The 64,160-nt window shown below is 36.9% G+C and overlaps 1 protein-coding gene across 2 annotated transcripts; it reads left to right on the top strand.

The window, feature by feature from the left end:
* The first annotated feature begins 5,616 nt into the window (after positions 1-5,616).
* LOC106087924 (dipeptidase 1) lies at positions 5,617-53,428 on the top strand. Of its 2 annotated transcripts, XM_013253146.2 has the most exons (12): positions 5,617-6,112; positions 20,651-20,853; positions 20,970-21,126; positions 21,200-21,332; positions 21,635-21,785; positions 27,875-27,944; positions 29,882-30,058; positions 30,176-30,260; positions 30,442-30,517; positions 30,614-30,752; positions 47,877-48,031; positions 52,422-53,428. In XM_013253146.2, the coding sequence occupies exons 2-11, from the start codon at positions 20,687-20,689 to the stop codon at positions 47,982-47,984; spliced, it is 1,263 nt and encodes a 420-aa protein (XP_013108600.1). In that variant the 5' UTR covers positions 5,617-6,112; positions 20,651-20,686; the 3' UTR covers positions 47,985-48,031; positions 52,422-53,428. The 2 variants fall into 2 exon arrangements, with proteins under 2 accessions (XP_013108600.1, XP_059219025.1); XM_059363042.1 differs by having other exon boundaries at positions 47,877-53,428.
* Positions 53,429-64,160: the final 10,732 nt, after the last annotated feature.

Raw genomic sequence — 64,160 nt, 5'->3', positions numbered from 1 at the left:
AAGATTTTGTTCAGACCTGTACAAAACTAAGCAAGAGGTGTTTTATTTGACGTTCTCATGTGTGCCATAATTCGTCAAAATCGCTTCAGATTTACATATATATCTTTCATCCGATAAAGCCTTTTAAACCTGTAGAAGCCACAGTTTATATCTTTCATCCGATATGGCCTTTCAAGGCTGTAGAAGCCACAATTTTGATGCGATCTCTACAAAATTTGGCAAGAGGTGTTTTATTAGACATCCTTGATGTGTGCAAAATTTCGTCAAAATCGGATCAGATTTAAATATAGCTCCCATATACACTTTCATCCGATATGGACTTTTAAGACTGTAGTAGCCACAGTTTTGGTCCGATCTTTACAAAATTTGGCATGAGGTGTTTTATATAACATCCTCATATATGTGCAAAATTTCGTCAAAATCGGATCAGATTAAAATATAGCTCCCATATATTTCTTTTATACGATATGGACTTTTAATGCTGCAGAAGCCACAATTTTGGTCCGATCATTACAAAATTTAGCAAGATGTGTTTTATTCGACGTCTTCAAGTGTGTATAAAATTTCGTCAAAATCGGACCAGGTTTAGATGTAGCTCCTGTATATATCTTTCATCCCAGTATGGCTCTTTAAGGCTGTAGAAGCCAAAATTTTGGTCCGACCTGTACAAAATTCAGCAAGAGGTGTTTTATTTGACGTTCTCATAAGTGTCCCATAATTCGTCAAAATCGCTTCAGATTTACATATATATCTTTCATCCGATAAAGGCTTTTAAGCCTTTAGAAGCCACAGTTTTGGGTCGATCTGTACAAAATTTAGGGTGAGGTGTTTTATTCGACGTCCGGATGTGTGTACAAATTGTTGTCAACATCGGGCCAGATTTATATATAGCTCCCACATATATCTTTCATACAATATAGCCATTTAAGGCAGTAGAAGCCACAGCTATTGTCCGATCTTTACAAAGTTTAGCGCGAGGCATTTTTTAACATCCCAGTACGTGTGCAAAACTTTGCAAAAGTCGGTCCAGATTTAGATATGATTCCGACATATATTTTTTATTCGATATGGCCCTTTAATGCTGTAGTAGCCACAATTTAAATCCTATCGTAAGAAAATCTTACAAAGTTTTATTTAATATTTCAATAGCTATGTAAAATTAAAGTCTGAATAGATTTCAACATAGGTTCCATGTATAGAAAGAAAATACGTAATCTCGGTGGTGTAGGGTATTATATAGTCGGCCCCGCCCGACTTTTGCCTTTACTTACTGGTTTCCAATCCCACTGTGCGTCACTTTTATTCGATATGACCCTCTTAAGGCAAGAAGAAAATCTTACAGTTTTATTTAATATTTCAATAGCTTTGCAAAATTAAAGTCTGAATAGATTTCAACATAGGTTCCATGTATTGAAAGAATACGTAATCTCGGTGGTGTAGGGTATTATATAGTCGGCCCCGCCCGACTTTTGCCTTTACTTACTGGTTTCCAATTCCACTGTGCGTTGTTGCTAGAATCATTAGACTGGCTATCCGTATTCCGATTTCATTTTCGACCAAGAAAAATCATCAGCGGGCGATGTCAAATGGATCACGGTGCTTTACATACATCCCAACAAGAGTAGGTTGTAAAGCACACATCTGAATTTGAAGAGGGCTCTTAAGGACGACTTGCTTCACAAGCGAACTAGAAAACAAATCAAATATTTCTTCCCTTATTCAAATCCAACTTATCCAACAATGCCAATAGTTGGATAAGTAGAGCAGTCCAACAATGCCAATAGTTGGATAAGTACTCAGAAAAAATAGGAAACTAGGTTCAAATAAGAAATTTTCGATAATATGCAATTTTTTGAAGGCAAAATTTCAATGAAAATTTTTCTGAAGACAACATTTTTAATGAAATTGTTTTCCGCAGCCAAAATTTCTGAATATTTTGAAGACAAAATGTCAATGAGTATTTTTTGTAAAGATTTCGTAAGGCCGAATTTCAGTGACTATTTCTGTTGACACAAAATTTGGCACAGGTGGGCCCCCGCTGAATTATTTTGTATATACAAAATTTCAATAAAATTATTTGTTCGGACAAAATTTTTATAGAATTTATTTTAGAGGCAAAATTTTAATGACATTTTTCAAACAACAAAATGTCATTGAATTTTTTTAAAGAAAAGTTTTCAATGAAACACAAATTTTAATGACATTTTTCGAAATAAAAAGACAATGAAAATGTTTCTAAAGAAAACATATCCGCGAAAAATTTTCTTTAGATAAAATTTGTGCCCACCTCGAAATCAACTAAAGAAAATTTTTCACGGATATGGGTCATCCGCTGCCGACCCGATTGCTCGGACCCATAGTGTTCATATTCGTGCAAGCGGGACAGCCCCTGCTTGTACGAACTTGTTGGTTCGCCGCGCATATTTGATTTCCGCGGTACCCGTCACATCTGATGCGCCAATCCACCACCTGGGAAGGCGTCCGATGGGAGAAGTTGCACGGAAACTCCCACGGGAATGTAATGTTTGAGAAACAAGATTCATATGGCTTGACACATTTCTTTGCAATATAAACGAGTTCTTAGATAAACCTGCAACTATTAACAATTTAAGTTCCGATCATCTATCACCTCACCCTCAATTCGTGGTATGACATTTCCCAACGAAATTATCTTAATTTTAAGAAAGCCTACTTATCGCAATTTTCTTCTTTTATAAATCGGAGTTTAATTATTCTCACTGTAGGCTTGTCCAAATCAGGGATGGTGGATTCTGCTCTGGTCCACTTTACTACGACTTTGAATATAGCTATTTCGCAAAATGTGCCATCAAAGTGGAAAAGAAATCCAAATAGGAAATTGCCACGGATATTAAGGTTCTGATTCAACGGCGAAATTATTTTCTTAGAAAATGGTTATGCTTACGTGAGACCAATAATTACTACGAGCCTAAAGCGCAGTATGCACCTCTGACAAATTTTCGTTACCATAAGAAATGCATTGACATATCTTAAACGAAATTTTTGTTAACGATAACGCTACCGCAATTTTCGCTTGCAGGTAGGCAGCTCAAATGAAATTTTCTTAGCGTAACAGGGTGACATAATAAGCATTGGAGAATTTTTTCTTGCAATTACGAATGAAAAAGTATGTTTTGGTAGGTCCATGCAACATGAAATTAAGTTATTTGCAAATAAAAACGATTAATTTTAGTACAAATGTGCTTTGTTAGCCAAAAATAATTAAAATTCGGCCAAAATTCTATAACGATGTTTGTCGAAATCATGTATTCTACACCCTATTTTTCAGTAACGACATAAATGTCTTGGTTGCAACCGAAAATTTCGCAAGAGGTGCATACCCAGCTTAAGGTATAAAGTTCGGTAATAAAAAATTCTATTGAGAGATTTAGAAAAACCTTGTGCAACAACTTGTTATGGAACTTTGAGAAGGGATCCCCCTTTTTGAGGAAGCTGATTAAGATCATACGTAAAAAGTCGAATGGTATTCCTACACTCCATTATGAAAACGAACGTTATTTTGAGGCAGCTGAGACATGCAAGATTTTGGGTGCACACTTTTATAGTAACCATTCATTTTCCTCAGATTTAAACAGCTCAGTTACCGAGAGTATGATAGATGAACATATACTCGCTTTCGATTGTAATTATGTTTTAACTGGCCATAAAATTATTCAATTTGGAAGGCTCCAGGAAATTTAAATAAGACTAGGAAGATACGGGGTGTAGATGATAAAATACATTTGAATATCCTTAATAGAACACTTTGCCCTTTTATACACAGAGCTTCGGCGTTGAATGTGGAGAACTATTTTTCAAGCCATTATATTTTTCGCATCGCCTGTCTGGGCCAACAGTGCAATCTGTCATTTAAAAAGGGTCCTAGTAATGTAAAACCAAATACTAAGATTGTTATATATAATCGTCGAAGATCGTTTTTCGACTTCAATACTCCACCAAGTTGCCAATGTCGACATTGTGGCTGCAAAAATTAAAAAAAAAATAACCTAAAATTTCAACGCCAAGTGTTGTTAGTCAGCATACAAACATATAGAGTTGGCGCCTCAATAATTAGCAATAAGTTTGGTTAAGTATCTTTTATAAATATAAAAAAAATTATATGGGTATTTGTAAATATTATTTATTATAATATTATTTGTGATATTTAAAAGAAACAAGGTTAAACTTTATCTCTTAGAATAGTATTTCCAAATTTGAAAAAATTGTCTTATAAATATTATCTAACTAATAAACTGAATTGAACTGAATCGACTTTTTGATATCGGCCCATAGCTGGATATAGCTCTAATATATGTGAAAAAATCCTTCAAAGAACTTGTCACATGCGGCTCATGGTGGAGGATATTTAAGATTCGGCCCGGCCGAACTTAACGCGCATTTAATTGTTTTCTAAACATTTTTTCTTACTTTGTCCGGAGTCTGAATCAAGGTAAATTTCTTTACTCCGGGAAAATTTTCTCCACATCGACTCCGCAGCCATGGTTTTGATTTATAAATATTATCTAACTAATAAACTGAATTGAACTGAATCGACTTTTTGATATCGGCCCATAACTGGATATAGCTCTAATATATGTGAAAAAATCCTTCAAAGAACTTGTCACATGCGGCTCATGGTGGAGGATATTTAAGATTCGGCCCGGCCGAACTTAACGCGCATTTAATTGTTTTCTAAACATTTTTTCTTACTTTGTCCGGAGTCTGAATCAAGGTAAATTTCTTTACTCCGGGAAAATTTTCTCCACATCGACTCCGCAGCCATGGTTTTGACAGTATGGTAATTAAGAAAATGCTATTCTTTACTTATATCCTAGCAGCAATTTTCAGTCATGATTATATGTTTTGTAAATATCAGCTATTCTATTCAACTAGTGAATGAAAACTAGGCGAAAACCAATAAAATTGGTCTTTTGTGGAGATATAACTGCTACTTTAATATCTCAAAGTGCAAGACCATTCATAGTTTCCCCTGGGAATTGCATCATATACGAGCATACACACATGCCAATACTTTACAATTCAGTCAAATATTGGTCAGTGGTATGGTACAAAACACAACGCAAGTTCATGTGTCAATTATTATTAAGGACTGTGAAGCTGCAAGGAATGCACTGCTATGAAGACGCAGGAAAAGCTCTGTCTGGTCTGCACAGTTAGAGCGCACAGCTGATGTGAGCAAAAGAGCTTTCGGAATATCCCCAATATTTTCACAGTAACAAAATGAAGAGAGATATCCCTTAAGGAAGAGAAAAAGCTTGTGCATGCGCACAATCCATTTCACGTAATATTAGGACATGAATTTAAGTTGAAACTGCACATTCAATTCGGAGATTCGCCAATGAAATGATTTATTTAAATTTAAATAGGATGCACATCTTACATTTGGCTTTGAAGTCATGTATGTTACTGTAATTATTTTGAATGGACCGATTTCATCAAAAGCTGCTATTACTCCCATCAGCAGGGGTATGGGAGAATAGTAAAAACATTGCCCCATATTCCAAAACAGGGCTCTCACAGGCATTTGTCGTGACAAGGAATTGAGTCCAGTAGAGGCATACTGTGACGACTCGAGTTAGTTACATTTCGAACACAGAACGGTGAAGTTGCGTATGATTAAAGAGGTCCGCCGCCGGGTTACTCTGGACGAAAATTTCACTCGTAAAACAAAAAAAAAAAAAAAAAAAAACAAAACAATACACACACATTAATTGGTATATTGTTAAACGAATGTAGTGTGTCTAAGCAAGTCTCTTTCGACAGTTTAATTGAAGTGCAAGCATTGTTTGGCGATGTGTTTTTTTTTTATAAAATGTTAATATTTCGGGAATATGCATAGCGTATTGAAGAAAATCACGTGTTGCTCTAGGTTATTACTGCCATGCCCATTTAATGTTAAAAAATATGGGAAGTGTTTCTAAAGAAAAGCAAAATACTAAATAAATAAAACGTCATCAGCAACACTGCAGTTTTACAAGAAATAATGCTCTGAGTGCCGGAGTACGCTGGAACACTCATTACAAGTAACTGCGTTACAAAACATCAAAAATGCTGGTTGCTCGTTATATCTATGGTGAGTGGAAGGAGGCTTTAAAGCAGGCCTAGCATGCTTTTTTTTTAACTGATTTACTGGTAAGACATTGTAAGAGGGCTTTGTATGTTGTTGCCTTTAAAACGGGATAATAATGACACATTTTCATTGGTTTGTATTCTCTGAGAAACAGGTTAGACAAATGTGACATAAACTTATGATCGCAGGCAAAACATATTTTGAATTGGTAGGACGTTAAACGTGATGTTTTGTAAACGGATGGGCTAAATGAATGGTGGTAGGTGGGAAAATTAAATAAACATGTGTGGTTAGTCTTCAGTAAGTTTCATTGCAAAATAAATAACTTCCCACACACACAACATTTTGAAGGGAAAGTGTTAAAAAAACACGATTACAGACACATCAACAAGAATTAATGGAACTAATACCCCCCCCCCCATTACGACATATGGATTCAAAACAAGGTTTCTGATTGGAATATGTGACGTCAGGCAACGTCTGTTCCCAGATTAGGGGCGGCTGGAGGCGAGCGTCGGAACTTGGAGCAAGCGGCTCGCCACAACGAGGGATACATGTGCAATTCCACAAAACCCATGCGGTTGGGGCGCTAGGCCAATAACCCGCACCGGAAAACTATGAGAACTACTATGAGAAATAAAGGAATAGTAAAAACGGACCCCCCCAACTTTGACGACCCACGCAAACGAAAAAAGGACCGTGATTTGCCGTTCTGCACCTGGAATGTCCACACTCTTTATAGAAAAGGTGCAGTATATGCGCTGACGGATGTTTTAGAGAAGTACAAGGCAGATATTATCGCCTTACAGAATGTGCGATGGACTGGGAATGGCGTCACTACAACACCAAACGGTGACGAACTGTACTATAGCGGCCATAACACGAGGCATGAATTTGAATGCGAAGATAGAAAGGAAAATTGTTTTGGTCCAACAGTCGGAAAGTTTAGCCTCCACGAGATAACGTCTAGTAATGGGTTGAGGCTGATAGATTGCGCCGCGGCAAAAAACATGGTAGTTACTAGCACCAGATTTCAACATAAAAATATTCACAAAGCCACATGGCTGTTACCCGATCCAAACACGATGAACCAAATTGATCACGATGTGATAGATGGAAGGTGTTAGATGTACGATCGATCCGTGGAGCGAATTTAGATTCGGATCATTACCTAGTTGCAGTAAAGGTTCGCACCCGTTTGAACATGGCGAGGAAAGTAAGATCTGACACTGCAGGGAAGCTGGACATTGAAAAGCTGCAAATATAACAGATGGCAGCGGTATACTTCACTCGACTGACCTAACTGCTTGATGAAAGCACTCCTTGTGATATTATGGCGCAGTGGCAAACTATAGCCCACTCTATGGAAAATGCCGCGAAATCCGTACTTGGTACGAAAGCATCCTCCAAGAAACCCATGGTACGACCAAGAGTGTCGAGATGCTACTGAAGCCAAGAATGCGGCATATAGAGCAACCCTGGAATCAGTAGCAACGAGCCAGATGAAGGAGAGGTATCGGGAGAAAAGGAGAGAGGAGAAACGTCTATTCCGCAGAAAGAAAAGGGAAATGGAAAGACGTGAGTATAAGCGAATTAAGATGAACAGGAGTCAGAATGAAGTCCGGAAATTCTACGAAAGAATTAAACATCAAACCGATGGCTTTGGTGCAGGCACAGAGACAAAGAAGGAAATCTGGTGACTGACATAGATAACATGCTGAGGATATGGAAAGAACATTTTACCCAACTGCTAGTGTCCGACGTTGGCGGCGAAGAGGATACCGCAGAACCAATCAATGATGATGGTATAGACTGTTTACCTCCTAGTCAGAATGAGGTCCAAGTAGCAGTGACCCGACTAAAGAACAACAAGGCAGCAGGAGCCGACGGGTTACCCGCTGAACTATTTAAGACCGGAAGCAACACGCCGATAAGGCGTATGCATCAGCTTATCTGCGCAATCTGGCTAAAAGAACGCATACCCGATGATTGGAACCTCAGCATACTATGTCCCGAACACGAGAAAGGAGGCAAGACGGAATGTGCCAACTACAGAGGAATAAGTCTCCCCCCATCGCATACAAGATACTCTCGAGCGTACTGTGTGAAAGATTAAAACCTAAAGTCAATGAGATAATTGGGCCCCATCAATGCGGCTTTAGACCTGGTAAATCCGCCAAATCCTGGAAAAGACGTATGATGACGACGATAGCATAGTTACACGCATCAAAATACAACGGCTGCGTTGGCTAGGGCATGTTGGCAGAATGGATGAAGAAGCTCCAGCAAAGAAGTCTTTTGAAGGCAAATACGGTGGTACACGCAAACCAGGAAAACCAAAAGCCCGATGAAAGATAAAGTGGTGGGAGACACCTCGAAACTTGGTGTCAGAGATTTTAGAATGAGCGCAGAAGATCGAGACGTTTAAAACGCTATTTCACGTTCGGCTAATGGAACAAATATTCTGTCATAGCCAATCAAAGTAAAGTAAGTAAAGTATATGCAACGTCAGAACTCTCTCAGAATCATAGAGACTCTACAAAGTCCAGAACGAGATGTCAAACTACAACCTATACATCCTCGGTTTAAGTGAACTACAATGGCCGAAATCCGGAACTATTGAACTTTAAGGTGGCTACCACTTCATTCAATCAATGAAATCCACCAAATAAATGGGGCTACCAGTACCAGTAATGACAATGGCGACCTAATGGTTGACTTTATCGCAATAAACCGGCTCTTTATTGGAGGTACAAATATATTTGAAAATCACCTCATGGAAACACCCGTAATCAAATCAATCACGTACTTATCAGCAAACTCTTTCTGGGTTCGTTGGTGGATGTGAAACTAGACGTGGAGCCGGCATCGATAGAGACCAAACAAAAAGTACAAAGTTCAACCTCTTTCATCAAAAAAAACCCCGAAATCTCGCTCTAATACAAGACAGCATTAACAAAGAATCTACAAAATCTAACACAGACATGAGCAGAATGTACCGAGACGGCCACCTCTATCATAGATAATGCTAGACGATCCCATAAACCATGGATAAACAACGAAATAATAGAGGAAATAAGACACTGGAAACGTACTCGCAGCGTTCTACTATGGGCAAAGTCAACTGTTACAATAACTGCAGCCAGAACTAAATATCGCGCCTTCGCCTTGGTCAAACGCCTAGCTCGCAAAGATAAGCGAATGTATTTTAATACGCTGGCATAGCAAGCCGAAAATGCAATTAATATTGGAAACATGCGTGGCGTTTACGGGCCAATAAAAGTAAAGGGCAGAAAAATATCAGGCCAATGGCTATAATAAAAGATGAGGACGGATCGGAATTATCAACGCCCGAACTTCAATTACAGGGATGGCGCGAGCACCCCCCAAAGCTCAATTAATCGCCCCAATCGTCAGAGAGGTATGGAATACAAATGTTTTTCCTTCAAAATGGAATCATGGTCACAATCCCAAAGAAGGGTGACCTCACCCAGTGTAAAATCTGGAGAGGGACTGCATTTTACTGAAGTGACAGACGGGTTTCCGGCCTGGTCGTTCTCGTGCCAACTACATCAACTCCTTGCGTATAATCATTGAACAGTCTGCAGAGCTTAAAACACACCCATACCATTTATCGATAAACTTCGAGAGTGCTTTTGACAAAGATTCGTGAGACTGTAGGTGGAGCACGCTGTTGAATAAGGGCATCTCAGAAAAGAGAGGGCTGTATAGGAATGCAGTAGTTTTAGTCCATTTCAATGGAAAAGAGAGCCGTCCTTTCGGGATCGATAAAGGAGTGAAGAAGGGGTGCATCCTATTGCCGACGCTCTTTTCAATTTTACTACATTCCGTCTGGAGGCGACAAATGCTGAGGCACCCTATGAAATTCGCTGGGGTATAAACGACTTTCATGGAGACATCGACTATGCGGATGATATATGCCTCTTTGCGCTGCCAAAGTGGGCCTGAAAATAAACATAAATATGACCAATTTGATGAGGAACAACAAATCTGATACCGCTCACTATAAATGGCCATGTCCTATCGTGGCAGCAAAATTACTAAAGGGAGAGGATCAGAAGCAGACATCCGCGAACGTATCAACAAGGCTAGAAGTGCTTTACTTTTTTTAATTGGCTATTACAGAACATTAGTCCCACTAGCCGAACTTAGAATAGCGTTCCAAGCGCCTCTATTTTCTGCGCTCCTTCTAAAATCTCTGACACAAAGTTTCGAGGTGTCTCTCACCACTTGATCTTTGGTCTTCCCGGTTTGCGTGTACCACCGTGATTGCCTTCAAAGGACTTCTTCGATTCTTCATTCATTGTGACAACATGATGTGGCCAACGTAACCGTTGTATTTTGATACGTTTAACTATGCTAACGTCGTCATTCTGACAACGTGACATGGCCAACACAACCGTTGTATTTTGATACGTTTAACTTGCTAACGTCGTCATACAGTTAATACGACGCCGATTATCTCCATCAATGCAAACTGGTCGAAAAATGTTACGAAGAATCTTACTCTAAAACACACAAGCGCTGCCTCGTCTACTTTCACATGTTACATGGAACCATGTATCAACACGGTTAGTATCAGTGCCTTGTATAGTGTAATCTTCGTTGGTCGAGAGGAGGCTTTGTTTTAAAATTGCTCGCTTAATCCAAAGTAGCAACTGTTTGCTTGTATTATTCTTCGCTTTATATTAAAACTGGTGCCATTCGTTTCGGTTACGGCGGTGCCGAGGTAGCTAATGTTGTTGAGTCTCTCAAAGTTGTGGTTACCAACTTTCACCCTTTTCTTTATCTGATCGGTGCACAGGTCGTTTAGGGAATGATACAATTCATTTCGTCTTAAGGGGAGGAGACTTATTCCTCTGTGGATGACACATTCCGTCTTGTCTCCTTTCTTGTGTACGGTATATAGAATGCTGCGGTTCCAATCATCGGGATTGGTTCTGCGGTAACCTCTTCGCCGCCATCGTATTTTTTTCGCCATACTCAAACGGGTGCGAACCTTTGCAGCAACAAGGTGATAATCCAAATCTATATTCGCTCCACGGATCGATCGTACCTTTAACACGCGATCAATTTGGCTTCTTTCTTCTTGATCCGGGGACACTATGTGAATTTTTTTTATGTTGAAATCTGGTGCTGCTACTACCATGTTTTTTGGCGCGTAGAAATCTAATAGCCTGAACCCATTATCGGACGTTATCTAATGGAGGCTAAATTTCCTACTGTTGGGCCAAAGGTGTTTCCCTTCCCTATCTTCGCATTAAAATATCCCAGAACAAGGCTAGAAGTAAATAGAGTTAGATGGAGATAGATTGTTGATGTCCTTCACACTGAACTTTTTACTTTTGGTCATATTTGTTGTAAAATATTTAACATATTTCAATTTTAAATAAATCTATTTTATAAAAATTAAAGTGTTGCGCTTTGTTTGTTGGTTTGTGTGTTACTTATAGAATCAAAAACGGCTGAACCGATTTTCATGAAATTTTCATAGGTGGTAGAATTTGACCCCCCGATGGATATAGAATACCCCATTTTTAATTCACCAAGGGGGAATTTTCGAAAAGGCCAGATCTCGGAGATGGGTGGACCGATTTAATTTGGTTTGTATGCTTACGGTAACCCAAAGACAAATTGGTATAAAACTTTGGGTAATCTGGGGGAACGCCGCACACCAAAACCCACCGGAAATGTTTACCGATTGGGATAATAAGGGTATGAAATGAAAAGTATTATAGATTAAAGAAGAAGAGCAGAAGATCGAGGGTCTTGGAACGCTATTCTAAGGGAAGGAATTTAAGAGTAGAGTACGAACGTGATATAAAAATGTAACCCCAAGTGTTGGGCGGCCCGTTCCCCCCCAAAAAAAACCGCCCAAATATGATATGTTTAGCGAGTGGCGCAATATGGGAATAAGAATACGAAACTTATACAAGGGATAAGGATCCGAACCAGCTATGCAAAAGGGCCGAAAGGATCTTGCATATGACTGGGCTAGACCTAGGGGTCTCAATGTTAACCCAGAGAAGACTGAAATATGCCTGTTCACGAGGTAGACGAAGGTGGGCCAATTAAACGCACCACGTTTCCTCAATAAGATGATTTCGATATCTGACAAGGTCAAACACTTAGGTGATCTTGGACAGGAAACTGAATCGGAAGTGTCACATTCAGAAGCGTACTGCGAAGGCTCACAAATGTTGGGCATTACGTAGACGGGCCGTAGGCTCGATATGGAGCCTGATAGGACTGTCATCGGATTCAGGCCCCATGGCTCTACAGGAACGTGATTAGACCAATACTTACTTGCGCCTCAGTAGTTTGGTGGACTGCTATGGAAAAAAAGTGCAACATAAGGACCGTACAACAGATTCAGAGAACATGTTGCCTTGGCATAGGCGGTGCGATGAGGACCACGCCCACTAGGGTACTGGAGACTATTCTAGACATCCGACCCACTAACATACAAATTAAGTGTGAGACAGCCACTGCGGCTATGAAACTTAAGGCGATGGGAGAATGGATTGAGGATGGGAGCAGCTCATACCATCGCGGATACTCGAGCCGACGATAGGAAACCTGGCAAGAAGGGAAGAGGTTTCTGATCGGATACCTGGGATGAACCTTGAGTTCGAGTGTGAGGCACTGCTGCCAGCGCTACAGTCTTCTATTGACGGAACCCTAGTATGGCCATCTGGAAGATCATGTTACATGGATGGATCAAAGCTAGAGGAAAGAGTAGGCCTGGGGTCTACATTAACAACCAGGACGGTAAGGTCACGAACAGTCTTGTAGTGTAAGAAGGAGATTAATGCTTTCTCTGAGGATGGCATGAGGATAGCGGTGAAGGCCAAGAGACTGCCGTCAATAAACATTGTTAACCCAAAGCCTTTTGGGTCGACGCAGTTCGAGTTAAGGGCGTGGGCGACGAATGCGCATGCAACACTGTGGAACAGCGAAACGGTCGGTAGGACTGACCCAGATCGTGAGAAGACGAGGCTATTACTGGAAGGAAGTAAGAACTATTGGTATCATAACGAGACACATAGGACTACGAGCACCGCTTCCACTCCTTCTTTTCGCTCCGCTTCCACTCCTTCTCATTTAAATTGACTGTTTATTTAAATTTTTTTTATACACACCTTGCTCTATGAAGTGATATGTTAATTTTGGCATTACGTTTACACATTATGCAATATTCAACTCCGATTATATGAATTGATCGTCGTCTATATCGGACTATTTCCCTTTAAAGCCCGCATCCAAACCGATCTCCTGAATTGATTTCATGAGCCTCTAGAGGGCGCAGTTCTAATTCGATTTGGCTAAAATTTTGAAACCCGATTTCTTTTAAGACCTCTAACATTTTTGTTTAGTATAGTCTCAATTGGTCCATAACCGTTTATAGCCCCCATATTGTACTTCTTGATCCCTAGAGAGCGCAATTCTTATCCGACTTGGATGAAATTTTGCATAATTTCTCTTACGAACTCCAACTCCAGCATAATCCGACCTCGCGATTTTACTTCCTAAGCGTCTAAAGGGTGCAATTACTATTTAATTTGACTGAAATTTTGCATAATGATTTCTCCTATAACCTCGAACATCCATGCCATGTATGGTCTGAATCCATGTCTACTGCTGCTATAAAAACAGATCATCCGAATTTACTTCTTAAGCATATACCGGCAGCAATTCTAACCAAATTTTGAAAAACAAATAAAAACGCATTACGTTTGGCCGTGCCGAACATTGGATACGCACTACCATGGAATAAATAATTATTCTATTTTATTATTAACCTACTATATCTATATTAATGCCCAAGTATGGGCCGATTTGGATCATATTCTGTTCAGGTACCGAGAAGATCATATAAGTCACAGTTAAAAACTACAAGGAAATCAGGTTATAAATGAGGATTTTATGGCTTAAGATCCTAGATCTGCAGATCAGTCCATATGGCAGCTATATCCAGATATGGTCTGATATGGACCATACGCGGTTCGGATATCGGGTGGCATAGTGCAACTCCATGTTTCAAATTTATATCAAAGTGGTCCTTTCCGGACAAAGGGAAATCTAGTCCGATTCATTGCTATAAATTTCAGCGAAATAAGAAAATATGCTTTTAATGGGCTTAAGACCCTTAATCAGTAGATCGGTCTATATGGCAGCTATATCCAAATTCGGTCCGATCTTGACTATGTTTAGTTTGGTCAATGAGATTTTATGGCTTAAGATCCTAGATCTGCAGATCGGTCCATATGGCAGCTATTAATATCCAAATGTGATCTGATATGGACCATACGCGGTTCGGATATCGGGTGGCATAGTGCAACTCCATGTTCCTAATTTATATCAAAGTGATCCTTTCTGGACCAAACTTTGGTTCGGACAATGGGAAATCTAGTCCAATTCATTGCACTAAATTTCAGCGAAATAAGAAAATACGGCTTTTAATGGGCTTAAGACCCTTAATCAGTAGATCGGTCTATATGGCAGCTATATCCAATTTGGTCCGATCATGACTATGTTTAGTTTGTTCAATGCGAGGCCTAGTGCAATTCACTGTTTCAAATTTCACCGAATTTGGGTAACAAGAGGGCTTATATGGGTTTAAGACCCTAAACCGGGAGATCGGTTTATATGGCAGATATATCTAAATATAGCCCGTATAGCTTATTCAAGAACTAAACCTGCTTATAAACAAAATACGATTTTGTGTCAAATTTTAGCTTAATATCAAGAAATCCCGCTCCAGACCCGCACTTAAGGGAGTAGCGAAGCACACGGGCTAGCTAGTATATGTATATATATGTTATATTTAGCAACTTGGTTATTTAAGTCCAATATGGTAAATTTTTGCAAACATTTCAAAAGTTTCATAATTAAGAATTAGGTGCATATTGATTTCTCCATTTTGGTCTTTTCCATTATAAAGCCCTTAATATACTCAATAATTTATGCTACACCTTACCCATAGTGGGTAAAAAAATATTAAGTTTGCTGCATTAGATATAAAATCTCTTCGTTGTTTCAGCTCAATGTGGTAAATTTTTGACAAAAATTCATATTTCATAATTACAAATAAGTCCACATTGATTTCTCCATTTGCACTTTTCCATTATAATATTTTATATTGTAACTAGCTGAACCGGGCCCGCTCCGCTGCGCCTTCTTTTGCTTTATATGGTACAAAATTGTCCTTTGAACATTTATGTTCGACAATTAAAGAGCTTTTAGTGAATGCCTGCTATGTAAATAGTGAATGTATATCGTTTGACTAACTGTATAAGAATATAAATGCCTTTATTTGAATTCCGTATGATCTTTATTATGAATTCGCTCGGAGAGTTTAGGGCCATTTAAGTTTGGATGTTAGATGTACTCCAAAAATTAGTTATCAAATTCGATTTCTAATCTCAATTACCTTTCATTTGAGCCACATATTGACATGGCCGGCTAATTTGTACACTTTAGGGGGAGTTTTGAGGGGAAGGGGCGGTGCCCCAAATACACGGTTCCACATTTGGATGCCAGATTCGTACTCTACTCCCATATTGCGATGGTCAGTAAATAATTGCGATTTGTGGGGTGTTTTGGGGAAGGAGTAGACACCCAGAAAATTGGTCCCGAAAGTGGGTATCAATTTCGTGCTCTACTCCCCAATACCTTTCATTTTAACCCCACATTGACATGGTCGGTAAATATATTTTCGATTTAGGGAGTGGGGTCGTCCTTCAAACACTTAGCCCTGAAAGTATATCAGCATCGTGCTCTGCTCTCATTGACCTCAAAATTGGATATCAAATTCGTTCCCCATTTGTCGTTATCCCATTTGTCTGAAATTGCGGACAATAGTTTCTACTGTGACCTGCAATATACGTGCCAAGTATGGTTTGAGTCGGTCCATAACCGTATATAGCTCCCATATAAACCGGTTTACCGATTATACTTCTTGATTTGTAGAGGGCGCTATTATTATCCGATTTGTGCACAAAGACTTTTTCTATGGTCTTTAAGTATGGCCCAAATCAGTATTATGACATAATATAGCTTCAATAGCATGCCAATTTTTATCTTTGCCGGCATTTCTTTATAGGTAAAGTAGGGCAAAGTACCTCACAGGATTCGGTTTGGCCGAACTTAGGATTCGGTTAGGTCGAACTTAGGATTCGGCTCGGCTGAAATTAAGATTCGTTTCGGCCGAACTTAAGATTCGATTCGGCCGAACTTAAGATTCGGTTCGGCCGAACTTAGGATTAGGTTCGGCCGAACTTAGCACGCTTCCGGTTGTTTCCATTAAAAAACACAATTTTTTCAAATATTTAAGAAAATAGTGTAATCACAAAATTTTCTATAGCGATACAATTTTTGAAATATATCCTTTACAAAAAATGTATAACAAAGTTTTAATAAAAATAAACAAATCAAAATATTTTTATAACGTGGCAAAATAACAACACTTTCATTAGAAATAAGATTTTGATTTTTATTAAAACAATTTCTGTGGAAATTAAATGTTATCATTTTTTAAACTCCTTATTTCAAAAGTCAGCAAATATGTCCGGTTTGGGGTATGGGCCCTAATAACTATCAATATCGAGTTCCACTCTCTTTAAAACCCAAATTGTCATGGCAAGCAAAATGTTATCATTTTTTAAACTCCTTATTTCAAAAGTCAGCAAATATGTCCGGTTTGGGGTATGGGCCCTAATAACTATCAATATCGAGTTCCACTCTCTTTAAAACCCAAATTGTCATGGCAAGCAAATACGTCCTATTTGGAGGTTATTACGGGGGTGGGACACCCCTAGATAGTTGGTCCCGAATGTTGATAACAGATACGTGGTCTACTGCCAAATACCTTTTATTTGAACCCTATATTCTTAAGTTGCCAAACATGACCGGTTTACTCCCAAAGACCTATCATTGCTATGGTCACAAATTTGTCCTCTTTGGGGGTGTTTTTGGGGAGGGGCGGCCCACCAAACACTTGGTATCACATTTGGATATCAGATTCGTATTCTACACTCAAATACCTACTGAGCCTCATGTTGCCATGGTCAGTAAATAAGTCCTGCTTTGGGGATCTGCGATTGCGATCTTTACATAAATTAACATGGACGTACAAACGATCCGTATAATTATCAATGGGTCATCTCTATTTTTTCTGGGTGATACCAACAAATACTCTAAGTCCGTGTAGGATATAATTGAAGTCATCTATTTTCGAACGAGTTTTATTATGTTCTGTTTTATTCTTTGTGCTATAAGCAAAACAAAAAAAATTGTGAAGACACACACACTCAATAGATAAATAAATCAAACGAATCGTCCTTTCGTATAACAAATGCACCTAAAAGGTGTTGTGCTACAAGCGAAACGCCGTAATATTATTTCGCCAAAACGACATATGTCATGTCGCCCAAACATATGTATCAATGAGTGCTGCCCGATTGATGCTTAAGCTCAATGATAAGGGGCCTCTTTTTACAGCCGAGTCCGAACAGCAGTCTGAAGCATCTTACAAATGTCGCCAGCATTAGAAGGGAATAATCCCTGCTGATGTTCTCGCAAGGATACGAGTTCAATCTTTCAGAGTCGGAGGCGGACATACTAACCGCTGCGCTACGATGGCAATTAATGTCACAAAACCTAAATTTTGGAATTGCATATTGTTATTTAACATTCCAAAATGCCTTAATAACCAAACTGTTGTTATGTCATAACACCATAACACCGAATTAAAATCGGTTGAAGTAAAAAATAATGATAAATGGAATACCTTGGAATACAATGGCAATACAAGTGTAATATTGGGATTTAAAAGATGCAATGCGTATCATTGCATCTAACGGAACAGGTTTCTTTTCCTTGCATTTAAAGGTTATATACAGCGGTCAAAAAAAGTATTCATCATTCAATGTTTTTTTTTTAATAAGTCTACAAAAGACAATAGGAATAAAAACATATTAAACTAATGATGCAGTAGTGCTTGTGTGATATATATGTACACAATTTCATTGTTTTTAAAGAAAAAAATAGTATTTATTGGAACAAAAAGGGCCATTTTACAGCTGAACACAAAAAATTAAACAAAAAAAGTATTCATCATTGCAAAAAAACAAAAAAATAAATAACATAATTTAAAAAAATTAATACTTTGTTATTCGAACACCGCGTCTTATAACTTCTTTTAAACGGTTTGACATCGATTGGACTAATTTAGCGGTTATATTTTGGTCTATATTAGTCCATTCCTCCATTATCACCTGTTGCATTTGACTCTTGCTCGAAAAATTGCGCGTTCTCAATTTGCGTTCGAGATGTTCAATTGGGTTCAAGTCGGGACTTTGAGGAGGAGTTTTAATGACTTTGGGGCAGTTATACAGCATCCACATCTTGGTATTTAAAGCAGAATGTTTGGGGTCATTATCTTGATAATATTGAAAGTTATTACCAAGCCCAAGTTTTACAGCACTATCTTTTAAATTCCTCTTTAAAATGTCAATGCACCCAAAAAGATTAAACTTGCTCTCGTCTGCAAAAATGACTGTTTTCCAAAATGATTCGGGCTGTTTTACATACATTTTTGCGAAGTTTAGCCTTTTCACTCGGTTTATTTTATTTATAAAGGGCTTCTTACGTGCAGTTCTTCCTCTGTAACTATGCCTTTTGAGTGTATTTCGAATTGTTTGTGTAGTAACTTCCTTCCCTAAATATTCCATAGTGTTTTTACGAAGAATGGTCGCATTTGTCTTCGGAGTTTTCTGAACTTGCCGCACTAGCCAACGCACATCTCCAACTGAAAGTGCTTTTGGTCGACCAGATCTTGGTTTATTGGCAACAGTTTTCGTTTCTGTCCACTTTCTGATGATGGATTGTATAGTAGATCGTGGTCTATTTAATATTTCACTGATAGTTTTTTGAGTTAAACCATTCCTGTGGTGTTTTATTATCAAAACTTTTACCTCATCAGAAACCTCGTTTTGCTTACGACCCATTTTGACAAAAACTATATTTTCAATGAAATTAAATATTTGCTGTCAAGGGCAAAGCCTCCTTTACTAAATAAAACAGAAAAGGGGGATTCCCAAATAATATCAATGATGAATACTTTTTTTGTTCTGTTTTTGGTGTTATTATATAAAATTGCATTTTTTGCGCTAATTAAATTTATTTTTTGAATTTATTTTAAAACATATTACCAAAAATAAACTATTGCATAAAACTGCATTATTTGTTTACTTTAAATTTTCTTCAATTACCCAAAATAAGTGAATTTATTATCAATTTTGCTAATGATGAATACTTTTTTTGACCGCTGTAATTTATGAACAATCACCGCTGGCGAACTTTTTTTCTGAAAAAATAAGGCAATGTTTATTGGAAAAAATTTTTGCGAACGGCGATTTTTCATTTTCCGCTCTCAAATGTAAATAACATTATGGAAAAAGGCTACAGACGAAAATTTATGCTTTTGGGGATGTCAAGAGCAACCATATATTTTTTTATGAAAAAGCGCAGCAGGCGATACATTTTCAAAAAAATTGCGAAATTTTTCTGTCGCAGTTTCTGTAATGAAAAAATATTTGTTTGCTTTTGAAGGTAACACATTATTCAAATCCTCGAGGATGTGAAAAAAAGAAAGCAGTGCTTCTTCTTATGCTATGCTCCAAATATTTTGGAGCTACTATGTCGATATCCATAGTTCTGCAATGTTTGGGTTTTGGAAATTTCAAGTAATCAAAATTGCAAAAAAAAAAACCAATTTAAAATGTCTTAAATGCGCTAAGTGGTATCTGAGAGTGTGCAAGTCTCCGCATATACTGAGATTTTATACAAAATGTCAAAGAATATTTTCATACGAATAAGTAAATAATTTTATTTTCTCCTTAATGTATTTGCAGTTTTGATAAGTAACTGTTTTTTGGGTTTAGAGTCATTTTAGGAGAAATGTCATATTGGTAACATTGTCCAAAAGTGTGCAAAAACAGCTAACATTGCAAGAAATTGGGAGATATGAGAAATGTTATTTTGGGCGAAATTACGCTACGCCAAACGAAGCAAACAAATTATGAAACGACATAAGAGATAAACAATTCATCTTTTGGTGCAACATGGCGACTTTTTGTATGTTCGGGTAATAGAGCCATCATTTATGACAGACGAAGTTCCTAAAAGTTTAACCATAAACGAAGTGCCTTTTACATCAACCACCAAAGTTTTATATTGTAACTGTAAAAAAGTAATTTCCGAACAAAACAGATTTTTTGTTGCAAAAATTGTCCAAACGTTTTAGTTTTTTGCTTATATGTACCGTTTAGATCGGTTTAGGGTCCATAAAAGGCGCATATACAAATCAGTAAATGCGCTCGGACCTATAAAAGGCTAATTTTTTACACATATATAATGTTAATATATATGTCCGAGATGGTGTTTATCCAAAGTTCAGTCCGACCTTCCCACTTGCTTAACCCCATATCACATTTTAAAATTTTTCTTTAATTGTAGGTCTCAATGGAGTAACGGCGCCACTTTAAAAGGGCAATGAAATCGCGGAAGCTACCCAAAGGCTTCGTGCTTTGCGGCTTGAACTGTTTAACTTTTGTTTACTTTCCATTGGTTCTACCCATAGTGGTATGCTCAGCTAACGATCTCGACTACCGTCTGCAGAGGGTAAAGAACGTTTTGAAGGAAGTGCCTTTAATTGATGGGTAAGTTTGTGGATCACCTAGGAGGGAGGGGTTAGGAGAAGCTTGTGGGGGCTCCTGTTCATATTTATGCAGCGTTATGTGTGCTTTCTTTCCTTCTTAAATTCCTTTCGAAATAGGCACAACGATCTGCCGTGGAACATAAGAAAATTTTTAAAGAATCAGTTAAAGGATTTTCACTTTGCCGGAGATTTGCGACAAGTGCAGCCGTGGTCAAACAGTGCTTGGAGCCACACCGACCTAAGACGACTGAAGGAGGGCATGGTGTCAGCTCAGGTGAATTTATGCATAGACTTCAGAAACAAAACATTCTCTAAACGTTTCTCTTTACTTTGACTACATACCGTAGTTTTGGTCAGCATACGCGCCATGTTCGTCCCAACATTTGGACGCAGTTCAACTGACTCTGGAACAAATAGATCTAATCAGACGTCTAGTAACCCTATATCCTCATCAAATGTCTCTTGTAACATCTGCCATTGGTAAGCAAACCTAAAGCATTTTCATTGCGTGGACTTCGACCTTTAACTTATTAAATCATTCATTCACGCTTGGCATGGTTTATGCAATTCATATCACGAAATATTGATATGGTGACATACCTAATTGTTCAAAAATCTTTTCCAGTGCCGTATAAGCAATAGAATATGGCAGATATTGAAAAGGCCTCTCACTTATGCACACTGTTATGGATTGGATAAGCTATCCTTAATGACACTTTGACTTAAATAATTTTATGTTCTCTTCCCATTTTTCTGCTCTTTATTTATTTGTACATTCAAAGGAATCGAGAAAACGCACAAAAGTGGAAAAATAGCCAGTCTTATCGGAGTGGAAGGAGGTCATGCAATTGGAACGAGTTTGAGTGTGCTTCGAATGTTTTATCAACTGGGAGCACGCTATTTGACTTTGACGCACACTTGCAACACACCGTGGTAAGTTTGCTGTCCTATCGCATCTGAATTCATTACTCACGCAATTATAATTTACGCGGAAAGATAACATACTGATGTTGTTTATAAATGGTTTAAAATTTCAGACATATAATTGCGCCCCCTTGAGGCTCAAGAAGTCAATATGGAGGATCGGTTTGTAATAGGAAGTATTTGTGCACAATTTCAAGCGGCATGGCTAAATCGACTTGAAATGTTAAGACTATCAGGAATATGTATAATGTTACAATTAGGGTCTATTAGTTTAAAGGTCCCTTTAGTTTAATTTCCGTTATTTTAAATTTCAAATTGTAACGTTTTTCTTATTATGTCATCATACATTGTTTCTAGTGTTCCTTAGAATTTCTTGCGTGGCTAAATCGATTGAAATGTTAAGACGATCAAGAATATGTATACTGTTGCATTTGGCGTTTATAAATTTAAAGGTCCCTTTTTTCGCGAAGAGCGATAAATGAGGTTTGTTGTCGAAAAGATACTCGATATCGAAGTTACTAGATTACCAGGCAGTACCGCAATGCAACCCGAGTCAGTCTCATTTGAGAACGCGTATTGTAAACGCATCAGCAAACAGCAGTAGGCGAGTTGTAAAGCAAATTAGTAGATCAAATGAAATGTCTTTCAATTGGAAGTAAAACGTCTATAGTAAAAACGTAACAATACTTTCTTCGGTCTGAGATCAATATTTCGATGTCAGACAAAAGGAATGACGAAGTTAGTATTCCACCATCTAATGGTGGAGGGTATACAAATATTTTTGTTCTCACTTAAAAAATTGTATCAAACGATGTGTATAACTTCTACAAGTACAACAAATTTGCCCATGAATATTTCATTAAAGAACTGCACTCACATATCTGTGAGTGCAGTCTGATTCAGATTTAAGCCTATTTATAAGAGACCTCCTTTTTATAGCTGAGTCCGAACGGCGCACTGTGGGGAATTCGAACTCAGTAGTGTCGTTTAATTAAAAATTGAAATTTCAAGCTATAATAAAATATTATGCACCATTCGAAAGTGTATAAAATTATCTTTCATATTCCGGAAAAAGATGGTCTTATTCTGGTTGCACCTGCACTTTTTTTGATTTTTCAATTTTACATGATTTCATAAATTTTTGTACGATTTTTTTCGGAAAAACTATTAGTCATATGAACTTAAAACTTTAAACCCATTTTAGGCATCGAACTGATTTGACAAATTTTATGAACTTAAAACTTTAAACCCATTTTAGGCGTTAAACTAATTTTACAAATTTTGCTACAGTAAAAATCAGGAATATTTATATCGTAAAATAATAAATTTTTGATGAATGGTAGATTTTTATATTTTTTTAGATAAACATGTAGATAAAGTTGACTATTCAAACGTATCAAGCTTCGAATCTTGGTTTTTCTAGTTCAAGGGATCCTCGACTATACATATGTTCAAAAAAGTTTTGCCGTTTAATTAAAAATGGGCATTTCAAGCTATAATAAAATATTATGCACCATTCGAAAGGGTATAAAATTCTTTTCATATTCTGGAAAAATATGGTCCTAGACCATCTATCCTGGTTGTAGTAGGTTCATGAACATGCACTTTTTTTGATTTTTCAATTTAACATTTAACTTAAAATTTTAAGCCCGTTTTAGGCGTTGAAATAATTTTACCAATTTTGCTACAGTAGACATCAGGAGTTTTCATATCATAAAATTATATTCTGACGACTTTAAAATGTTTATATTTTTTTTTATATAAACATGGAGATATAGTTGACTATACCTCCGAACGTATCAAGGGATCCTCGACTATACATATGTTTTTAAAAAAGTTTTGCCGTTTTTGTCCCATTTGGATCTGTGTTGTATTTCCGTCCAATCGCTTGTAAAATGTGGGATAACAGCATTTACAAGAAAAATCTCAAAAACTATATATATCTGAACCGATTTTAAAACTCCTCATAGATTTTCCCTTATGCGTCGACAACGTTTTCAGTAAATTTCGGCGCAATCGGTTGTTAAATATTAATGTTGTATTACTTTAAATGAATGTACCAAAAACTATATTTATCGGAACTATATGCAAATCTGAACCGATTTTCTTGTAATTCACCGCATATCTTCTTTCGGATATCGGCAACATCTAAGACAAATTTCATCCCAATCGTTTGTTGTTTGTAGGTGTTATAGCATCAAAAAGAAATATCTCAAAACATACATATATATCGGATATATCGTTCCCTTATCGCCAGAAAGTTGCCCAATTTTGGGATTTTCAGTAGAGTCTCAGTGAAGAGTCAGATGGCACTGGCTCTTAATTAAATACTGAGTGCCAATGATACTCGAGATGAGCACTCCTTGTTCCGATGATATAATGGCGCAGTGGCAAACCATTGCCTACTCCATGGAAAATGCTGCAAAATCCGTACTTGGGTATCGGAAGCCTCCCCCAAGAAACCCATGGTACGACCAAGAGTATCGAAATGCTACTGAAGCCAAGAATGCGGCATATAGAGCAACCCTGCAGTCAGTAGCAACGCGCCAGATGAAGGAGACGGATCGGGGAAAAAGTACAAAGAAGTTTTTTGAAGGCAAACACGGTGGTACGCGCAAACTGGTAAGACCAGAAGCCCGATGGAAATATCAAGTGGTGAGAGACACCTCGAACCTCGGTGTCAGAGATTTTAGAATGAGCGCAGAAGGTCGAGGAGCTTGGAACGCTATTCTACGTTCGGCTAGTCGAACAAATGTTCTGTAATAGTCAAATGAAGTAAAGTAAGCAATCCAAGCCGTTATGATTTTACAACAAAAACAATTTTAATGTAAATGCCATTTTAATTTTGGTAGATAAATTCTGTAACAGCGAAGGGCACTTACATTATTTTCGCCAGGTTCATGTACCAGATACAAGTACAAATTAAGCAATAATTGCAAAAAATATTAATGGAATTTTACTAGACGCTTCAGTTGAGAAAATGACGACAAAACCAAGATTTCTGACTAAATACTTGGACGATATATTTTGTGTTGGAAAAAACGGAAGTGGAAAGTACTCTACAAGTTCTTAATACCTCCCACCAACAAGTCCAGTTAACAATGGAATGAATGAATCAAACAACAAATTGTCATATCTTGACACCGTCGTCCACCGACATCAAAATAAGTTAAAATTAAATTGGTAGCAAAGAGATACAGCATCTGGAAGACTTATAAATTATTATTCAAATCATCATTGATACCGTCGTCCACCGACATCAAAATAAGTTAAAATTAAATTGGTAGCAAAAAGATACAGCATCTGGAAGACTTATGAATTATTATTCAAATCATCCGAGAAGAATAAAAACTAATACGGCTACTAATTTCATCGACAGAGTACTAAAAATCTGTGACAAAATATATCATCAAGAAAACGAAACGAAAATTCAACAAAAACTGTGGCTAAATGACTTCCCAAGCAAAGCTATTAGGACCTTAAAAAATTCGTCAAGAATAGAACAGCGAACAACGAAATTGAACCAACACAAAAAATCTTGAAGAAAATGACGTGTATTCCAGGGTTTTCGGAAAGACATACCAATTCCAATATATACAACAGAGAAAAATACCAAATTGCTTTAAAAAGCCACAACACACTAAACAGTATATTCAGCAGGACTAAATCAAGGATGAAAAAGGAGGACAAATCGAATGTAGTTTACAAGATTAAATGTAATGGGTATGAAATTAATTTATATCAATGACATATGTAGGAACAACCAAAACTAAAATAAAAACAAGATTATCATCTCACAAATCTGATCAGAAAATGAAAAACAAACCTTTAGAACAAAAAACTGCACTTGCAGCACATTGCACTTTAACAGGGCATACACCAAATTTTAAAGACTTAGACATAGTAGCACAAGAATCCAATCAGAAAAGCCGATGTACATTAGAAATGTAACATATTATTGACACACCTACAAACAAACGTATGAACTTCAAGAAAGACTCAGACAATTGTGCTCAAATTTAAAGGAATTTGGTACAAAAATACAGACGGCGAAAATGTTATTCAGGTCGTATTTGCTCAAAATTTGATCCGGATTGTTTAATATAATGTATTGCCAAAAGTTTGTACAACGCTTTCCTCCACGACAACAACAATATCTGATAAGAAATCGGTTCGGATTTAGATATACCTCCCATATATATGTTCGTCCGATTTTCAGGAATATTGCAATAAAGTGCTCATTTGTTAACCGATTCTCTGAATTTTGCATATATATATATATATATATATATATATATATATATATATATATATATATATATATATATATATATATATATATATATATATATATATATATATAGCAATATTGCAATAAAGTGCTCATTTGTTAACCGATTCTCTGAATTTTGCATATATATATATATATATATATATATATATATATATATATATATATATATATATATATATATATATATATATATATATATATATATATATATATATATATATATATATATATATACCAAAAGTTTGTATATATATATATAAATATATATATATATATATATATATATCTACATATATATATATATATATATATATATATATATACGACAACAACAATCTAAATCTAAAATGAGTTGTACTACGCTCCTCGATTCCAACAAAGTATGGTCCATATCGGATCATATTATGATAGAAGTGACTGTCATATGAAACGATCTATATATTCAGGAGTTTAAACCCATAACAGACGCAATTATTTCCCGATTTACCCTAAATTTGGAACAGTGTGTTGCATTAGATTCTTTACCTTCCCTGCCAACCACTGCTGGATGGCGTAGTTGTAGCTGTATAGACTGATCTTCGATTAAGGGTGTTAATCGCATATAAAGCAGATTTATTGCGATTTCGCTGAAATTTGAAAATTTTGCTTGTATGAACTTGTCGGTAGCTGATTCAAAAAATGTTATTCAGGTCGTATTTGCTCAAAATTTGATCCGGATTGTTTAATAACGCATCTGAAAACATCCTCCGAGGTCCATCAAAATTGGTTCAGAATTAGATATAGCTCCCACTTTGTACCTATAGGGAAGGTGTAGGGTATTATAAAGTCGATACCGCCCGACTTTTGCCTTTCCTCACTGGTATACGTACCTATAGGGAAGGTGTAGGGTATTATAAAGTCGATACCGCCCGACTTTTGCCTTTCCTTACTGGTATACGTACAAATCATTTTGTTCATATTACTTTTTACAGACGGTATCCACGACCATGAAGATAGGTTCATAAAGGAAATTACTTTTTTATACCCATCATCGAAGGATGGGGGTATATTCATTTTGTCATTCCGTTTATCAACACATCGAAATATTCATTTCCGACCCTATAAGGTATGAATATTATTGATCGTCGTAAAAATCTAAATCTAAAATAAGTTGTACTACGCCCCTCGATTCGAACGAAGTATGGTCCATATCGGATCATATTATGATAGAAGTGACTGTCATATGAAACGATCTATATATTCAGGAGTTTAAACCCATAACAGACGCAATTATTTCCCGATTTACCCTAAATTTGGAACAGTGTGTTGCATTAGATTCTTTAGCTTCCCTGCCAACCACTGTTGGTTGGCGTAGTTGTAGCTGTATAGACTGATCTTCGATTAAGGGTGTTAATCGCATATAAAGTAGATTTATTGCGATTTCGCTGAAATTTGAAAATTTTGCTTGTATAAACTTGTCGGTAGCTGATTCAAAAAATGTTATTCAGGTCGAACCAAATTTGGGTTTAACTGCGGTATGGTACAGTTGTAGTATAATAGAGTAGTAAATATATCCATGGTGGTGGGTACCCAAAGTTTGCCGAAATGAATGCGTTTTTAGTTGCTCCTCTGTATTGTGACATCAGTGTTTCAAAGATTTCAAGTTCGTATTTTCCAGTTCCCATTTAGCTACAAAAAACAAAAAGCTGAAGCAAATGTATGTCATTAATTGTTGATCAATGTATACAAATCAATTATAATTTAGTTTGTAATCTATCTGCTAATAGAAGCACGAATAATATGAATCTGAATCTTTTTATTTTAGGGCGGATTGCTGCAAAGTTGACGAACCGGGAAAATATCCCCATATTGGGGGTTTATCTAAATTTGGCAAGGTAAGTAGCAAACATTTCATATTGTGCCGACACTTTTGAAGTCGAATTAGTGATGAGAAGTTTCGTTTTTTAAAGTCGACTTCGAATGGGCCACAAAATGGAGCTAACTTAAAAAAAGAAAAAAATGGCATTAAGTTCGGCCGGGTCGAACTTTGGATACCCATCACCTCGGGTATATACGTAAACCCCATTTCGTTACAATCCGGTGATAATTGGATAACTTAAGCACCCAAATTCGGCACGGACATTGAGTGATCTCATATATATGTCACTATTCAATTTTGTAGAACAAAATATTGGTCTTTTTGGCAGATATATCCAATTATAAACCGGTCTGAACCATATCGTGAGGTTCAGAAAAACTCACTGTTTTAAATTTTAGCGAAATCGGTTAAAAAAATAAAGTTTCTATGGGCTTTAGACCCTTTATCGGCAGATCGGCTTATGTGACAATTATATCTAAATATAGTCCGATCTGTACCACATTTGGGTCGGATATTGAGAGGCCTATTCTAAGTTTCAGCGAACTCGGATACAAAATAAAGCTTTGTTGGGAGGCTTAAAATAGCCCACTGTTGCAAATTTCAGCAAAATCGGGAAATAAATAAAGCTTTTATGGCTTTCAGACCCTTTTTCGGGAGATCGGTCTATGTGGCAGGTATATCTAAATATGCACCGATATTTAGGTCAGATGTCGGGATCCTTATAATAACCCACTGTAGCAAATTTCAGCGAATTCGGGTAATAAATAAAGCTTTTATGGACTTCAGACCCTTTATCAGGAGAGAGGCTTAAAATAACCCACTGTTGCAAATTTCAGCAAAATCGGGTAATAAATAAAGCTTTTATGGTTTTCAGACCCTTTATCAGGAGATCGGTCTATATGATAGCTATATCTAAATATAGTCCGATCTGAACCATATTTGGGTCAGTTGTCGGGAAGCCTTAAACTACACAATGTTTCAAATTTCAGCGAAATCGGACAATAAATGCGCCCAAGACCCTAAATTGAGAGATCGGTCTATATGGAAGTTATATCGAAATATACAATAGACGGATCTTAACCATACTTGGTACTTATGTCGAAGGGTCTAACGCAACTCATTGTGTCTAATTACATCGAAATTTGTACATAAATTCAGCTTTCATGCGCACAGGACCTTAAATCGAGAGATCGGTCTATATGGCAATTATATGCAACTCTGGACCGATCTATGTCAAACAAGACGAGGATTTCAAGGGCCCTAACACAATTCACTGACCCAAATTTCAGCGAAATCAGATAATAAATGCGCCTTTTATGGGCCTTAAACCTTTAATCGGGGGATGGGTCTGTTTGGCAGCTATAGCCAAATCTGAACGACGATCCGAAATATATATATTTGTAGGGTCGGAAAGGGATGTTTCGATATGTTGCAAATGGAATGCCTTAATTAATAAACCCCCAATCCTTTGGTGGTGGGTAAAAACATTGTATAGATTGTAGTTAATTAAAAGCCCGAGTTAAGGACAATGTGTGTTCGTTTAACTTAAAATGTGATAATCATGATTTTCTTCTTAATATGATTCCTTTAAATATGAGCTTATCTCCTAGTCATACCGAAAGAATTTTTTCTATTTTTGGATTGTCCTTTTAAGCATAGTGTTCAAATAAAAAAGTAGTAGTAAAAAAACATAATAATAATAGTAAAATAGTAGTTTGCTCTTCGAAGTGTGTATTTCTTATTAATTTCTTTATAGAGGATTCGGGTGCGAATAATGTGTAGGCAGCTTTAACGCCTTTGTTGGAACAACTGGTTGCAGCTCACCAGAAGTTCAAAGAGGAGTAGCGTGAAGTTCTTTAAATAAAATGACTTAAGCATATTCATTATTTTCCTTTTTGCTCGAACTGAACATAGTTATCTTTGTCTCTTATTCTTGCGCATTTGGATAAAAAGCTGGTGGTACAAGAGATGAACCGTTTGGGTATGATAGTTGATTTGTCGCATGTATCTGTCCCAACGATGCTAGACGCCCTGGGTTCCTCGAAGGCCCCCGTTATCTTTTCCCACTCATCAGCACATGCAATATGCAACAGTTCGCGCAATGTTCCTGACCACGTACTGCAGAGAATTGTAAGTAGTATCGGCTGCTTTATATTGACCACATGGCAAATGCTCAATTTCACTGATTCCCTTCTTGGGAATATTCTTTGCTTAATTTATTCCATTGTGCACTCGAAAACATTCTAGGCAATAAATGGTGGTCTAGTTATGGTTGCCTTTTATCCGCATTTCGTAAGTTGTTCCGGTCAAGCTACGCTGCATGACGTCGTTGGTACGTATTTTGGTATTTTGTATAGCAAATCACCTTTAGTTTACATTTTTAATTTTTTTGAGAGGGGAATATTTTGGCTTAGCATCCAGAGGATGCCAAATGGCCGGCCCTTTCCCATTTATGGTGCATCGTAGTTGTATTAATGTAAATTACTAACTTGTAAACTTTTCTTTTATCGCAGCCCACATTAATCATATTCGAGAGGTAGCCGGCGTTGACCACGTGGGTATAGGAGCTGGATATGATGGAGTTAATCTGTAAGTGATCACAGAGTTTAAACTGCTTTGCAATTTTGCGTCCTTCGTGTGGCATCACACGTTAACATATTGATGTCTTTCTCTTGCTAATTGCAGTGTGCCCAAAGGGTTGGAAGATGTGTCAAAGTATCCACATTTGTTTGCAACGCTCCTAGAATCGGATAAATGGTCTGAGGAGGATATAGCAAAGTTGGCTGGTAAAAATTTGATACGAGTCTTCAAAGAAGTTGAAGCGGTAGGTAAATGTGTGCACCAGAAGCCTGCTCCTCTCGTATTGGTAGTATTATGGGCCATCCTTGTTTGAGTGAAGGACCACTTCTATTTTCAAATGGGTTTGTTGCTCGTACCCTAATGGCCATGTTGGCGCTGAATAGATATAATAGTGTACATGAGAAAACTATCCAAATATGAACTCATCTTAACAGCACTGAAAAAAGTTTGTCCTTAATTTAAAGATGCGAACCAAAGATGACGAATTTAATTTAAAGATGTCGATTTTTTTAAGGAAGCAATACTTTAGGTGAATGTTTTTTTACTAAATATAAAAGAAAAACTAATTTTCCCATGGACATTCCATTAAGTAACAGAGACGTATTGATGAGTGCTGTCCGATTCAAGTTAAATCTCAATGGTAAGAGTCCTGCATTTTATAGCCAAGTCCGAACGGCGTAGCGCAGTGCGACACCTCACAAATGTCGCCAATAGTAGGAGGGGATAACAGCCGCTAAGAGTTTTTATTGGATGTTTTCGCACGGATCCGAACCCAGGCATTCAGCGTCATAGGCGGAGTCCTAACTGTTCCTTCAGTTGGTTTAAGTAAAACAAAAACTTATTTTTAGAGTGCTGTCCGATTTAAGTTAAAGCTCAATGGTTAGGGTCCTGCATTTTATAGCCAAGTCTGAACGGCGTACCGCAGTGCGACAGGGATGTTCTCGCCTGGATCCGAACTCAGGCATTCAGCTTCATAGGCGGACGTGCTAACTGTTCGTTCACTTGGTTTAAGTAAAACAAAAACTAATTTTTAGAGTGCTGTCCGATTCAAGTAAAAGCTCAATGGTAAGGGTCCTGCATTTTATAGCCGCCGCTAAGAGTTTTTTCGGATGTTCTCGTCTGGATACGAACCCAGCGTCATAGGGGGACGTGCTAACTGTTCGTTCACTTGGTTTAAGTAAAAAAAAATTATTTTTAGCAGTTCTACAGCAGATATGTTGTCGCGACATGTAATTTATTAATTCATTCTTAATTCGTGTAAAACAATAACAATATAAAGACAAACACTTGTGTTTCTAGGTTGTTTTCTTAAGCCAACAGTTGAACAGATGTGTTTATTTTAATAGCTTTAAATTACTTGATATAACTCAAGCCTGGTGTAATATTTTACGATCACAATCAAAAGGAAGTTTTCGAGTTATGACCTCCTTTTGCTGTTGGTGAACATCGAGCTTCGCCAGATAAGCAACTGGCCGAGTCAGCAAATCATGTCTTGCCTTCACTTCTGCACTTCAGTCTCGACCACCATGCCCTTTAACCACTCGTTTCGCTTCCCATTATCATCAGCAATTATTACTACGTCACCAACTTCCAAGTTGCCAGCCGAATTATTGAACCCCTTTGTTCGTTTAGTCAAAGTCGGCAAATACTCTTGAATCCAAAGCTTGCTCTGAGTACTCTCACGCTCTCTTGTTTCACTTGATGAGCCAGTTAGGAAGTGGTTTGGTGTCAATGCCTTTGCGTCTGTACCCAGCAAACCAATCGGTACGAAATCTGCACGAACTTCTTATGCTTCATCCGACTTCGGATACGAAAGTCATATGGAGTGGTTGGCACGATTTCGGAACGAAACGTCGAAGTTTCGGAGAGAAATCGGAACGAACTCGTTCTGATTGCCTAAACTTCGTAAAGAATTTCGAACGATTAAGATTCCATTTCAGTGTATTTTCCGGCTTTAAATCATTGTTTATTGCTATCATAGCAAAAACATTCAAAAATCAGCAAAAGTGTGTTGTTCCTAAAACCATTTGACTGGCTATCCGTATCGCGATATCGACCCAGAAAAATCATCAGCGGACGATGTCAACTGAATCACGGTGCTTTACATACATATTCCAACTAGAGTAGGTTGTAAAGCACACATCTGATTTGAACGACTTTCGAAAAATGGATTAAAATATCCCTAAGACAAGTCGGACAGAAATCGGTACGAAGAATGTTCCGAAATTGTTCAGAAGTATTGGACATCCAACAGTTGGTTTGCTGGGTAGAGTTGTGGGTAAGTAAAATTTTTGTCTCGTGAGCGTACGTGAATATGAGTGCGGTAGACTGCGTGAATATTTTTTTTTGGCTCGTTAGTGTGTGTGTGCGTTAGTGAAAAATCACTCACATGTACGTTGGAACTCTGAACAAAAGTCCTTGTTCCAAATTTTTGCCAAAGCAGGTAAAAATTGAGTCTTCCAGGGGCTCAAGAAGTCAAATCCGGTAATTGGTTTATTTGGGGGCTATATCAGTGTTTAAGCCGACTCGTATCATTCTTGACCGGATGTTGGAAGTCATAACCTTTTATGGAATTGCATGCCATATCGGACGAAATTTGAGGCCTCTAGGATCTCAAGAAGTCAATATTTGGGGATCGGTTGATGTGGGGGCTATATCGAAATCTGAACCGGCTCATTCGCAATCCCCAGAGACCTACATCGAAATTTAAATCTATATCTGAACTGATTTTAATGAAATTTTTCACAAGTATTGAAACGTCAAAGAAAACATCTTATGCAAATTTTGTAAAGATATATATTGGAGCCAGGGACGTCTGGTATTGAATTGATACCAAATGGTATTAAAAACATTTGCCAATGACGCGAACAAAATACTACCAGGCGGTATTGGCAAAGTACCATAATTTTTCTATCAGTATAGACAAATTTCAATAAATATTTTTTAAGACAACATTTTAAACCATTACCCATGACCCTACCTCTGCCCGATTTGATGAAATTTTATGTATTCATAATTAAGTGAATTTATATTGATGTAGATTTTTTTTTAAATATTTTGACTTTTATAAAAAATCTTTTTGATTTTGGAATAAACTTGCACCTGTTGTCAAAATTTATTGCGATATATTTATTTTTTTAATATAGATACCATCAAATGCAACAAGATATTAAAACGGATTCTAGAAATATCATTCCTAAGAATTGTGAGAAATTTTTCGTTTGATTTTTGGAATATAAAAAAGAGATCACGCGATAGGCTGTCTCCTTGTCTGAAACCTCGTTTGGTATTAAATGGTTCGGAGAGATTCTTTCCTATCCTTACTGAGGAAAGCGTATCAGAAAGTGTCATTCTGCAGTCTTATTAATTTTGCAGAGATACCAAAATCAGACATGGCTTGAAATACCTTGGAACGTAAAGGAGCATCGAAGGCGGCTTTGTAGTCAACAAAGAGATGGTAGGTGTTAATTTGTCCTCCTCGGGTGTTTTCCAGGATTTGGTGCAGTGTGAATATCTGGTCTAGGGTGGATTTACTTGGTCTAAAGCCGCATTGATAGGGCCCAATTATCTCATTGACTTTAGGTTTCAATCTTTCACACAGTACGCTCGAGAGTATCTTGTATGCGATGGGGAGGATACTTATTGCTCTGAAGTTGGCACATTCGGTATTGTCTCCTTTATTGTGTACGGGACATAGTATGCTGAGGTTCCAATCATCGGGTATGCGTTCTTCTAGCCAGATTGCGCAGATAAGCTTATGCATACGCCCTATCAGGGTGTTGCCTCCGGTCTTAAATAGTTCAGCGGGTAACCCGTCGGCTCCTGCTGCCTTGTTGTTCTTTAGTCGGGTCATTGCTACTTGGACCTCATTCTGACTACGAGGTAAGCATTCTATATCATCATCAGGGATGGGTTCTGCGGTATCCTCTTCGCCGCCAACATCGGACACTAGCAGTTGGGTAAAATGTTCTTTCCATATCCTCAGCATGTTGTCTGTGTCAGTTACCAGATTTCCTTCTTTGTCTCTGCAGGAGTATGTGCCTACACCAAAGTCATCCGTTTTTGTGTTTAATTCTTTGGTGGAATTTCCGGACTTCTTTCTGACTCGTATACATCTCAATTCGCTCACACTCACGTCTTTCTATTTCCTTTTTCTTTCTGCGGAATAGATGTTTCTTCTCTCTCCTTTTCTCCCGATACCTCTCCTTCATCTGGAGCGTTGCTACAGATTGCAGGGTTGCTCTATATGCCGCATTCTTGGCTTCAGTAGCATCTCGACACTCTTGGTTGTACCATGGGTTCAGTCGTCCACTTTACGCCAATCCAAATTTCATTACGATACCTCTTTCCTACCTCGAGCTAGAATTTTTCTAAGGCAGCTCTATTCTTGTTAGAGCTGGAATTTTCAATTTAAAAAATTTATATTTGTTATTGTTTTAAACGAAAAGTTATTAAAAGTTCCTTTAAGCCAAAATCATCGAATTTTCTTGCCATTAAATATTTAAAAAAAAATGGTTTCGAAATACAAACATTTAACAAAAAGTATTTTAACACGTAATTCAACATGAATTTTTTCCTTAGTCTCGTTTTATTATTTTAATTGAAATTTTTTCTGTAGAAAAATATTATTCAGAAAATGTATTTAAAATAAATATTTTGCTGGTTAGTCTGAAAGCCTTTTCCAAAGAATAATTTGTAATATTTATTTATAAATTAATTGAATTACATGAGTAATGAAATGAAACATTTTAAGGACTCGGAAACATAATTTTTAAACCCCCAAATGGTTAATTTACATTTTAAAATAATTATTTCAAATAAAACCACTTGTTTTTTTTGGAATTCCATAATTTGCAATACAGTATTTAAGGTAATATAACTGCCATATAAACCGATCTGGGATATTGACATCTTGAGCCTCTAGAGGGCGAAATTCTAATCCGATTTGGCAGAAATTTTATACAATGGCTTCTCCCATGACCTTCAACATGCGTGTTCAATATGGTATGGTGAATCGATCTATAGCTTGATACACTTTGACATATTCGGTAAATATGCCCGATTTGGGGGTGTTTTGGGGAGTGAGATGGTCCCCCAAACACATAATATATCAGCATCGTGCTCTATTCTCATATATCTATATATCATTTATTTGAACCCCATATTGCCATTTGCCTCGAAATTGGATATCAAATTCGTTTTCTAGTCTCAAATACCTTTCATTTAAACCCCTAACTGCAAAAGTTAGCAAATATGTCCGGTTTGGGGTATGGGCTCTAAAAACTATTAATATCCTGCTTCACTGTCTTGAAACCCAAATTATCTTGGTGAGCAAATACGTTCTATTTGGGGGTCATTATGGTGGTGGGACTTCGCCTAGATAGTTAGTCCCGAATGTTGATATCAAATTCTTGGTCTACGCCCCATTTACTCCCAAAGACCTTTCATTTGAGTCCTATATTGCTACTCTACTCTAAAAACCTCTAATTTAATGTTGGCTTCTCCAAGTTAACGCCATCTACTGGCCAGTAGATGATGCTAATTTAAATGTTTGTCGTACTCACTTGCAGTGGTTTAACGCCTATAATATTGATCATCATGTGGTAGTTGTCTCTAAATGACTACCTATTAAATTGTCATCAGTCTTTTTTAATTAAACGATTTTCTGTGGTAATGAACTAATTTGCTGGACCGTATATTTGGTGTGGTGGCGGCAAAAAGTAATTGCGGATTTTTTAAAAGAAAGTAAATGCATTTTTAATAAAACTTAGAATGAACTTTAATCAAATATACTTTTTTTACACTTTTTTTCTAAAGCAAGCTAAAAGTAACAGCTGATAACTGACAGAAGAAAGAATGCAATTACAGAGTCACAAGCTGTGAAAAAATTTGTCAACGCCGACTATATGAAAAATCCGCAATTACTTTTTTGGGCAACCCAATATATGAGGACAAATAAAACACCTCATGTCTAAATCAGATTCGATGTCTTTCAAAATCAATTGCGCTTGCCCTTGGACCGAAAAAATTACTTGTGCCAATTTTCATGAAAATCTGATAACAAAGGCGACCTGTCCTGGGATCAATTCGAAAAACGAGTAAGAATAGTCGAATCATTGTTCACCTTGACAATAAGGGCTCTCACACATCGGCTCCAACCAGTGTCTTTTTGACCGGCCAAAACGTCGAATGATGGGTTATCCGCCATACAGCCCAGCAAAAATGTATAAATCACGCTGGAGTTTACTTTGAAAAACCGTAAAGCCATTTTTGATGATAGAATTTGCATTTTCATGGTTAGAACATAAATTAATAAAGCGCCCTCGTAGGTTGTTTATATATGTATGTACTTTATCTATATTTGGTATATATTATGTGTCGTATAAAAAGAATATGACTTACTATTGGTCATATTGAACTGTATCAAAATATGATACAGGGAAACGATGTTGTATTAAAATGTGTGCGTGATTTTATGGATCCCCATATATGTTAGATTTTATCTAATCCTAAATAAGATCTCATCACAATTACCCTAGTGAACACTCGTTTAAGTGAACGCAAAGTTACCACAAGGAGGGAGACTGAAAATGTTAATGTTTCAGGAAATGCGAGATTTCTTACTATAATTGTTTATGTTTTTTTTAAACTCATAATAAATGTAAACTTAATAGAATAGAACTATATATCACTAGCTACAAAGGCTTTAAGCTAACTGAGTTTCCTTATTTGGGATACCATATGTTATTTTAATAAAAAGTATAGCAATGCATGATTTTTAACTTTCGTGGATTCATGTGGATTAACTCAACAACAGTGCATCGATGAACTTAATTAAATTTTTGGCGATGAATCTCCATCAAGGACTAGTATTTATCAAGGGTATGGTGAATTCAACCGAGGTCGTAGTTCACTCAAAAATGAATTTCGTGAAGGTGGTCCAAAGCAGTTGTTGTTCCAAAAACCATTGATGCCGTGAGCCAACTGATATTGCAAGATCGTAATGTGTTCTTTCATGAGATTGGGACAACCTTAAGCATTAGTGGGAACAGCATACATTCAATTTTGCATGAACATTTGACCGTCAAAAAAATCTGTTCGCGTTGGATCCCACACAATTTGTCGATCGCTCAAGAAAAAAGATCGTGTCGATTGGTCGAAAGAAATGCTCCAAAAATACGAAACAACTGCATTTTTGAGCCCGATTTGATGAGTCATCCGCCGTATAGTCCTGACTTGGCACCGAATGACTTCTTTTTATTCCCGTACGTAAAAAATAAAATGAGAAGTGAACGTTTTCTGAAACCTGAAGAGGCGGTTGATGTGTTCAGAATGAATGTTTTGGAGATACCTCAATCAAATGCAAATTGGCCCATGAATATTCCATTAAGGGACTTGGGCAAACTTCTCACAAATCAATGAGTGCTGTCCGATTCAATTTTAATTTTAATGATAAGGGACCTCCTTTTTATAGCCGAGTTCAAATGGCGTGCCGAAGAGCGACACCTCTTTGGGGGGATGTTTTTACATGGCCAACTACATCACAAATGTTGCCAAAATTTTTCCCCATTACAATAGGCTTCGTCTCTGCGACAAATTTCATGTGTATAGGTAAACAAATGACCTTGTTATTGCAATATAAGTCGAATAGGACGAACATATACAACTGTGTTCAAAATAATTCCAATTTTAATAGGCTTCATTTCATGGCAGAAGACATTGTGGAAAACTTTTGAGAAGATCGGTTGATAAATGCGCTGAAAGAGGCTATGGAATTAAAAATTGAGCGATGCATATGTATGGGAGCTTCGTTCCAAATTTTGTATTAAAACGGATTAACATATACATGGAAGCTATATCCAAATCTGAACCAAGTTTTTCCTATTACAATAGGCTTCATCTCTGCTCCAAATTCCATGCCATTCGGTTAACAAATGACCACGTTAATGCAATATTAGTGCAAATCGGACGAACATATACAGTTGCGTTCAAAATGGGGCTTCGTCTTTGGCTGTGCCAAATTTTGAAAACGATCAGATGAAAATTGGGTACAGATCGCAATTTGTACACAAATTAACATGGACAGAAAAACAGACAGACGGACATAGCTAAATCGAATAAAAAAAATGTGATACCAAGTAGATCGGTATACATATCATTGGGTCTAGTTCGCTGCCTTCTGGGTGTTACAAACTAATGCACTAAGTTATAATATCCTATTCCACAGTAGTAGTGTACGATATATTGTTCCCTTTGGTCGACATTCTATAATAATTATTAAAACAAACTAAGCAAACCACGTGCATGCATTCAGTTCTTAAACATTTTTTCAGCGATATATAAACATATCCAATTGCTTTGTCATCGAAAATATACTTAGGTATATAAAGGGTGTTTTTTAGCTATTAACTTTTTGGCAACACTGGTTTAAACAGCTCAAGCACTTTTCGTGTTTTGTTTTCTCTGTCAAACATCTTTAGTTTGGTCTATAATTTAACCTTGAATTGCCTTACAAACGAACTACGCTTATAAATTATTGAATTTTTATATCAAAATGCGCGCGCTGACAAGAAAGTTCGTCGCGCGCTTCTTCCATTTTATGAATGAAGGCCATTTTTGGCTCAACAACGTACGTAAATAAGAAGAATTGTCGATTTTGGAGTGAAGATCAGCCAGAAGCATTGCAAGAGCACCAATGCATCTAGGAAAAGGCATAGTATAGTGCGGTTCATGGGCTGGTGGCTTCATTGGACCGTACTTTTGATGATATCCAACTTTTTTTGTCCAAAATGTAAGAGCTTGATTTGCATGACATGTGGTTTCAACAAACGGTGCCACATTTCACACAGCATGCGTAACAATGGACCTATTGGCAGGCGAGTTCGGTGACCATTTTATTTCACGTTTGTGACCGCACTATCAATTGACCGCCTAGATTGTGCGATTTAACGCACGACTTTAGACTATTTTTTGTTGGGCTATATTTAAGTTCATGTACAGCGGTCAAAAAAAGTATTCATCATTCAATGTTTTTTTTTTAATAAGTCTACAAAAGACAATTGGAATAAAAACATATTAAACTAATGATGCAGTAGTGCTTGTGTGATATATATGTACACAATTTCATTGTTTTTAAAGAAAAAAATAGTATTTATTGGAACAAAAAGGGCCATTTTACAGCTGAACACAAAAAATTAAACAAAAAAAGTATTCATCATTGCAAAAAAACAAAAAAATAAATAACATAATTTAAAAAAATTAATACTTTGTTATTCGACCACCGCGTCTTATAACTTCTTTTAAACGGTTTGACATCGATTGGACTAATTTAGCGGTTATATTTTGGTCTATATTAGTCCATTCCTCCATTATCACCTGTTGCATTTGACTCTTGCTCGAAAAATTGCGCGTTCTCAATTTGCGTTCGAGATGTTCAATTGGGTTCAAGTCGGGACTTTGAGGAGGAGTTTTAATGACTTTGGGGCAGTTATACAGCATCCACATCTTGGTATTTAAAGCAGAATGTTTGGGGTCATTATCTTGATAATATTGAAAGTTATTACCAAGCCCAAGTTTTACAGCACTATCTTTTAAATTCCTCTTTAAAATGTCAATGTAATACTTATGATCCATTACTCCATTAATAATTTCAAGATTTCCCGCTCCTGAAGCCGCCATACACCCCCAAACCATTAAACCACCTCCACCATGTTTTACAGTAGCAACTGTGTTTCTTCAAGCTCTGTATTTGGTTTTCTGTACACTATGACCTTTCCATCGCACCCAAAAAGATTAAACTTGCTCTCGTCTGCAAAAATGACTGTTTTCCAAAATGATTCGGGCTGTTTTACATACATTTTTGCGAAGTTTAGCCTTTTCACTCGGTTTATTTTATTTATAAAGGGCTTCTTACGTGCAGTTCTTCCTCTGTAACTATGCCTTTTGAGTGTATTTCGAATTGTTTGTGTAGTAACTTCCTTCCCTTAATATACCATAGTGTTTTTACGAAGAATGGTCGCATTTGTCTTCGGAGTTTTCTGAACTTGCCGCACTAGTCAACGCACATCTCCAACTGAAAGTGCTTTTGGTCGACCAGATCTTGGTTTATTGTCAACAGTTTTCGTTTCTGTCCACTTTCTGATGATGGATTGTATAGTAGATCGTGGTCTATTTAATATTTCACTGATAGTTTTTTGAGTCAAACCATTCCTGTGGTGTTTTATTATCAAAACTTTTACCTCATCAGAAACCTCGTTTTGCTTACGACCCATTTTGACAAAAACTATATTTTCAATGAAATTAAATATTTGCTGTCAAGGGCAAAGCCTCCTTTACTAAATAAAACAGAAAAGGGGGATTCCCAAATAATATTTGAATTTGACTTTGATGATAGCACATCAATGATGAATACTTTTTTTGTTCTGTTTTTGGTGTTATTATATAAAATTGCATTTTTTGCGCTAATTAAATTTATTTTTTGAATTTATTTTAAAACATATTACGAAAAATAAACTATTGCATAAAACTGCATTATTTGTTTACTTTAAATTTTCTTCAATTACCCAAAATAAGTGAATTTATTATCAATTTTGCTAATGATGAATACTTTTTTTGACCGCTGTATATACAAACAATCCCGCTTAAATTGACGAATTAGAAGACAACATTGAAGCATTTATTAGTGAGATACCGGCCGAAATGGGTGTTGGAAAGTATTGGAGAGTTGGAAAGAGTATGCCAAAATTGGACTAAGCGGATGGACCATTTGAGGCGCAGTCAAGGACAACATTTGCATGAAATAATCTTGAAAGATTAAATTATATGGATTCAAAAAAAGATTTCATTATTTTTTGGAATTTTATGAGTTTTTTAGAAACTTTCCTATTGCTCTTAAAAATCTCCCTTTAAATGTGTACACACTTACTCATTCCAACAAACCTAACATCCACTCTTAACCCTAAAATATCCATCATACCGGAACATTCAACTTGGAGTATGGATCAAACCTTTCACGAACATATTTGAGTTTTTCATATATGTGACAAACAAAAATCTATTTAGAATCTACCCATGCCGTTCGAGTTGTGAGTATGGTAATAATGTTCCCAATTGGAATTGCGTATGGTCTTTCACATACCAACAAATATCCGTGTACACTTGTGGAATGAGTACACATTGGCATTCTGTGATACATATGTATTTAATGTACATGTACAAAATCTCCGATTAATCAATGAAGTGAATTATTTAAAAATGTTTTTTTGCCAGCTAAAAGATTTGATTGCTTATAAACATTTGCACTTCACTTTCCATTTGGATTCCTACATAATTTAACTAAAACATTTATTTATTTTAAGGTGAGTTATTATCCGTATCCGTAGACGCGGTTTTACCGTTCCAGCCATTTAGATATTTATCTGCTGCAAAAAAACAATGGTTGTTTATGATTTAAATGATATTAACCGGAGTCTTGATTTGCCGCATAGAATATCTTAAACGAAAACAACAACAACAACAAAATAATTAGTTGAAATACCTATGAAATAATAAAAATAATCTAAATAGAATTCACCTAAAATGGATATTTATCTGCTGCTTTGGGTATTTATTTCCTGCAAAAAGCCATGATTGCTTTAGCTTTGTCGGAGTTTTGAATTTTCACATTCAAAATTCTGGTTAAAATAACAAAAATACTAATTTATTTTAAATAGAGTTCACCTAAACTGGCGATTTTGGTTTTACTCGATGGCCCAGAAATCGTTAGAAAAGTTTAATATTTTTTGATAAAAGGTGTTATAAAAAATGGATTTATGCTCCAGTCCAATCTGCAAATTTAGTAAAAAAATCTAATGCTATTTGTTAGTAAAATAATAAAATTTTTTGTTTAATTTCTTGTTGTTTTGTTGGATCATTTCTTGTTGTGTGCTAAAATGAGGCATCTTTACAATTTCTCTTCTATTTCCGTTTGTCTAATTTGGTCGTAGCTGTCATACCGCACTCAGTCCGGCAGTTATAAATCTCCTGCATTGTTCGTCATCTTTACGTGTTTTTGGGTGTTTCTCAGGGATCAATTCTTACCCTCTTTTCTTTGTATAGTAATGATTTGGGAAATCAGTTGTCTTATTGTGAAGTTCATATCTACGCTGACGACGTACAATTTGTAGGCAGTCCAAAGATGAGGTTGCTGAGAATATACGTCTGCTCAGTCATGATCTGCGAAGGGTGAGCACGTGGATGAATGCCAATGGTCTGTGTCTTAATCCCGTTAAGTCTAAGTGTGTTCTTCTTAGAAACAGATGGTCTCGTTTTTCATGTGATGTAGGTATTTTCATTAAAGACGCTAGGTTGGAGATTGTTCCTTATGCTAAGTACTTGGGCTTGGTTATTAACAGCGCTCTTACGGGGACTAACCATATCGACTCTGTTGTTGGCCAGCGATATTTGAAATTACACGCTTTTTGGCCCACTCAGTCGATTACACTGCTGCGGGTTAGGTCTCTCTTGACAAAGACTTATCTTTTTTCCGGGATTCTCTACGGCTGGAAGTTGTTTGCTCGGTAAGTAGATGAAAGCTGAACCCTTTTTTTGATAGTGTTATATTTTATGTCTTTGGTTTGGGACGGCGCGACTCGATTTCTGTGTACTCTATATCCCTGTACGGCGTCTCCTTCCAGCACTTGAGTTCATTTACTGCTTGGACAAACTGATGTACACACAGGCACCCCAAAACCTATATGGATTCATTGATTTCGCCAGGTCTAATAGAGGGAAAAAAGATCATTCCCAAAATTCATCGGAGACTAGCTTTACAATGGCATATGTTCATATTCGCTGTACGTCTCTGGAACTCATTTTCAACGATCTGCAATTACTCAGTAACTTTGCAACGTTTAAAACCAAACTTTGGAAACATTTCTCTGAATGAAGTTGATGAATGTTAAGGCTCATTTATTTATTTATTCTTTTTTACCTCCTCCACCTCATCTTTTTTCGGATCAACTGAGCCTATTAAAAGCTTTTACTATTTTTATTTATTTTCATTTAGTTGTCAAAACCTGCGATGCATTTCATGGCCAAAACGTGTTAATCTTATGTCTAAAATATGTAAAATTTTTGCAGAAATTACCCTTACTTTAATTATAAGAATTTTATATTCTTGTTGGCCGGGTGTTAACAAAATTACAAATTACCTTAAAAAATCAAAGCAGACTGCACAACGACTTATTCATTTTTCTTTCCATATCAAATGAAATTATCACAATAGGGCTTATAGTTGCTTTATTTTCTTGGTTTTATCTATGGTATCTGACCACATTTTTTCCGTTGCGCTTTTGCGAAGTGCCCCTCATAAAATAACAAAGCAAACTATCCGATCGCAACTCTGCTACTGATAAATACGAAAGCAAGCCATAATTTTTTACTCAACACAAAAACCAAAACACACACAAGTATGTAAGGCCGCAAAAACTCCACTCAAGTATCCTCTAGGCCTGCGGTGTGCAAAAAACTGAATTACACACATATAGAGACACACAAATATGCCTGAGCATTTTTTATTTAAACAAGTAAGAGCGTGCTAAGTTCGACCGGCCGAATCTTATATACCCTCCATCATTGATCGCATTTGTCGAGTTCTATGCGCGGTATCTCTTTTTAGACAAACATAGAATATGGAATAAGAACTGTTATGCTATTGGAGCTATATCAAGTAATAGTCCGATTCGGACCATAAATGAATGCTGAACATTGCAGAAGTCATTGTGTAATATTTCAGTTCATTCGGATAAGAATTGTGCCTTGTAGGGGCTCAAGAAGCAAAATCGGGAGATAGGTTTATATCGGAGTTGTATCAAGCTATTGATCGATTCAGACTATATTAGACACGTATGTTGAAGGTCATGAGAGAAGCCGTTGTACAAAATTTCTGCCAAATCGGATGAGAATTGCGCCCTCTAGAGGCTCAAGAAGTCAAGATCCCAGATCGGTTTATATGGCAGATATATCAGGTTCTATATCGATTTACGTCATACTAAGCACAGTTATTGGAAGTCATAACAAAACACCTCATGCAAAATTTCAGCCAAATCGGATGAGAATTGTGCGCTCAACTGGCTCAAGAAGTCAAGATCCAAGATCGATTTATATGACAGCTATACCAGATTATGAACCGATTTGAAATATACGTAGCACAGTTGTTGATCGTAATACCAAAAACACTACGTGCAAAATTTCAGTTAAATCGGACGAGAATTGGGCCCTCTAGAGGCTCAAGAAGTCAAGACCCCAGATCGGTTTATATGGCAACTATATCAAAACATGGGCCGATTTAAACCATACTTAACGTAGTTGTTGGAAGTGATACCAAAACACCACGTGCAAATTTTAGTTAAATCGGACGAGAATTGCGCCCTCTAGAGGATCAAGAAGTCAAGATCCAAGATCGGTTTATATGACAGCTATACCAGATTATGAACCGATTTGTATCATACTTAGCTTAGTTGTTAAAAGTGCTACCAAAACACTACATTCAAAATTTCAATAAAATCGGACGAGAATTGCGCCCTTTAGAGGCTCAAGAAGTCAAGACGCAAGATCCGTTTATATGGCAGCTATATCGATTATATATATAGTCATTCTGTTTGTATTATTATATAGTCATTCTGTTTGTAACACCTCGAAATATGCGTCTGGGACCCCATAAAGTATATATTCTTGATCGCCATGTCATTTTAAGTCGATCTAGCCATGTAAACCGATCTTGGGTCTTGACTGAAATTTTGCACGTGGTGTTTTAGTATCACTTTCAATAACTGCGCTAAGTATGGTTTAAATCGGTCCATGTTTTGATATAGCTGCCATATAAACCGATCCTGGGTCTTGACTTCTTGAGCCTCTAGAGGGCGCATTTCTCATCCGATTTGGCAGAAATTTTGCATGAGGTATTTTGTTATGTCTTCCAATAACCGTGCTAAGTATGGCGCGAATCGGAACATAACCTGATAAAGCTGCCATATAAACCGATCTGGGATCTTGACTTCTTGAGCCTCTAGAGGGCGCAATTCTCATCCGATTTGGCAGATTTGTACAACGGCTTCTCTCATGACCTTCAACATACGTGTCTAATATGGTCTGAATCGATCAAAAGCTTGATACAGCTCCCATATAAACCTAACTCCCGATTTTGCTTCTTGAGCCCCTACAAGGAGCAACTCTTATCCGAATGAACTGAAATATTACACAATGACTTCTACAATGTTCAGCATTCATTTATCGCCCGAATCGGACTATAACTTGATAAAGCGGTTATATTCTTTTTCATGTTTTAGGCCCACCACCCCATAGGGGGCATATTCATTTAGTCATTACGTTTGCAACACATCGAAATATCAATTTCCGACCCTACAAAGTATATATATTTCGGATCGTAGTAAAATTCTTAGACAATTTAACGATTTCCGTGTGTCTGTCCGTCCGTCCATCTGTTGTAATCACTCTACAGCCTTCAAAAATTAAAATATAGAGCTGAAATTTGATGCACGCTGGTTAAGTTCTTGGCTAAATCGGACCATATTTGGATATAGCTGATATATAAACCGATCTGCCATTAAAGGGTCTCATGTCCATAAATGCTTTATTTTTAACCCGCCATCTGAGCTAAATACGGTAAAGATCGGAATGTATTTAGATATAGCTGTCATATAGACCGATATGCCTATTAAGGGTCTAAAGCTCATAAAAGTTTTATTTGTTACCCGATTTCGTTGAAATTTGAAATAGTGAGTTGTTTTAAGCCTCCCGAAATCCGACCCACATATAAGTTAGATCAGACTGTGTAGATATAGCTGTTATATAGACCGATCTTCCAATTTTGGGTCTTAATTCCGTAGAAAGTTGATTTATTGTCTGAAAATGGTATTTGTATATTCGAGTCCTGAATAAAATATGATCGAGACCAGCCCTTATTAAGATATAACTACGAATATAGTAGTGTAGTTATAATAAAATAGGATGATTATTATTTTTTTTGTTTAAGCCTCCCGAAATCCGACCCACATATAAGTCAGATCAGACTATATAGATATAGCTGTCATATAGACCGATCTTCCAATTTGGGGTCTTAATCCCGTAGAAAGTTGATTTATTGTCTGAAAATGGTATTTGTAAATTCGAGACCTGAAAAAAATATGATCGAGACCAGCCCTTATTAAGATATAACTACGAATATAGTATTGTAGTTATGACCTCCAACTACTGTGCTAAGTATGGTTTAAATCGGTTCATAACCTGATATAGCTGTCATATAAACCGATCTGGGATCTTGACTTCTTGAGCCTCTAGAAGGAGTAATTATTATCAAATTTGGCTGAAATTTTGAACAACGGCTTTCCCGTAACCTTCAACATACGTATCAAATATGGTCCGAATCCGTCTATAGCCTGATACAGCTCCCATATAAATCGATCTCCATACTTTACTTCTTGAGACTCTAGAGGGCGTAATTCCTATCTGATTTAGCTAAAAATTTGGCATGACGTGTTTTGTTATGACTTCCAACAACTGTACTAAGTATGGTTCAAATCGGTCCATAACCTGATAAAGCTGTAATATAAACGGATCTGGGATCTTGACTTCTTGAGCCTCTAGAGGGTACAATTATTATCCGATTTGGCTTCTCCCATGACCTTCAACGTACGTGTCAAATATGGTCTGAATTTGTCTATAGCCTGAAACAGCGCAACAGAGATACCGGGAGAAGAACTCGACAAATTTGATCCATGGTGGGGGGTATATAAGATTCGGCCCGGCCGAGCTTAGCACGTTTTTACTTGTTTTTGTATATATTCTCCTAAAATGTTGGTACGGTTTATTAAATTATGACATAGCAATTTTTAAAATATTATTAATTTGCAAGAATATTGAAAATACATATTTTCTTAAGTGAAAAAGGAAAATATGTATATTTTCCACATTCTTACCGCAATTTTTTATTTTCATACTTTTGATGTTCAAAATAACTATTTTAAATTGGATCTGATTGTATATAGGACAGATTTATGATCTCATTTTGCCATTTTTAAATAAAGGATTTTTTTCTCATCATCCTCTCTTGGTTTCATCCTAATGCTAGTTCTAAGTTAAAATCGAAAATCAATATTCCAAGGTGTTACAAACGGAATGACTAGATTAGTATACCCCCCATCCTTTAGGGGTAGGTAATTTGGATTTGGAAATAACGCGACATTTTGAGATAGAAACACACAAAAAATCCGAGGAAACAGCCCACTTTTTTCATATTGTTGACCAGTGTTATTTTTGAAACAAGTAAAACTTTGATAATTGATGGGTTTCTAAAATATTCTCGTTACAGATAAGAGATGAAATGGAGTTACTTAAGGTGCCACCGGTGGATCAGGCAATCCCACCGGAAGATATTATGGGCCGATCTTATTGTCGTTACCAAGGACCAAGAACGTGATTACATACGTTAATCTTTATCTTCAGTATCACCACCACTTACAAAAGGTACCAACCGTCATCTTTTCGACAACTGACCTAATAATCTCGAATACAAACCCACATGAACTCATTTTGTATATAAAATTTAATTTTAACATCAAACAAGGCACACCAAAACTTAATTAAGTCTTTGCTAAATTTATGAGGTAAAGCGATTTCAATATATACCACCGGGTCATGTAAAATCTTCTGTACGTCGCACAATAGATGTCTTGTATGACGTTGTATTTGAAAAAAAAACTATGCAGCATTCAAGCAGATTTGTATAAATATTCGGTTAGTGTAGAGCCACAATTCCAAAAATTAAATTTTTTTTTATAAAATTAACTTGTCTGGGCAATGAAAACCCAGTAATTGGTCAATGTTGGCATACAGGGGACTCCCTTTGCGTATTTAACTCGAATACTAAAGGATTGCTCTGTAGGAAACTTATTATTTTATACATGACGTTGATATTTCCGTTCCGAGGAGAAAAGGCTATTGTACGAACAAATATTTAATTTATTGGACGAACAAAATATGGGTCCATATTCTCAAGTGATTCATGTAACTCGGAAAGTTGATTAACACGTTTTAGTGTTAGGGCGAATGGCCAAAAACTAACCTATACGGAACCGTTGTATTGAACTAAATGCACATACATATACATAAACGGTCAATTAGTCCGGTCAGGCTCGCGCAATTTCACTCTTACAACATTCCAACTACATTGTCCACCTCTAAAGCCATTCAATAAGGGCCATTTTTCTGAGCATCTTTCCCAAACTCCCAATCGAATTTAAACTTCTTGCCCGAGTTTGTGGCCGACCTAAAATAACTAATTTAGCCCAAGGTGGTTCCTAACAACAATAAAACATGGGCCATATATATAGAAATGGAGTTTTGAATCGATATTTACTTACAAAAAAATTAGACCAATTACCAAATGAAATCAGCAATGAGCCAAAAAAATTAAAAAAAAAAACATGATCAGGATTAATGTTATTATATGTAAATAACAAATTATAACATATTTTTTAAATTGTCGTCTAGCAACTATATCATTTGCCGTAACTGAGGCCATATGGCATATTGTTATTTAATGAATGCTGTGGAGACCCATTGTGCCTAGAACTATTTAGATTTCACAAGAATCGTAAAGAATATTCCGATTTTAATAGCTGGCTATATAAAGGCCTTAGTGAAGTTTTTGGCTCCAAGTTTGGATTTGGGTATTATCAATTGGAACATTTTATGTACAGTGGTGGAATAAATGATAGGGACAACAGCTACTAAGAATAATGTTCAACAAAAATAGTAATAAAACATTATTACTTCCCTAAAAGGTTGAACTTGATAATTCGTAGACTTTTTAAGTTTTAAACGATGAAATTAAATTTGATCTTAAATTTCATTCATTTCACGGATACTCGTTTTGGTGATATCTTCGGTAAATGTACTTGGAAAAAGTAATATGGCGATTTAATTTATAACTCATAATCTAAGAAGAGAGGAAAACAAATGGTTGTAACTCATTAACCTGTTTTATTGCTATATTCGTTAAATAAATTTAATTAAATTGGTTTGCGGAGTTCAAACAACTTAAAAAAATCATAAGGGAAATGTGAAATATTTTGGTCCAAAGATTGCGATAGGCTTTGCAAACGTGGTACAGATAGCTCTTGGGACAGCAGCATATCAACAATGAGACACCACCATATCTTATGGACTTTTTGTTGTGGTTAGGATTATATAATAATACATATATAATATATATCAGTTTTCCCGTCTGAACAATCAAACAAATAATAGTGACCAAAGTAAATTTTTTCAATTTAAATGGTATTGGTGCTTCTTGGCAAAAATCAGACTATTTTTTGTTCTATTTATTGGGTTGCCCAAAAAGTAATTGTCGGTAATATAGTCGGCGTTGACAAATTTTTTCAACGGCTTGTGACTCTGTAATTGCATTCTTTCTTCTGTCAGTTATCAGCTGTTACTTTTAGCTTGCTTTAGAAAAAAAGTGCGCGAAATTTTGTTTACATTTGTTTGTTTGGCGTCAATTTTAATATGGGTACCACATGTATTGAAAGAAATTCATTTAACAAACCGAATCAACGCTTGTGATATGCACCTTAACCGCAATGAATTCGATCCGTTTTTAAAAAGAATCATAACTGGAGATGAAAAATGGATTGTTTACAACAAAGTTAGTCGAAAACGATCATGGTCCAAGCATGGTGAACCAGCTCAAACCACTTCAAAGGCTGATATCCACCAAAAGAAGGTTATGCTGTCTGTTTGGTGGGATTGGAAGGGTGTGGTATATTTTGAGCTGCTTCCAAAGAACCAAACGACTAATTCGGATGTTTACTGTCAACAATTGGACAAATTGAATACAGCCATCAAGGAGAAGCGACCAGAATTGGTCAATCGTAAAGGTACCATATTCCACCAGGACAACGCTAGACCGCACACATCTTTGGTCACTCTCCAAAAACTGAGTGAGCTTGGCTGAGAACTTTTGATGCATCCACCATATAGCCTTGCAACCTTGCACCATCAGATTACCATTTATTTCGATCTTTGCAGAACTCCTTAAATGGTAAAACTTTCGGCAATGATGAGGCTATAAAATCGCACTTGGTTCAGTTTTTTTGCAGATAAAGGCCAGAAGTTCTATGAGCGTGGAATACTAAATTTGCCAGGAATATGGCAAAAGGTTATCGAACAAAATGGCAATTCTATATTTGATTAAAGTTCATTCTAAGTTTTATAAAAAAATGCATTTAATTTCTTTTAAAAAATCCGCAATTACTTTTTGGGCAACCCAATATAAAGGTTGCTCCGTAACGGAAGACTGTTCTAACTACACGACTGTTTTATACTGTTGTACCTGTAATTGGCACACCTAAACTCCGTTGTAGTCCTTTGGAAGACATAAACTGAATTTTTCAAGATCAGTGCACTGAATTTTGTCCGAAGCAGTGTGAAGTTTCCCGTTTCCTTCCTCTCTTTTGAAGGAGATCGGCAACAACAGATAACAGAATACCAAAATAAAAAAAAAATGTCACTCACAAAAACATTACATTCAACTTCATTTGATATGGGATTACACATGGTAATCGATGTGCTACTATTATCAAATGATATTGCCCTCTTTATTCTTTGTGATATCTTAAAAAATGTCAGACCTATAAATAATTGTATTATTTACTCTCAGTGTATTACATTTGCCAATTTGCCACTGGGAGCTAAACATTCTTTCTCACAAAAACATTACATTCAACTTCATTTGATATGGCATTACACATGGTAATCGATGTGCTACTATTATCAAATGATATTGCCCTCTTTATTCTTTGTGATATCTTAAAAAATGTCAGACCTATAAATAATTGTATTATTTACTCTCAGTGTATTACATTTGCCAATTTGCCACTGGGAGCTAAACATTCTTTTAAATTTTGAGTAAAGCTGAGCATTCTGTTCAGATTTTCAGACGGAATGCTGACAAAGTCCATATAGAAAACGTTGGCGAAACACTGGGGGAAAATAGTCGAAAAATTAGTACTCTATTTATAGTGAGGAAAATGGCAAAAAGAAGTTTTAGTGGCAATGCTTGAAACTATTGTCGACATCATTTTTGTTTGCTTTCAATTTTTTCAATGGTACGTTTTCCTTTTTGTTATTTTATTTATTTGCGAAAAAATATAAAACCATAAGTGCAGGTAAAAAAGTATTTTGATATGAAAATAAAAACATTTGATTACTGTCAAATTTCGCTACCGAAACAATTAAACATTTCAGCGACTATTCCGACAGCAACATACAATGCCAATCCTTACGAATAGAAGAGAGTTTAAAAATAACGTTTTAATAAGTGTCCCTATTATTTTTTCCAAGTGAACTCGCCTAAGCTATCACTATAACGAGTATCCGTGAAATTTCGTGAGAATCTGTTAACAAATTACGATGTTATTGTTAGTCAAAATCGGACGTACATTTGTATAAAAGAAAGCTATATCCAAAACTGAACCGATTTTATACAATTTCGTCTCTAGGCCAAAAAGATGCCTGTACCAAATTTTAGGATGATCGAATGAGCATTGCGACCTGTATTTTGTACACAAATGAGCTTGAACTGTGTTTTAATTTAGTACTATGTGGTGCAGTGCAGTTAAATTTGTATGAAAATTACACCTATCCACGACAACGACGTTCTGATCTAAATGTGGCCACGTGCAGAAATACGCCTATTGTGAATGACATAATAAAATCATAGCCAATTATTGAAAAAAATTGTGTGCACAAAACTTAATACATTTTGTTCGCCTTCTATGCCCACACAAATTTTCCAAATCTTATTTATAAATTTCACAAATATTTTCACTTTCTTCTCGTATTGTTTTGACAGGTTGGCTAATGGCGTTACCAACTCATAACAAACAAACAGACTTGCACTGGAAACATTTTTGCGTCTTAATTTTGCCCTTCACGGCTTGTCTATACGGTACTAAAATAATACACAACAATGAACAGATCGTTTACAATAAGTAAATGGGTCTATTTCTCTTCCTTCCGGTTGATACAAACAAACGCATTAGGTTTCAATACCCTGTAACACTGTAGTGGTGTTGATATATTTATGTGAATCGATCTTGTGTCTACGTTATGAACAAGTGTCAAAAGACCCGCTTTTTTCCTCGATTCAGAATACTCCAATTCAAATCAGATACCCAATTAATGATTCGGTAATTACTAGGCGATATTTTTTTTTGGCTCATAGCTGTTAGTAAATCACTTGACTTAAAGCACTTACATTTTTCCCGCCAAATGACGTTAAGGACAAAAAATCCAACTCAAACTCTCCAATTTGTAAATATTTCGTAAAGTGCACGTTCTAATTTAATTTCTATTAAGTATAATATATAATACTAGATTATTTCGAACAAAGTGTGATGAAATAAAGTTACAATTAATCAAATTCAAACTAGCCCCTAGTTACTAAGAGCCCGAAACAAGGAAGGAATAGAACAAACGCGACCGTATGCCGTAAAAGAAAAAACAAAAATACCCCAAAAAACTACAAGTTATCTTAAAATTAATGAATTCTTGGACAATTCCAAGCAGTGCGGCGTGGGAAAGCCGTCGTTGAGAATCGGCCCTGTTATATACTACTCGCATACATACATACCTACTCATGTTACATACATATATTCTGGTTGCATATACATATTTATTTACACACGTAACTACCTAGTACATAACAAGTATATACTATATACGAAATTATTGATATACACCACAATACAGCAAGTTATTAAGTAAGCCCCCCCCCCCACTATAATACCAATTAGCTAATAAGGACTTAAGTAATTACTAGAATATTTATAAAATAAAGCGAAATACTTTAAATTGAAATCCGTTGTATAAGTTTGTTTTTTTTCGTGCGCCGAAAGCTCTTCGAGGACTCGAAATAAGTAAGTAAATAAACAAATGGAGAGAATGGTGAGACATTTTTCCTATCCAAGGTTTAAACATATGTATGTCTAAGAAAATTTTGTTCTAATTTCAAATATATTTGAGCCAATGATAATAAACTTATCCTTATTTACTTACTAATCCTTTTTTCAGATTAAAGGTGGGATTTTAAGTTCGTGGTTCACCGTTAAAACATTATTTTTCACGATTACACTTTTAGGTAATAGATTTTGATGCAAAAAAGCTTACAGATTTCATTCAGTACGGCATTTTTCCATTATTTATCATGAAATTTTAATAAAAGAATTATGTTGTCAGTGTTTAAACAAATTATGTTGTCAGTGTTTTCATAGTGTTAAAAAAAGGTAATCGTGATAAACAACTGTTTTTCACGAACTTAATACCCACCTTTAGGTGATGTACTATTATTAGATGTATCAAAAATATGGTATGACATGTAAACACACAATTAAATTTTCTTTTTTGTAAGCGAACACACAAATTGAAAGAGTTCTAAGAAAAAAACGAATAAAGGTATCTTAATGATTTTTTCTGCATTTTGCATAAAAAAAATGTCCTTAAAAAATAAATACTGCACGATTTTTTTCACTCCCATTTCCGACAGGATGGCTTCCAAATAGCCGTTTTTTATAAATTGTCTGTGGAAGCAATTGTCTTTGAAGCAAAGAATATTTTGTTTTTGAAGCAAAGAATATTTTGTCTTTGAAGCAAAGAATATTTTGCATGAGTTTAGGATAAATGGGGGATCTGAGCTTTGCGTTTTGAGGACTCGAAGGGTTTTTCCAAATTTTTCTAAAAAAATGTGCCTTCTTTGAAGTACATATAACACCCATTTATTGGCAAAATTTCACTTAAAACGCATCTGTAACAAGTTCTCGTTACAAAACGTAAAGAAAAAAATTTACGTATGAAATGAAGTTTTTTTTTTTTAATCAAGACCTTAGGAAAATCCCTAATACTATGTTCAGACCAAAGCTGTTTTGAGCAAAAGACTCGTTTTCCAATTATAATGCATTGAAAACGACCCATTCATCGCATGTGAACTCATTTAATGCCTAAATTGTCTAAATAAACACAGATCCTAAGTTATAAAACTATCGGTATCAAGTTTCGAGCTAATGTCAAAAAATTGTAATAACTACGGCTCTATGTGTACAAACAGGAACCGAACCGACCCCATTATTGAAGTCAGGCGAATATATATGGGAGCTATATCCAAATTTGAACTAATTTCGGCCAAACTCTTTAGGTTGTGATAGTCGTCGAGAAAAGCATTGCCCAACATTTTGGGAAGATTTATGAATAAATGTGCTTGGGGCTTAAATAAAAGATACTTGAGAGTAGAAAACGAATCTGATATCAAAGTTAGGGACCAAGTGTTTGGGGAAAAGCCACTCCACAAAAACACCCCCAAAAGGGTACAAATTTACCGACCATAGCAATATGGGGCTTAAATGAAAGGTCTTTGGGAGTAGAGCACGAATCTGATATCAACATTCGAGAAAAAGTATATATGGGGCCTCCCCACCCCCATAGTACCCCCCAATTAGGACGTACATTCTGACTATAGCAATATGGGGCTGAAATAAATGGTATTTTAGAGCAGAATACGAATCTGATATATATTTTCAAGGCCATCGTCCAAAACACCACTCACACTGGATATATTTGCCAACTATGGAAATATGAGGCAGAAATGAAAGATATTTGACAGTAGAGCACGAATCTGATATCGACATTCGGGAACAGCTGCCTGGGGAACGTCCATCACCCATAACAACCTCCAAATAGGACGCATCTGCTCACCATGAGCCCATTTGGGGCTCAAGGAGAGTGGAGCGCGTACCACCCCCTCAATTAGGACGTACTTACTGACTATAGCAATATGGGGAACAGCAGCCTGGGGAAGTCCAACACCCATAACAACCTCCAAATAGGACGCATCTGCTCACCATGAGCCCATTTGGGGCTCAAAGAGAGTGGAGCGCGAGGTTGATAGTTTTTAGGCCCCATCCTCCATACCAGACATATTTCCTGACTATTGTAATAAGGTACTCAAATGAAAGGTGGTTGTGATTAGAAAATGGATTCGATAATCAATCCCATAAACTCCCCTAAGTAGAGCACGATGCTGATATTTTTTCAAGGCTAAGTGTTTCGGGGTCATCCTACTCCCCAAAACACGCCTAAATCGGACATATTTACCGAACATGGCAATATGGCGCTCAAATGAAAGTTATTGGAGAGTAGAGCACGAAATTGATATCCACATTCGGGACAACGTTTTTGGGGGTCCATTCCACCCCCTTAACTCATCAACCACCACCCTCGGCCCTACCCGCTCCCAAAATCCCCATAAGAATATCGGGTTCTAATAAAGTCCTTTAATAATGGAGTACATCTACTATTCAAACTTTAATTATCCTAAACCCTCGGAGCGAATTCCTAGACCAATAAAGATCATATGGGATTCACATAAAAGAATTAATGTTACCACTTTCATAGCATGGTATTTCACTAAAAGAAAAAACAGATATTCAACGGATAATTTTGTTCTATATATTGTAAAAGAAGACGCAGTGGAGCGGTCCCGGTTCAGGCAGTTTAATATAAAAAATTGATTTTCCAATCAATTTGCAACTCTTTCGATACAAAAGAAGCACAATACATATGAAAATACTTGCCGATTAGAGCACTCTCTGTTCGTATTTGACCTACACAAGGAATACAGAATATGACAGCACACATGTAACGCACATATCGTGTGATAGTAGCTCAAGCGCGTTATAAAAATGAAGAAATATAAAATATAAAAAATGTGTTTATCTGCATGTCATGACGACCACTGTCAATACAAGACATCCATTTTGGGAGTGTGTTCATAAACGTAGAAATGACACCACTTGAGTGCTTAATCACAATACAGCAAAGCTGACAACATAGCGTCGGGAGCGGATTTTATCAGCGTGACATTGACATCAAATGCCAAGAGAGGGAGGAAGAGAGAAGTGACGGTGGTAGCAACATGCACTCTTTCTCAAGTACTGGCACCCGAATTGCCCCACTTTTGTGCTTTAACGGTATCATGAACAGTTTAAACAGTTACAAAGGAACGAGCGAATGTATTCACCTACGCTGCATTCACCATTTTACCACTTACAATTATTCATTATGCCTTTTTAAAGGCTGACATTTTTAATGGTGTGGAAAAGGCAAAATGTTTGGCGATACAGCTCACAAAATCCATTTCAACTACTGTCAATATTCGTTTACAGATAACTCTCGCCCAATAAAAATGACAGATACACACCACCGAAGGATGGGGGTATATTCATTATGTCGTTCCGTTTGCAACACATCCAATTATTTATTTCAGACCCTGTGAAGTATGTATATTCTTCGTATAAATCTTACACGATCTAGCTATGTATGTCAGTTCTTAATTTTATAAAAGCCACATTTATAATCCGATTTCGATGAATTTTAGCACAATGAATTGTGATAAATTCACCGATATACGTGCTGAATATGGTCCAAATCGGTCTATTTATTAATAAAGTCCTAATATAGACCAATCTCCCGACTAAGGGATTTAGGCTCGTAAAAGTAAATTCATTAGTCGTTTGACTGAAAAAAAATCTAAAGGCTTTAAATCTTACGATCATGGTGGCAAATTGACCGGTCCCGGACGTGAAATAAAATGTTCACCAAACTCGCATCTTAATAAGTCCATTGGTACGCGTGCTGTGTGGCAAGTGCCACCGTCTTGTTGAAACCACATGTCATGCAAGTCAAGCTCTTGCATTTTGGGCAAAAAAAAAAATTGAATATCATCTCACAATGGCGCTCACCATTCACAGTTATGATAGGATTTGCATAATATTTGAAAAAGAACGGTCCAATGATGCCACCAGCCCATAAACCGCACCAAACTGTGACTTTCTCTGGATGCATTGGTAGCTCTTGCAATGCTTCTGGCAATGAATGGAAGAAGCCCGCGATGAACTTTCTGGACAGAGCACGTATTTCAATAATAAAATTCAATAATTTGCAAGCGTTGTTCGTTTGTGAGACGATTCATGATTAAATTATGGACCAAATTGAAGATGTTTGACAGTGAAACAAAACACGAAACACGCGTGAGCAGTTTAAACCAGGGTTAATAGCTAAAAAATCACCCTTTAGATATTGTTGTAGCAGTACATATATCTTTCGTCTCTTTGGTTCTGCTGAATATCCAGCTCCAGGAACTATGCGACTAGGGTGGGATGCGTCCAGAGAGATCTGGGTCTGAGGCGAGAAGGTTTGGCTGGACTGTTAAACACATGGAGTGTGTCGTGTGCGGCAATGCGGTGTCGGAGTCACAGTCGAGCAAATTTTTCCCGGAGTCGAGAAAATTACCTCGACTCCGACGGATAAAATAAAAATATATATATATATAAAAATTTAATTGTAAAATTTTTTTCGTATAAAATGTTGACATTTTTATTCTCGAATGTTCTATTCTCGTGGTCTTTCAGTTATAAAAAGAACGAGAGAGTGAACGACTGTAAACAGTCAAAATTACAGGGAAATTTTTCTTTTCCCTGATTCCTGATTGAATTTCCTCCATCCAAATAGGGGACAAGCTCGATGAGTTCAACGTTTAACCTATTTGATACATCCCCTTCGTTCGTCCGTATATGATGCAATCTCAATGCCTAGAGGGAGTGAAATAGAGAATGGGTAGAGTTCAAACAGTGTCAGAGATATGCAACTATTTGTTTCAGGCTTCAGTGCCACGAGGGCTGTTCTATCAAATGACCTTGGGTGATTGAAGCCATACCAATGTGTGTATTGATGGCATGCAAAGCTGTTTTTGTGCTATGCTGATGCTCGGCGAATAAAAATTCTCCAATGAGGCTTGGGTCTACTCTACCAAACTTAACGCAGTTGTTTGAAGTCAAAACAAAAAATCTCAAGAAAAATTCGGTCAAATCGAATAGGTTTGCGCCCGTAAGAGGCCCAAGCAGCCAAGATCCGAAAAACGGTTATATGGCAGTTCCATCAAAAGCGCCTAGCTTAACTCCTTCGCAAGTTAGCGTGCTTTTGATAGACATTCTAACGAACGGACATAGGCTAAATTTACTTACAAAGTCAAGACGATCAAGATCAATTCCGTTTGTTTACCCCCATCGTCATTCCGTTTGTTTACCCCCATCTTACGGTTGAAGATGAAAAATTTACTCCGTTTGACAATCTTTTTTCAAACCCGAAAACGCAAAAGAACCATAAGTGGATTTAGAAATGTAAGAATGGTCCTCGATAACTATTTAAGCAAACTCCAATTACAGGTTCATTGATAAAGAAAAGGCTAAAAAATTCCACTCAAAATGCAAGGTAAGTGCGAGATGTACATATTCTAAGGTTGCAAGGTGTGCTGTCCGATTCAAGTTTAAGCTCAATGAAAAGGGCTGAGTCCGAACGGAGTGCCGCAGTGCGACACTTCTTTGGGGAGAAGTTTTTACTTGGCAGAGTAGCTCATAAATGTCGCCAGCATTAGAAAGGGGGGGACCACTCTCCTAAAAAGCGAAATGACATTTGCAAGCATTAGCCAGCTATGTTCTTAAGTGCAAGGGGTCGTCTTATTTATAAAACCAATAAAAAGGCTTGCGCAACTCAGCAAATATTTTCTAAAATGGTTTTGTAAAGATGTTACTCTCGAACCGATCATATTAAGAAAACTAGTCTGAAAGATAATAGTAAAAGCCTTCTGCTTAAAGATGACTGTCCGGCCCATCCAGACTGAAAATTAATTAAATACAGCCAAATAGCCAGGGTACAATAGGGAGCTTTAAATGCTAATATCGAAAAATGTATATACTCGAGTTTCAGATATAGAAATGATAGACAACAAACATTAGATAGTGCAACACAAATATTAAATGTAACGAAGGATTCACCATTGAGGCAAAATAAAATTAAAACCAATTATCTATAAAATTGCGTGCACAAATTTTAATACATGTTTTGCAAATTTTTTTTATAAATTTTTAAAATTATTTAAAATTTATCCTCGTATCATCGCTCAGAAAATGTTTCACCATGCTTTTCAAATGGTTTTCGAGTAGAAGCTTAACTCTGAATTCTCAATCATACACCTTGATGAATATGACAAATAGGTCCCTCCTAATGATTTGACGACTTTCGCGTTTGAAAAGGTCGTTCTGTCCTTGTGTGCAGGAATATCCCACACACATCCTAAATGCTGTCATCCATTAATTTCAATTATGTTCGAAGTATGAAACCTTAGCCCATTATCCATCGCCCATTAAGAATGTGGGCGGCCAAGTTAAACAGAAGTATCGTCTCCATGTTCTGCGGTACAGCATTTAATTTGATTTGACATGTAATGACTAATAAGTCTGCCAACAGCGTCCACTGCCTGCTATTAATCTGCCGCGAAGACTGGCACCATAAGCATTGTCCTGTCTCCTGCATACACTATCACTTGTAGGCGATAAACTGGTAGTGGTGTCACCTAGAATTTTTGTTGGTCTCGGGACGAACAAAATATAGTTGAAATGCTGCATAAATGGTTTGGCTGTTTGCTACGAGTCTGAGGTCTGATTGCTACAGCTACTCGACGGTAAAGCTTTAATGTCCTTAGGCTAATGGAATGTCCCACACCAACGCGTTGAAATGCGCTCGTACATGATTAATTTTAAAGATCGCTTAACCTCGTGCCAACTCCATCTTCTTTATTTAAGTTTGTAGAAATATAGTTTTATGTTGCATAATACAATCATAATATTTCCATAACATACATCGGCATACACGAATACGCTTGCATATTGGTATATACCCAGCGCTAAAAAGTAGGGCTCAGAAGGCATGATATTAGGCCTTAAAACACAGCCGCGAGGCCTTGCCCATAGTTTCCCTTTTTCTTTCTTTGTTAAGTAGAATCACATTGGAGCGCAAGGCATTGTCTCTGATGGTAAAAATCACTCCTTATGCTATTGTGATAGAGCAATCGTGCTTCACTACGTAAAATTCTCTTAAGTTCCAAAGGTATTCAAATATAACTCATGACACTTTGCTGCTATCATATGTCCAAAGAATAACATCAGAATGAAGACCTAATAATGTGATTAAAAAAACTATCAATCATGCCTTTCAAAAAAGATATTGCGGAAAACAGAAAAATGTTGTTTAAAAAGTCATTACCACCTCATGGCAAAAAACAGATTTGCACTGGAAACTTTTTTTTGCGTTTTATTTTTGCCTTTCCCGGCTTGTCTATCAAGTCCTTAAATAAAACACAGCAATTATTCACTCATTTCCCTTTTTCGGGGAAAATCGATTATATAAACTATGAGCATTGCTCAGAAATTTTTTCACCATGCTTTTCAATGGTTTGCGAATAAAAGCTTAACTCTGAATTCTCAAGCATACACCTTCATGAATATGACAAATAGGTCCCTCCTAATGATTTAACGACTTCCGCGTTTGACAAGGTTGTTCTGTCCTTGTGTTCAGACATTTTGATTTGTTTCAATACATATGTAGGTAAAAGCATGTTCGGCCGGTCCGAATCGTGGGAACCTACCACGATTCTGCTAAAAATGTATACAAAATAAATTTAGTTGAAGAGCATAATTTTATTCTACATACCAAACATCTGTCAAACTAGCAAAAATTAAAGCTTCCAGGAACCGAAAAGGATAATCGAGAGACCGGTTTATATGGGAGCTATACCAGGTTATAGACCGATTTGGACCGTACATGGTACAGTTGTTGGAAGTCATAATAGAACACGAGGTGCACAATTTTAGCTAACTCGGACAAAAATTTACGCGTTCGACCGCTACGGACGGACATGGATAAATCGACTAAGAACGTTTAGATGCTCAAGAATATAGATTAGGTTAGTTTAAAAAGAGGGTGTAGGTACTAATCCGCCCCATGCCACTATGGACATATACCTAAGCTAGTAATCGGCTTGTTGTACGCTCTAAATACAAAAAAAGTAAAATTGCAAACTTGCAAATTTTGCCCATGAACTTTCCACTAAGGAACAGGGGCAAACAAAAAAAAAAACAGTAAACTCGAAAAAAAGAAAATCTAAATTAGGAATTCCGTGCTACATACACAATCCTTAATTGTTTTCCATGCCACTCCCCTAAGTTGGTTTATGTCTGGTATAGTGGACCCACCTAAGTGACCGGAGACATGCAGTGTACTAAACTCTGGCTGTCTCGCAGACCTCAAAAAGTCTGAAGGAAAGGAGGGAGTTGTATCCTACGCATTCAATAAGTTGAAACTGATTGTCTATAGAAGGTGTGAGCAGTTGTTGTTGAACACTTGCCTGAGGAACTATGGACTACATCGCTAAAGTCTGGCGGATTGCAGGAGACTGCCACAATCGAGACAGGAGGGGATGGCATTAGGACCCGACAAGCCCTGTGTGGGTGGGTCACGAAGTTGGACTGGGCTCCAGGTGTGCACCAGCGGGGAAGCACGGAAGCGGAAGCTCATCATGACTAGTTCTAACGAATCTTGTGAGGATGATCTCCTGGTTGAATCAGAAGACGAGGCTAACACAACAGTGGTGAAAGTGTTGAACCCTGACTATGGTCCAGTTTCTACAGATAAATCTCCACCATTGTAAGGGGATTTGACGTGGTTCTTATCCAGGAACCATAGGTGTGTGGAGGAATGGATCGTGGACTAAGAATTCCGGGATTTAAACTTCTCAAGGGTACGGGGAATGGGAGACACAGAGCCTGTATTCTTGCAAAAAGTAGTCTAATATTTTTTCTTCTTCCGTCGCTAAGCAATGAAGATTAAGTAGTAGCCAGCCTCGAAATAAACAAATAACATTACAGGTTAGCTTCCCTATATATGGCGCACGATCCGGAGATGCCGCCTTCAAACCTTAAGTCACTGGTTGAAGCCGCTTCTGTAGGGAATAAAAGCCTCATTAAAGGAAGTGATGCTAATGCACATCACCAGATATGGGGAAGTTCGGATGTCAACGAAAGGGGTGAGCTGCTAATTGAATATATTATAAGTTGCAATCTGGCGATTTGTAATAAAGGGGATAACCCGACCTTTATTACCAGGAACAGGCGGGATGTACTTGATATTACATTTGTATCGGAAGATATAAGTGGAAGAATATGCGGCTGGGAAGTGGTGGATGAGCACAGCTTCTCTAGTCATCGTCATAATTAGAACACGCAGGATGTACTAAATATTAGATTTGTATCGGAAGATATAAGTGGAAGAAGATGCTGCTGGGAAGTGGTGGATGACCACAGCTTCTCTGATCATCGTTATATTAGTTTCAGTCTTGGAGAAAATACTGCAGTAGTGGTCCCTCGGCTAAACAGAGGAATGGTGGATTGGGATAAATTTCGGCACAAATTCTTCACGTCTATCCCTTCTAGACAAGAAAAGGAAGTGGAAACTACGGAGGATATATACATAGTGGTCAAGCGATTGGGCATCTATAAGGCTGAGCTAAGAAAATATAAGGGGGAGCTGAGAGGTTGATAAAAACATATCTTAGGGCAAAGATCCATGGAGATTACCTGTCGCGGCAGCAGCATGCATATAGTGCAACAGCAAAGTGGGCTATCGAAAGTGGTCTAGGTATAAATCCATGCAAGATAGAAGTAGTTCTTTTCCGCAGGAGGTACATGTTGCCTACAGTGGAACCTGTCTCCTTGGGTGGTGAGAACTTTCAATTTACAGAAAGCGCAAAATACCTGAGTGTTTTGCTGGTCAGTATTTTCAACTTGAAATCCAACATTTTGGAAAGGGCAAGAAAAGCCACTCTTGCCCTATACACCTGCAAGAGATCCATTGGCAAAAGTTGGAGGTTTAGACCGCGTGTCATGCATTGTATTTATACTGTAGTTGTCAGACCTATAATGCTATATGGTGTTGTGGTCTGGTGGACGGCGCTTCCTTCTTCTGTTCCTGTGGTATCACAATGGACGAAAACGTCTAAGTGAGACTGATGGCAGACTGTCACTTAAACCTAAGTGCGGGTATTTGTGGGACGTCCAACGTCTCATCGACTTCCCCGTATGCTCTACACATGCTATCACTTGCCGCACCGATTTTACATAAGGAGCTCGTAGTCTTATGTGTCCCGCCATGATACCAATAGCAATACTGACCTCCTTCTTAATTCCTTCCGTTATGGCCCGGCATCCAAACGATGCGGATTTTGCCATCCTCATAGAAGGCGTTAATCTCCTTCTTACACTGCAAGACTGTTCGTGACCTTACCGTCCTGGTTGTTATTGCCAATATGGCAATTTTACTGTCCGTAAAGATGTTCACACTCGACGTCCTCGCGTAAGCACTACACCACCTCACGCATTCCGTGATTTCCCGGATCTCCGCCTGCTGGATCGTATTATGGGACAGGCAGTCTAAAACAGATCCCAATCTCTGGGTTCTCAATGTAGACCCCTAGGCCTACTCTGTCCTCTAGCTTTGATTCATCCGTGTAACATGATCTTCCAAAAGGCAATATTATGGTTCCGTCAATTCAAGAGTGTGCCACTGGCAGCAGTGCCTCGCATTCGACCTCAAGGTTCATCTCAGGTATACAATCGGAAATTTCTTCTCTTCCTTCCAGGTTTCCTATCGT

The sequence above is a fragment of the Stomoxys calcitrans genome, chromosome 2 (genome assembly GCF_963082655.1).
Source record: "Stomoxys calcitrans chromosome 2, idStoCalc2.1, whole genome shotgun sequence".
In the NCBI taxonomy this organism is placed as follows: Eukaryota; Metazoa; Arthropoda; class Insecta; order Diptera; family Muscidae; genus Stomoxys; species Stomoxys calcitrans.
This window is presented reverse-complemented; position numbering and strand designations above follow the sequence as displayed.

Coding starts and splice junctions, on each gene's coding strand:
- LOC106087924 (XM_013253146.2), top strand. CDS start 20,687: ATGAAATCGCGGAAGCTACCCAAAGGCTTCGTGCTTTGCGGCTTGAAC. Junction 30,261..30,441: donor TACGCTGCATGACGTCGTTG/GTACGTATTTTG, acceptor CTTTTATCGCAG/CCCACATTAATCATATTCGA. Junction 30,753..47,876: donor TCTTCAAAGAAGTTGAAGCG/GTAGGTAAATGT, acceptor TTCTCGTTACAG/ATAAGAGATGAAATGGAGTT.